This window comes from Diplotaxodon limnothrissa, linkage group LG9, assembly GCF_057381915.1.
Source record: "Diplotaxodon limnothrissa isolate DT_005_m linkage group LG9, D_limnothrissa_male_GT1.1, whole genome shotgun sequence".
Classification (NCBI taxonomy): domain Eukaryota; kingdom Metazoa; phylum Chordata; class Actinopteri; order Cichliformes; family Cichlidae; genus Diplotaxodon; species Diplotaxodon limnothrissa.
In genome coordinates, this window is record NC_140604.1 from 11,681,867 (window position 1) to 11,742,817 (window position 60,951).

Below are 60,951 nucleotides of genomic sequence, written 5' to 3' on the forward strand. Positions count from 1 at the left end.
AGAATAGTTTTGGTAAGTGTGTGTGTGTGTGTGTGTGTGTGTGTGTGTGTGTGTGTGTGTGTGTGTGTGTGTGTGTGTGTGTGTGTGTGTGTGTGTGTGTGTGTGTGCATGAGAACATATGTGACCATGCTTGTCTTCCCTGTCAGTATTTACAGTGTTCAGCACACAGACATTTCCTTTGTTTCCTCTCTTAACCATGCAACAGGTCTTCACTCATTCAGATTGTTGTGACACTCAGCAGCAGCATCCAGGCAACAGAGTCGAGGCTGAGCTGCTCACTTCTCTGTCCTCTCCGTTAGCCTCTCCACGGTCCCTTTGGTGAGGCATCAGCATCAGTGAGGTCACATCAGTCGTGATGATCAGACCAGAGTAACAGAGAGCATAATATTCCTATTCTGACATGGGAAGTAGACATTTTTCTCTAGTTGTAGCAGCGAAAGAAATATTTCAGGTATTTGATGGGATGCTATGACATTTTCTGACATTTATTTGTGAGCTTAAGATATCCAGCAAATGCATCTTGCTGCAGTAAACCAAGACACTGAAGATAAATGTTAATGCATCACTGTGCCATTAGGATGGATTGGATTACTGTTATTTTTCATTATTGTTTTTTATACATGTTTCAAAGTATGTTGCTTTTTAAAAAAAAAAAATTAGGCAGTTACATCATATGTCACATATGTTAAATTTCATGTGTCTGAGAACGGTATACTGATGGTTGGGGCAAAGACTGAGCTCTAAGCAGCTGTGATGGTGATGCAGTCCTGCATGGTAACACCATGAGGACCGGTTGACAGGAGAACTGCAGTGGTAGCATTACTGAACCAGGCTACAGAGGGAGTTGGCTGCACCAGCACCTGACTTGTCAGGTGGAGGAAAAGGTGCTTGATCATGAATTCGATTAAACATTTTCCTAACAGATTCTGGATTTTCAGATACATGATCAGTCTGTCACTTATGGCACTGAATCAAAACAAGGAGTCTAGCAGTTTTACTTGATTAAAAACTTTTCTAAAGATCACCAGAGCAACGTCAATGTATCAGGTCACTGTGTCAAACATAAGCCCCCGGGGCCAGAATCAACCCACCTGAGACTCCAGTCCGGCCCACTGGATGGCTTTGGAAGATCTGATGTAGATTTGGTGTAGTGGGTCATACTACACCAAAGTAACTAAGTGATAGATAAATAATGAAATGACAGAAAAGTTCCTGTTTTTTCACTAGAGCATTGCTACTTTTTCTGTAATTTCACACACCAGTGGTGCTGACACATTTCTACCATTTACTACAGCAACCTGAGATTCCAAAGAGTACAGTAACAAAGTATTTGTACTTTGTTACCTCCCACCTATGTCCATGACCAGCTGGCCACAATAAAACTCTCTGTCCACTAAGCATCATTTCACCAGCTGTGACACGTCATATCAATATTTAACACAGCCCAAAAGCTACAGTAAACAGTCGGCTTTGATGAAAGATTTTTTCTGCTTTCCTGCTGAACATTGCGTCACTTTTAAAAACTATATTTGCTAATATCTGTAAAGGGAAGGAGGCATTTCTTTCCATTTACTGAGATCAACATTAGACTTTCTGAGTTTGATGAATATGTAAACCTTTCCGTAACACGTCTCATAGCATCATGGGCCACAGTTTCTAATGTTGCAGTGGCACGTTTGTGTCCAGAGCCTGTAGTCACGATAATCTGTCTCGATATTTACAACGGCTGGTGCTCACTTGTTTTCACCACCATGGCTACCGAGAGACAAATGGAGAAACATGCCCAGCAAATGACTTACCTTTTCAAACACTCCAGTGTTGTGCATGTTAGGTTAATTTATGACTCTACACTGGCCGTATATCTGAATGTGAGTGGCTCTGTTATCCAGAATGGATCCCAAAGTCTTCTGGGATAGGCTCCATCGAGTTCTTGCACTGCTACACTTATAAATGAAGATTAATTTGTCGAGCATTTTCTGAGATTTCTTTTTATTTATGTTCCTTGACAAGACCTTGAACACAGTGAATGGACTGTCCTTGTGCATTTGAAGGAGTTGGTATTTGTGAACTCATGAGTGAAAATAGTGGTAAAACTGATTTACAGCTTTTGAAGGTTACTCAGACACATTGAGCTTGGCCAAGGTAGTAACCAAAGAAAAGACAGCAGAGGAAGAAACAATGACATTTCTCCAAGTAGCCTGTCCATCTACTACCCTGATATTAGACTGAAAGACCAAATGAAACAGAGGGAAAAAAGAGAGTGTGGGAAGAAAGAGAGAGCTGATTCATAAAGAAACATAAATAGACAGAATCAGAAGGGAAACTGTGTGAAAGCGCAGACAAAGCAGATGGAGTCCTGTCTTCCTTCAGAAAACAAGCCGTGAGTTCCGCTGAGCTCACACACCAAGGCTTTTGTCCCCTGGCATTTACCCATAAGCACTGCGGCTGGACACCCGTCCCATCCTGTCCCAGAAAAGACGCATCGCCCGACATGGCTGAGGTGGAGGGGCAGGTGCTGCGTCCCAGCAGGAGGACGGTGGGGAGGGACAATGTATGCAATTCCTGTCTGGCACACAGTCAGGCTCTCACGGGAACAGGAAAAAGAGAGAGAGAGAGTGTGTGTGTGTGTGTGTGTGTGTGTGTGTGTGTGTGTGTGTGTGTGTGTGTGTGTGTGTGTGTGTGTGTACATGCCACTATTTGGACTCCATGCCTCTCTGAAAGTAAAAATCTGGTGAGGCAGCAGGCATAGGTGGAAAAAAAACTGCATTGTACTTGGAAGTGATATAAGGTCAGCAGTACTGCATGTGCACACACACTCACAGACACACACACATATACACACATCTTAAATGCCTTTCAGCAGGTCTGCTGTAAAAGTCAAGTGATCAATTTGGGCCACATTATCTCCAAATTCCCTCTCTGCCTTGCATGAAACACATTGATCCAAAAATTCTGCAGACTTGCTTATTTGAAATCATAAAATCCATTAAAATTATATTCAGATTTTTGGTCAGCATACGTTTCTATGCCTGTGTGGTTTTCCTCCAGTATTATTCTGCACTCCACAGGCATGGGGGTAAGGTCAAATGGAGACTTTAAATTGCCTGTGGGTGTATATAAATGTGATATGTGGTAGTGTTATAAGAATGTCCAGCTGCACGATTTCTGGGCTCCAGGAAAAGTGGGTACACAAAATGTGCTTGTTCATAGTGTTCATAATACACAGTATGCACACACGTCGAGGTAATAAGTGTCCTAAAATCCTTAGAAATTAGTCTTCTATGTTTAAATCTTTTATTTATTCATTTATCTATTTTCATTAAATTCTGTCGGTAAGTATTCCTCAAAGACACAGGCAGTCTTTGTCTCATCTTTGCTCAGAAAACAGAGTTTGAAATGATCCTCTGTGGTGCTGTGGGCTAAGTAGGAGCCAAAGTGTGGGCGTAGGGTGGAGGACGGACAGTGGAAGAAGATCTGATTTGTCCCAAGAGTGAGGGGAAGAGGAAGCTTTGACTAAGGGTGTTGCAGGGAAACCCTTTACCTTTAACAGCTTTATAAGCAGAGGTTTTGGCATTTTGCTGGTCTCAAGCTTGTGTTCAGGTTTGTGTTAACACAATGCCCCAGTCTTCCCAGAAGTGGGTAGATGTGTGCTGCTCTCTGCTGCTGTACAACACCCATGTAAGCTTTCGCATTTGTTACTAACCATAGTTGGTTTTTATGACAGACCATCGCTCACAGGAAGGGATGTGTTTACAGCTTTTGTTTCATTTGAAATAAACAGACAAAAAAAGTACATCTGGCAGTTATCATGAGACAATAAACAGCAACAATAAAACCACCTACACTACCCCAAACTACATCTTCAGAAATTCCCAAAAGGCGTTGATTTAATTGTTCGACTAGGGTTTCGTTTGAGAGGAGCATTACAAACAAGCAAAATGAGATCAGTCTGAGAAATGAAACTGACAGATTACTAAGTTTAAAGGACAACACTAACGTTTCAGTCTTTCTCTCCTTCATAATTTTGCTGTTGCCGTCTGCCGACCTCCAGCCTCCAATGCGAGTGTCAAACACTGCAGTTCCTTAAACGGCCACTTGAGGGGAGTCAATCAAATCCCATTCATCCATCCTCTTCCGCTTCATCGGGGTTGTGGGGAAGCTGGAGCTTATCCCAGCTACCATACAGTAAGTCCGGGGTGGGAGGGGCTTAAAGAAAACTTTAAGAAACCTTGAAGAAATATATTAAATTACATGTAAGGTATGTACACAAATCTACACAGATTGATTTCATTTCCAGTTTCATATCCAGTTCATTTAATGTAGTTTTCCTGACAAAAATAAATAAATAAAAGATAATGAATGAAAATTCAGTAAAATAAAAACACTTTTGCTGACATACATGTCTGTATGACATCCACAGGGTTCCAAGGGTAAAGCCTTCTTGTCACTTTTAAGTACAAGGTTTGTTTTTTTGCTGTAAACATACGACATATTCAGCTGAGGTCAGCTTGTATTTGCTATTTTAGGATATTACTGTTACATTACTTATCATTTCCAGTATTCCAGGCCTATGCAGACTGTCCTACATTGCTCACAAATAGCACACTTGTATACACACACGTGCACAGATTACAGCTGGTATTTGTAGCCTAGATATGAAGATAGTTGGTTCTATAACTTTTATCCAGAGGAAGTGGTGCTCTGCAGGGAGGCAGCTGGAGGCCAAAATGCAGCCTGGTGCTCAGAGAGGAAAGGGAGGATATAATCAGTGTCTCCATCTGTGGAGGGTGGCATAAGACAAGACGGGAGACACGCCTTTAATTAACCTTCACCTTCCTCTGCTTGTTCTCACATGTGCATGCCCGTGTTTGCGTTTGTGTGATTAGATGCCAGATAAAACACGGTCAGAGTGGTGCTGTTAAACTTACAGAGAATAAAATAGATGGAAACCAAGTCACAACATCCAAGGCTGAAAAGTGTATTTCTGTGTTAAACTGTCACTTCCTTTTTTACAACCTGGTCCAAAAACCAGCTTTGATGTTTTGTTATTATTTTCTGTCTTCATCGGGACCCTTTTTAAAAACTCATCCAACCATCATTTGTTAAGACTCATCTGTTAAAGCTTAAAAAGAGAGGAGAGGAGGTGGCTTTGATTGACATGCGCGCCACCCAGTGTTGGGGTCATTACTCAAAAAAAATAATGAACTACTCATACATGTGCGTATGCATTACTGGTGCTAACACAGGGGCGCTGTATGCTTCATCTCCACTAATTCAATTCACTAACTGCATCTCTTGACTGTGTGGGCACTGTTGGTTTCATTTGGGTCATTTTTGATGGAATTATCCAAAAAATGTTTGACATGTGGCACAGACCATCAAAGAAGTACTGTATGTGTTTCTATTTTTTATTCTGTTAGGCCTCAGTCACACAGACCTAGGGACAGCTTTGAGATCCCTGCAGTCACCTGGCACTGGCTGTCATTGGGTGAAATCATTGACAAAGCGGTGCCGCAACAAAAAACTCCATGTGATTGGCTGATTGGTCACTGGTAGTTTGTAGGGAATACGTCTGTAAACATTCGAAATGTACTCACCGAGTGGTAGTGGAACTTGTGCAGTGCAAACCAGTTTGTGTTGCACATTTCACAGTTTCAGTCCTGTTTAGTGAGCAGGTGTTTTTTCCACACCAACTTTCCAAAGCAATCAAAGCATTTACAAGGAGATTTTTGACTACAGCTTACTTAGTGTTGTCATGCAAACAGGACCACTACTGGCTCCAAAAAGTGACCTGCACCCAATATACCAATGATAAACTTCAAAATGCAGATCAGGAAACTCAGCTGTATATGACGCATCACCTCGTCTGTACAATTTTAAAGTGGGAGCTGAATTTTTGACCCTTATCCTTGTAAGTCAAGTCAAGATTTAATATTATATACTTGTGCATGAGTTTGCCTTTGCACCATTTATGGTAACACTGAGTCCTAAGACAAAGAAGAAAACTTTAACATAGTGAGCTAACACAGAGAGGAAAACACACATAATTGTTTTTTACTGGAAGATATATGGACTGTAACGGTTTCTTGGCAAACAGGGGCACCGTGGCTTCCTGGAGTCTCTGCTGGCGTCTTGGAAACCTCATGGTGACAAGAAAACTCCAGGAAGCTGTGGCCTTTAGCATGTTACAGTTTTTAAATATAAGAATGGTAAGACTCTAACTGGCATCTGAAATGTCAACTTTTCTTCCTTCTTCTTTTTTGCTGTCCTTTAATTCACTCATTTATTGATTCACCTTAATTGGATTCGGTAGTGCGGACATTTAGGATGTAGTTCAACTAATCCTCGAGTCGTTTGCCGCTATAATGTCCACACTGACAAGAAACATCAGAGCTTCATCTGGCTGTATGTGTCACTGTCACTGTAACTAATTCAGAAAGTGTTGACCCAGGGAGTAATACTTTTCAGCAACAGTTGACCTTTGTCAGGCTCAGAGTGTTATGGTGAGGAGACCTGTAGCTTAACGCTGACTGACAGCCTTGTCATGTAAGATTTGATTGGTGCCAAGGGGTGTGTGAGACAGTGATGTAAAAAAAGAGGAAAAAAAGATATGGGGCTGTCAACATTCATGAGAAATGATCACGGTGTCAAAGGGAAAGCATCCACTTGTCATTTCTCAGACCGCTCTGTTCTGTTCCACTCACCATCTTTCTTCCATTCATCTTTCTGATGCAAATCTATCTTGTTTTCTTCCTTCCTTCCTTCCTTCCTTCCCATCCTTTCCTCTTTGTTTTCCTTCACTCTCTCCATTCTGCCAATCAGAGATGGGCAGTAACGCGTTACTGTAATCCGATTACTTTTTCAAGTTACGAGTAAAGTAAGGGATTACTATTGCAAAAACGGTAATTAGATTACCGTTACTTTCCCGTAGGAACGCTGTGTTACTGCGTTACTAAAACCGTGATTTTTTTGCGAGAATGTCTCATGACAGTGACGTAAGCGAGTGCGCCATTCGTGACAACAGCTGTGTGCAGATCAACAGTGGATCATATATCGAGTGAGGAGAGAGTATGAGCGTGCAGCGTTTAAAGCGTGGAAGTACTGACTTTACTTTAAGTTTGATTCCATAAAAAGTGACAAAAACATTAGCGTCCATTAGCGTTGTGCGTGGGAAGAAAACTTCTTTTTACAGCGAAAAAAACCCCTAAACTTCCAAGCAATCCTTCGCTGCTGCACACCTGCACCAGGATAAACCTCCGCCTACCCTACTCCTGCTTTACAGGTGAAAATAGAGCAACAGGACCGCTAGTCTTTGACTTTATTTATTTTCTGCTGTGTTTTACTTGCATCTATTTGAAAGAGTGAGTGTAAACACAAAAAATAATTTATTTTATGTGCTGGAATGTGCAGAAAATAGGTTTTAATGTTAAACTAATTTATTCAAGTCAGAGAATGTTGCATATAATTACATTTTTGCTTGATGCATAAAGTTAAAAGATTCAAACTAATAAAACAAGTTTTAAAAAGAGACTTTTCCATTTGATTACATTTTGTATGATGGATTATGCAGAAAATGAAGAATTGGGCTGAAAGATCTATCGCTTTATCACCTATTGAGGTTGTAAATCGTGTTTTTAAAAAGTAACAAAGTAACTAAGTAATTAATTACTTTTGAAAATAAGTCATCAGTAAAGTAATGGGATTACTTTTTGGGGGAAGTAATCAGTCATTAGTTACTGATTACTTTTTTCAAGTAACTTGACCAACACTGCTGCCAATCCTTCGTCTCTCCCTTTCTGTTCTTTCCTTTACTTCCCCTTGTTTACTTCCTCCCTTTCCTCCCCTCCTCTTATTCTCTTATCCTTTGCATCTTTTCCTTATTCTAAAACTGTCCAGCTTACAACCAATTCAAGCACCATAATCTAACTCTAATTGTAAATGGACTGGTTTCTACTCTACCTGACCTCTCAAAGCACTTTGAGTGTGTAATCAGCCAGATACACAAAACAAATACTTTTATTGAAGCTCTTGATCCATAAATATCAATTATCACGCTGTCATTGCTGGATATTGATAAAAGACCTGAGGAGCTCAGACATTTTTGTGCAATCAGTCTTTGACTGAAGATGCCACTCTTGATTAACTCCAGAGCATGTGGGTGTTGGGAGAATCCAAATACAACAATGCAAACACATATCGAGGCACGAGATGTTAGAGACTGATGTGAAATGGTGTTAGCACATCGTTGTTTAATAAGCAACCATCCACACAGCTCCCTGTGTTTGCTGGACAACCACTGAATGCACCTGAGCTGCTGGTCCAGCCCCACGGTTGTGACAGTGAGAAACATGTGACTGTAAGCTTTAATGGGCAGTCTAAAATCTCAGGCCTGTCACTTTGTGCCTTCATTCAGATTAATGTGCACACCGAGCGGCTGGGCATTAAGCCCCACAGGCCCTCTCAATGACACACTTCAGTGCTCTGTGGCTCACTGCTGTACACCTGGAAACACATACCAATATCCTGCATGGAGGCTTGTCATGGTCACTCAGGAGGATGTGCACTCAGAACACAAACACTCACTTCCCCGAGAAAAGCCCAAGAAAGGTTTATTTCAACTCCAATTCTTTATAATAAACAAATTACTGAATAAAATCCAACGATGGCATCACTGTGCCTGTTTTACAGAAGGTCTTAAAGACTCATATGTGTTATGTTTTCCACTTCTAAGCTTTGGTAACAAATAAGAAGAAGAAACTGTACTCAAAGAACGTCAACATATTAAAAAGGTTTCTTAATGTTAATGAAGAATGATACATTTTTCCTGTGAAGTGTATAAATTCATTTTAATATTAAAGTTACTCATTGCCCCCCAAAATACTTCATCTATAAGAATCAGATGTTAATTATTATTTCCTTGGGATTTGGGATTTGACAGTAAATTAATGACTCTTTATTTTCTTGGGGCAAGTTCTGTAGTGGCACCAGATGTTGCTGTCTTTAAAATGCTCATAAGTCATGCTGGTGTCTATCTTTTTTTTCTCTTGGAGCTTGGAGTAATTCTCAACAGCATCTGGCTAATTCTAATGAAAATTTTTTCATCATCTGTTGGAGAGAGGAGGCAAGAGGAGATACAAAGTGTTGCTCTGCCCCCATTTGGTAGCAGACAGAAAGGCAGGAGAGCATATTCAGGACTGATAGCTTATAAAGCACCAACACTCAGTAACTAGATATTTAAAGATAAATTTTGTACTACTCCCAAGGTACGCTAAACACCGACATATAATTTAGATGCAGGCGATTAAACCCTCCACTCCCAGGCAGATTGCATAGTACAGGCGGCAGAGGAATGCTCAAAAAGCACTTATTACAGTGGAATTAAAACCACTTTCCTGCTTGTAAATTCAACAATATATTATACAAAGCGTGTGCACTCACTACAGAGACGGTGTGTCATACTGTGCAAAAGTATATGTGCACTGTGAAGACCTAAAGACTGCATCGGGTCATAAGCTGCTACTTTTTTCCCACACTGTGAACACTGCAGCTTATACAGACATGCGGCTAATGCATATTTTTTTCATGCGGCCAAAAACGTTTTGCCTGGTAACAGTAGGCCAATAAAATTGATAAGTAGTATATATACGGTATATATTTTTACCGGTTGTTAAGAGCTGTTGTAATGTTGTTTGTGCACTGTTCCGTAAAAAAACCATAAGCAACGTAATTTGTGTGTTACTGATACGTACGTATACTTAAAGGTAGCCGTGTTACAGGCGCTGTTCGAAGAAAAAAAGCATTTGCAGTATGTATTTTTGTATGTTTATGTTACCATGTTTATGTTACCGTACGAATTAAATTAAACGTTAAAAATCCTCATGTGTAATGTTTCTGTGTAAATATCTCATATTACAAGTGAAACGCATACGGCTTAAAATCCGGTGCAGCCTGTACAAGTACAAAATTGATTTTCTTTCTAAAATTAGAGCATGTGGCTTTTAATCAGGTGCGCTCTGTAGTCTGGGATTTACGGTAATATGTGCTGATGCAGCATTCATTTTCCAAAAGCGTTGTGCAGTGAATAAAGAGACAAAGAAAGTCAAACTTTGTCAAAGCAAAACAGGAAAACTACCCACTATGAGTATATACACCAAAACACCCCCAATTTGAACCCTACATACAGGTAGAAATTAAAACTTTCTCAACCTGTAGTGATACATTAGGTGGTGGACTAATGAGGCTATGGAGAATCTGCAGGCGTGTCTGGACTGCACTGACTGGGAAGTTTGGATGAGTATACAGATGCTGTGACGCCATCGGCTCTTGTGAGGACAGCTGCACACTATCTCCCACCACGCTGAGTTATAACAATGACAAGCTCACAGCTAAGGTAAGGAGGCTAAGGTTGGATGAGGAGGAAGCATTTTGGAGTGTGGACAGAGTCACTAGATGATGTTAAAGAGCAGATTTATCAAGATGGTGACAGAGGCCGTCAACTGTACTAAAGAAACCAGTTTCCAGCTAATGACTGCGTCTGTCTGAAAATTCAATTAAATTTTATTTATATACTCAGTGTTGGGAAGGTTACTTTTAAAATGTATTCCACTACAGATTACAGAATATATGCCCCAAAATGTTTTGTACCGTATTCCGTAACGTTACTCAATGAGAGTAACATATATTGAATACTTTGGATTACTTAATGGTGATGGTAAGCTACATTGTAGCCACAGCCACCCTGGGGCGCACTGACAGAGGCATTGATTACAGTTGGATTACAGTTACTGTAATGGATTACAGTTACTCATATTTTGTATTTTAAATATGTAATGGCGGTACATTTATTCCGTTACTCCCCAACACTGTATATACTTATTTACTAAATCACGACAGCAGTCACCTCAAGGCACTTAAAGGGCAAATGGCAAGTTAGATATTTCTATTTATCGTTTTAATAATGTATTTATTTCTCAGTATTTATTTTAACAGCCATCAAACTGGCTGAGCCTTCCAAAATAAGAGACTTCTGGGCTGTTGAAATCCTAGCAATGGTAGTATTTGGCATTAGTGAATGCTAGCTAAACACAGACAGTTAGCTTACCTAGCAGTGACTCCTGCAACATCCACTACCAAAACTGGGTTTGGGGGGAGTTTAATCATGCATTAGATCCTGAGAGTCCAAATACACCTATGGTCGACATGTGGGCACTTTGGAAAACAAAGATGCAGAATAGAATAGAATAGAATAGAATTACTGTCATTGTACATGTACAATGACATGGTGCAAGAATAAAATATAAATAGTAGAGAGCAGGAATCAGTGGCAAACAAGAGAAGTATATATAAAACCAAGAGAAAGGCACACATTAGAGAACATTAGCATATTACGTTAGTTGAGTGGCTTCATTAGCAGGTCATGCTGACTACTGATACTCACTTAATGAAGTACAAGCCTAAAGCCCCTCACCTCACCTACAATTCACACCTAGCCAACGGCCTGAACAGCTTCTACTATTGCTTCGACAAGCGGTGGAACAGAGCTGTTATCCCCCCCACACCTCTCTCCATACTTGAGACCGAGATAAACCCTGTCAAAGCACGTGGACCAGATTTGGTGTTTCCATCCACCTTGAAGCAACTGTGCTGATCAACTGTCTCCACAATTCACTGACATCTGCAACACATCACTGGAGACATGTCATTTGACAGCCTGCTTCAAGGCCTCTAACAATATTCCTGTTTCCACAAAAACAAGGCTCACAAGCTGTGCTATATAAATAAATTTTGATTTGATTTGATTTAATGGCTACAGACGCATCTCATTGACCTCTGTAGTTATGGAAATAACTGAAAGCTTGACAGCTTTGTGCTGTCCCATCCCCAATCAAGCACAGCTCGGAGCTGATTGTGAACAGGACATACAAAACCTCACAGGACCTCGTCTTCCTGCATAACTCTCCAGTGGACACTGTGTAGTCCTTACATTTCCTGAAAAATATGAACAAGGACCTACTTCCTGCGGCAGCTGAAGAAGTTCAAGCTACCAAAGTCAGTGATGGTGAAGTTCCACTCCTCCACTATGTCCTCATCAGTGTCTAGTACACTGCTGCCAAAAAATTCTGAAGACCATATGTAAATATGTGTACATTTTTTGTATTACCAGTGTATTCCACTACAGATTACAGAATACATGGCCCAAAATCTGGTTTGTAACATATTCTGTTAGGTTACTCAATGTGAGTAAGGTATTCTGAATACTATTATAATTACTGAAGGCTACTCGCCACTGAGCTAACATTGTTAGCTGGCGTTAGCTGAGATTAGTTAATAGACCGCAGACTGTTAGACTTGATGGACAGCATTAACAACCTGCTAGCTGCAAATAATCATGTGCAGTTCTGAAAGCAATACCAACTAGATTTTTAAATCTTAATATAAAATGAGTCACAGTAGGCTGGACATTAGGTAAGGCTGCAATTTTTGCAGTGGTTTGGCATAGAAAACTATTTCTTTATCAGTAATATGTTTTCATTCTATCTGCTTTCAGAACTGCACGTGATTATTTGCAGCTAGCAGGTTGTAATGCAGCCTTCATTAATAGTAATAAATCACACAGCAATAGTACATCGAAGATGCTGAAGTGGCACATAACCCAGGTTGCTACCACAACTAAAACAAGGTAGTTGTTGAATGCAGGGAGCGGGACCACACCTCCATACACATCCCTTCCGGTTCTGTCTATGTATGACACCCCCTTCAAGAAATGCTGTCAAACCTAAAATAAGGGTGTGGTCCCAGCTAGTCAATGTTAGCTACATCTTTATATAGCAAAGTGCATGTGGGCAAACTAAATTTATATATGTTCAACAATATTCCTCCACCCCAGCACTGCTGTACCTAATGACTTTTTTGGTGATTTGAGGCATTGAGGCGATCGTGGCTCAAGAGTTGGGAGTTCGCCTTGTAATCGGAAGGTTGCCGGTTCGAGCCCCGGCTTCGACAGTCTCGGTTGTTGTGTCCTTGGGCAAGACACTTCACCCGTTGCCTACTGGTGGTGGTCAGAGGGCCCGGTGGCGCCAGTGTCCGGCAACCTCGCCTCTGTCAGTGCGCCCCAGGGCGGCTGTGGCTACAATGTAGCTTGCCATCACCAGTGTGTGAATGGGTGGATGACTGGGTATGTAAAGCACTTTGGGGTCCTTAGGGACTAGGAAAGCGCTATATAAATACAGGCCATTTACCATTGATTGCTTATATCACAATGCATTTAATTTTTAAGGAAAACACATTTGAAATATTTAAATGAATAAAATAAATCTACTTGGTTGCCTCTGCTGTATGTACGTATAAGTATTCCGCACCCTCTCTCTGTGTATTTCTATTAATTTTCCATGTCATCAGGTAAATCAGTAACACAACATCTCTACTACTTTAGACAGTGGAATAAGTTTTTTTTCATTAACTTGAAGCAGTCTTTTAAACAGCTTCGTTCGCTGGAACAAATTGTTGCCTTATTGTCTCCTACTGAATGGAGGCCCCTCACGTAGTAGCCAAACAGATTTTATGGCATTGATAAAGGAGTAATCATGATGGCATTTCTCACAGTGATTATTCTCTGAACTAGCCTCCCTCAGTTAGGCCTTCTTATCATTTCTAGACCCCCCTTTTGAGAGCTGTTCTGTATTACACCAATTAGCACAGTGAGCAACTCAGCCGCTTCCACTCTGTGCTATAAATTTATTTCTAGCTGTTTCACTGACAAGGTATGCTGTCACTGTGCTGCTGACTGACAGGAGTAAATGTGTGTTTGTGTGTTGGATGGTTCAGCCTGGCATTTTATTGCACTATTAAACGTTATTAAACATCCTTTTTTTGTTGTATTTTACTGTGTTTTAAGGATAATGCCCTTGAATTAAAAAAAAATACAATGTTAAGGGCTAAAGGCCCAACTCTCTTGGTTTAATGGAAAAGGAGCAGATACCAATACCCATCTCCCTGTATAAATGGACAGTAGAGGGCATGAAAACGTCATCTACACCTTCCTGAACTCCAAATCCTCTCGTGTACCTCAAACGAAGTCGATGGTCCTTCAGACCGCTCAGAGATACATTGCACAAAGCCCGTGACTGAGTCAAGCCACCATCTGCATCACGCTGGCATTTTGTGGGTCATTCCTCAGCGTGACAACAGGCATAGAAAAGCATAATATGAGCTGAGTGGGTGATAGTGCTGCAATTCTACTCTTAATGACAACTGAGAGTGTGTATGTTTCATTGTGATAAGGGCTAAATGAAAACAGGAAAGCATGAAAGAAAATGACAATGACAATAAAGTGAGATCTGTGGGTGAAAATAACCATATTTCTGCAGGTTCCAAAAAGGTGCCACAGTGACTATGAAATCAGCTTAATGCATTTAGGATGGCCCCAGTGTTCCGATGAGCAGGTCCCTATTAGGAAGGTAATTGGTTTGGCGGATTACTCAAAAAGTTATGGACTGATTTGCATGAAAATTTACCAGAGGTCAGCCTTGGCCCAACTTCAATGCGATTAACTTTGGAATAAAATATAGTTTCAGATCTGGACTGAGTATTTTTGTGAGATAAAACTAAATTGGACATTTTGCATGATGTCTTCACATAAAATGTGGAGGAAATCTTTTTTAAAAATTGAGTATGTGGAAATAGAAATGTTAAGAAGTTCACGCCTCTGAGTTTATCCTTCTTGCATCCCATCAGGAAGTTACAAGAAGCCTAAACACATGTCTTTAGCATGGCCTCGAATAACACAGAGACTTTATGTTTGGGTTAAAGTTAAAGATAGGTTTGCTCTCTTAAATCAGGCTGGTGGCTGCTGAACCAGAGGCATTCTGGTTATAGCTGAGGCAGATTCTCATTACTGCAACAAAAATATAATGGAACGACTCAGTTAGTATGACTGTACAAGACATTTGCAGTGGATTTAATGTTTTAGGTCTCATAGTACTGCCATCTGTAGGCCAGGTGAGGAAGTGCGTCTATTTCAGCTTTAATTCAGTTTTTCAATTCAATTTTATTTCTACAGCATCAAATCACAACAACAGTTGCCTCAATTTATATTACAATAATACATACAGAGGAAAAAACCCAACAATCACATGACCTATGAGCAAGCACTTTGGTGACAATGGGAAGGAAAAACTCCCTTTTAACAGGAAGAAACCTCTGGCAGAATTACTCCAGATGTAACGGGACTCAAACCTTCCTCAGTAGATAATGGTTCTCACTGTGGTTCATGAGTCCTAATGCCTTGGAATTGGCTCTGTGATCCTTTCCAGACTGATAGATATCGGTGACTCAGCTGTTTCTTTAGATCGTGGTGTGGTGCGCTACATTTAGAGATCTTTTAGCCTTCTTTACTTTGTCTGACAGGTTCTGTTTAAGTGATTTGCTAATTCACCAACTCAGAGTGCTATTGAAACAAAACTCAGCTTTCCAAAAAATGTGAATAATCACAGTTAATGTTTAATTTAAAAAGAGAGGAAGTTGCTTTTTCACACAATGACAGGTAGGTTTGGGTGGCTTTTCCCTCTTTGTCTAATATTAAAGTTTGATGATCTGGAACATGTGTGAAAAATATCCACAAAAAAACCTAAGAAATCAGGAAGGGGAAAGAAAAATACTTTTTCACAGCACTGTAGCTCTGAAGTATGAACCATTATAATTATGGTTATCTGTAACATTTAGCTCTAAATGTGAAAGAAAAAGACTTCAGAGTGGCACAGTTACAAACCAGCGCCATCATACACTTACAATCATTTTCTGTTTTTACTTTGAAGTGTCTTTTCAGTCTTGCTGTGACTGACGTAAGCTGTTAAACAGTGGACCTCTCATCATGTTGAAAGTTTAGCTGTGAAAGAATATGAATGAATTCCTCATAGCCAGAGTGAAGACAACAGCATCACGATCACTGCTTCGTTTTGCTGAATGCTATGAATAGTTTGACCCTGCAGCCAACATGCAAGCTGCAGTGCTGCTGCCGTTGGCCATCTGCAGGTATCTGTTTAGAGAGATTAGTAAAAGTGCTGATGATGCGAGAGCTGTGCCTTGCACTCCCGACTGCACACTAAACAACAACTCCCAGACTAAATTAAACACACACTTAGCCCAGAGAAGCTCTCAACAACTTTTAGTTTTGTTTTTAGCTCTAAAAATGTTTCCCAGGTCCACACGTAAGCCATCTCCAAACTGGCCATGAACATGAGCTGATTACCTGCACTGAGACCGCGGCAAGACTGGAGTTGGTTGTATGAGAAGCAGATCAGCCTGTTTGATTCCCTCCTGCCCTGCTTCAGACAGCAAAGTACTACAGTGAGTAAATGAGAGCAGCGGGCATGACGCACTCATGACCACATTTTAACTCAGTGAAAGGACACAAGGACAGAGTCACTTTGACCTCTCAGTGAGCTGGTGTATATCTAGTTGGGTCATTCAAACCCACTATGTGGACTTTGTTTGATCACTGTCTTCCATCCTTTTACAATGATACATTCAACGGGAATGGCAGTTTTTTAAAGTGTATCATGACTCGAGAGTGTGTCACTTACAATAAGAAGAATGACAGTGTGCTCCACAGACATTCGCACGCATGCTAAGCAGCCCTCCCTGCTTTAGTGGTCACCCCTAAGCCAATTGAGGGATGGGCTGACATGTCACTGCTGATGGTGGGGGCTATGCTCAGTGCAAGAGTATTAGTCCTGCTAAATACAGTAATGCAATTAGGGTCAATTTGGTTATGAGGACACGCTGAATTAAAACAGGTGGAGAAGAAAAGGTAGGCGGAGTGAAGGGGATCAGGCTAGTTGAGGGATCGTTTTGATCCTTGCCTCCCGCCACACTCCCCTCATACAAGCAGCAGGCAGGACGGCTGATGCACTTGTAGGTTTTTAGACATGTTTGCAAAGTTGAAGGATCTCTTTAGCAGCCCGCAGGTGCCAGAGGGCTCTGGGACTACTAGCAAAGCCCCTGACCCAGCTCCACCTCCACCTCCACCTCCAGCCAAGGTATGTGTTCCGCCTGTATATTCAGTTATTAGACTAACTATAATAAATCGTTATTGTCAACCAGATTTTTGACTGGTTACAGACATGAGCAGTGGCGTCTCATCTGCCTCTATCATTCAACCAGCTGCTCTGTACCCTGGCAGCAAAACAGAAAAAAACCCCAAATAAAATTGTTTCACTACCTCATTGAAATCACTCATTACCCAAACGGGCACTTTGAAATTTGTTTCATCATGAACGCAGCCTGTTTTTAAAAGTGTCCATCAGGGGAGGCAGTCATTTGTCAAACGCTGAATTCACCATTCTTTAAAACTGCCACTGAAATTAAAGCGTCACTCTTAATGGCCACTGTTTGACAAATGGAGCCAGGCGTCAGATTTTGTGAAGAAAAAAAATGTTGATTTGTCGTGTAGGAGGAGAAGCCAGCTGAGAAGGAGAATGAAGACAAGAAAGTGGACAAACCACAGGGTGAGTCATTCTAACGGCTGAAAAGTTTACCCAGTTCCTTTTTTTTGTCCCATCCTGTGAAATTAAAACAAGACTGACTGTTAATATGTTGGGAACATGAGAAAATATGGATTATTTTAAATTTCGCTTCATTTTGGTTTGCCTCTTTATTTGTCAGGGACTGTGTACAAAAACTATTCATCTAACATGACAGTTTGTTGTCCCTGCACAGGTCATCGAGCAAATAGAAACATATGCATCATCATTTTTTTTAAAAGACATACTAATACAAATGCAACTGACAAATCAACGTAATAGGCCAAACACCCACATCTAAATCCACCAATATCCATCCACATAAATACAACACTTGTTTATGCCATTACAAGGGAAATAAGTATGTAACGTTTTACTGTATAATAAGCTTCTTTACAAATGTATTTGCTAATTAGATACTGCAGTGAAACACAGTGTTACTGAAACACCTCCACACTTCAGTCAGCCTCGTGTATTATTCTGTTTATTCTTGTTATTTGTATAAAGCTGTAGTTATAATAGTTATAGTCATAGTTATAAAGCGCAAACAGTCAAACGAGTGACAAAAAGGGACCAAAATAAGAGAAAGCCTTTGGACAAATGTCCAATATGAAACGTTCAGCCTTGGACGACTTCTCTCGCGCCTGCTGACCGTTTCCATTTTAGTTGAGTTTCCTCGACTGCTGAGCTCGACAAGAAATGGAATTTCACTGATTTGTTGATTGTGTTGCTGAAAGTTTGAATGGCCTTTTGGAGCCGGAGTGAATAACATCAGGTTTGTCTCCATCATCCATCCAGGTTCTGTTACTTCATTCTGCTGATCCCACGGTTGCCTAATGTGTCTGAAAGCCGGACAGAAACACGGCCAGCTAATAATCAACCCCTCAAATGTCATATTCAGCGTCTTGTCTCTCTCTTTTACAGATGTTACAGGAATCTTTAATAGATGATGAACTAAATAAAAATGGTTTCACATAACCAGTGCAGCAAAGATGCCAAAAAAAGGATGAACACATTTACAGTTCGTAGTTGCTTCACAGATGGATGACATGCAGTTATAAGACTAAAGGGACTATAAGGAAAACACATAATACAATGATGAGGAAATTAGCAATTAAAAGAAATAAATGGGAAAACAGAAACCATTATAAATATAAAACTTAATCTAATGTATTGTTACGGTTATATTTCTAAATGTGTAATATTTTTATAAAGATGTCTAAAAGAAATGCTTTACAGGAAAACAAACGATGCAAAATAAATAATTAGGTAAGATCAAACATTTTTTTATTCTTCTTCCAGGAGGTGAGGACCATTTCTAACAATCTTGAAAAGCCAAAATAAACGTAGGATTTTTTTCCCCTTTCTTAGAATCAGCTCCATCACCGGCACCACCCCCAGCCCCTGAACCAGCACCATCAGCGGCCCCGGCACCAGCTTCGGCACCAGCTCCTGCCCCAGCTCCAGCCGCGGCTCCAGCTCCTCCACCAAACCCCGATCAAGCTGGAGCTGAGGGGTAAGACATGCGCTTGCAGTGTTGTTTCTTCTACCTAATTTTTTCCAGGTACATTTCATTTGAAAGCGGGTGCACCGACAGTCAAAAGCGTTTACAGAGAGTAGTTACAGTGTGTTTATCCTCAGAATATCAGCCCAGCCTCCAAACTCCACTTTAGCTCACTGCAAACACACACCTGCCAAGTGACACCACAAACCTATATCAAAGTAATCACCCCAAGGACGCTAATTAATCAGATTCCCTGGCAAGAGGGCGGAGAGGGAGGGAGGGTGCCCGGGGAGATAAGCGCAGCATGTGAGATCTTTACCCGCTGGAGCAACATGCATATTAAAAGAGGGATGGCCTGAAAGTGGATTAAAAGATTTTCAGTTCTTTAGGTTTTAAGGAGCTCACCAGAGCTGCTTCTGGTCCCTCAATAAACACTATGAAGGCGACAGGTAGAGGCAGCAACGGCTGATCCTCGTAGTTCTAAGCACAGGTTGGATTTCAACGAGGATATGATATATATGACACAACAATGGTGGCAAGAGCCAGAGGCTCCAGGTGGAGGACAGGTAGCGTGCGTGTGTGTGTGTGTGTGTGTGTGTGTGTGTGTGTGTGTGTGTGTGGTGGTGGTGGGGTCAGTGTCAGCCAGCAGCTTAAGTAATGTGTGGAATAAATAGTGTCAGAGCTCAGAGGGGATCCTGAGGTACTCTACAGAAGAGCTAGACTGGGAGTTTTTACTGCCAGTGCTACACAAAACCTGAAGTGTGTGTGGTTTACTCTGTGTCCTTCTCATATATAAACCGCCCAAGTATGTGTCCTTCTTCTTTTATGAGGCATATTAGTGAGATGAAATGCTGCATCGCCTTTAGGGTTGATTAAGTCTGCAAAGGCTTCCTACCAGAACCGGTGTCACCACGGCGTTGGCTCACTTTCTTTAACTTTCTTTCATTTAGTTTCCACAAACCAGGGGCGGTACTCCAACCCAGCACAGTGTACCATTTACACACTGAAAACAATGAAAGAAACGATGGAAAAACAACCTGACAATTAAGTGTGAAAATGTACTGACTTTAATTTGACTGCAGGGCCTGATCTCAGCATGTTGGATGTGTCAGTTTAAACATGGTGTATTGTTCTGTCAAAGGCACTACAGAATTTTATCCACTAGGGGGAGAGCATCCATCATTCTCACAGCTCGGGCCGAAGTGGAAGACCGCTATTGGCCTAGCCTGGCCTGACCTCTAGATCTGTCCTCCCTGACCCAAAGTGCCCTAACCTTAACCACAAACAGGTGAAGCTGGACTCCATCCATTTGGCTCTGCAGTGAGCACCACTTGGCTGATTGCATTTATCCGTGTAATGTGATCCTTCTTATGTCACAAGTTATTTCTCTCTGTGATTCACTCTTTTTAGCATTTCAAATCACAGGTACTGAGCTGGGTCCTGAATGAAAAGGGAACGATTGTAAACTGAAATAAACACTGAGGATGGTCGCAATGCACTGAATCAAATATTTCTACATTTATATACCTTAAATGTGTATTATACTTTATCAGTGATGGCAATAACGGAGTTACAAGTAACGGCGTTACTTTTTTCAGTAACGAGTAATCTAACTAATTACTATTCCTATCGTTACAACGCAGTTACTGTTACTACTTTAAGGGGCGACCGTGGCTCAGGGGGTTGGGAAGCATATCTGTAACCGGAAGGTTGCCGATTCGATCCCTGGGCTCTCTGTCCTGGTTGTTGTGTCCTTGGGCAAGACACTTTACCCTACCGCCTACTGGTGTTGGCCAGAGGGGCCGATGGCGCGATATGGCAGCCTCGCTTCTGTCAGTCTGCCCCAGGGCAGCTGTGGCTACAACTGTAGCTGCCTCCACCAGTGTGTGAATGTGAGAGTGAATGAATAGTGGTATTGTAAAGCGCTTTGGGTGCCTTGAAAAGCGCTATATAAATCCAATCCATTATTATTACTAACAAGAAAATGCGGCGCGGATGCGTTACTATTTTTCAACAAACAGACAGTTGAAGCTGTGTTCAGTTTACTGCACCTTATATCAGTTGCACGGAAGTAGCTGTCTACGTAAGTAATCTGGGCGCTACAGCTTTAAGCAGCTGCGAGCGCTCTCGCGGACGGCAATCACTTTTTGGCACAACACCTGGAGCTCAGGGGGGCAAAACAATTGCATGAGTGCTGCTGTTTGACTGAGGAAGAATAAAGTAGTCGTGGTAAGTTAATCACGTGACCACTTAAAGATGACAAAGCAACAGGGTGATATATACCAGTTTTTAAATTGTGCAGATAGGCCACGTAAAACCAGAATCCTGATAAACAATATATACACTGCGTTTTTTCCTGAATAGTTTCGTCACGTTAACGTCTAAGGACAGCGCTAGCAAGCACTCTCTGCTTATGACAAAAAATTAAAAAACTAAACAAAAAACAGCCCGTTCGTGTTGGTGGAAAAATGTACCATGCTGACCAATCAAAAAATTATATTTGTTTAGGAAGAGGGTGAAGTTTTAGGAGTGACAGCAAGAGAGAGAGAGAGAAAGAGAGAAAGAAAGACAGCAGAAAAAGAGAGAGAGAGCGTGTAGTTAATGTGTTGTCTTCAGTGTTGGTCAAGTTACTTGAAAAAGTAATCAGTAATTAGTTACTGATTACTTCCCCCCAAAAGTAATCCCGTTACTTTACTAATTACTTATTTATGAAAGTAATTAGTTACTTATTTACTTTTTAAAAACATAATTTATCCCCTAAATAGGTAATAAAGCAATAGATCTTTCAGCCCAATTCTACTTTTTCTGCATCATCCATTATATAAAATGTAATCAAATGAAAAAGTCTCTTTTTAAAACTTGTTTTATTAGTTTTAATCTTTTAACTTTATGCATCAACCAAAAATTAAAGTATATGCAACATTCTCTGACTGGAAAAAAATTGTTTAACATTTAAACCTATTTTCTGCACATTCCAGCACATAAAATAAAATAGGTTTTTATGTTTACACTCACTCTTTCAAATAGATGCAAGTAAAACACAGCAGAAAATAAATAAAATCAAAAACTCAGCGGCCCTGTTGCTCTATTTTCACCTGTTTAGCAGGAGTGGGGCAGGCGGAGGTTTGCTCTGGTGCAGGTGTGCCGCAGCCGTCATGTCAGTGGAAGGATCCAGCAGTTTCTCTGTGAATTTCACATTCCTGTGGCAGCGCACTCGGCGCTTGCTCGGAAGTTTAGGGTTTTTTTCACTGTAAAAAGAAGTTTTCTTCCCACGCAGTGAACAGCAGACCCTAATGTTTTTGTCACTTTTTACAGAATCAAACTCAAAGTAAGGTCAGTACTTACACGCTTTAAACGCTGCACGGTCATATTACAGGGAGTGCAGAATTATTAGGCAAGTTGTATTTTTGAGGAATAATTTTATTATTGAACAACAACCATGTTCTCAATGAACCCAAAAAACTCATTAATATCAAAGTTGAATGTTTTTGGAAGTAGTTTTTAGTTTGTTTTTAGTTTTAGCTATTTTAGGGGGATATCTGTGTGTGCAGGTGACTATTACTGTGCGTAATTATTAGGCAACTTAACAAAAAACAAATGTATACCCATTTCAATTATTTATTTTTACCAGTGAAACCAATATAACATCTCCACATTCACAAATATACATTTCTGACATTCAAAAACAAAACAAAAACAAATCAGCGACCAATATAGCCACCTTTCATTGCAAGGACACTCAAAAGCCTGCCATCCATGGATTCTGTCAGTGTTTTGATCTGTTCACCATCAACATTGCGTGCAGCAGCAACCACAGCCTCCCAGACACTGTTCAGAGAGGTGTACTGTTTTCCCTCCTTGTAAATCTCACATTTGATGATGGACCACAGGTTCTCAATGGGGTTCAGATCAGGTGAACAAGGAGGCCATGTCATTAGTTTTTCTTCTTTTATACCCTTTCTTGCCAGCCACGCTGTGGAGTACTTGGACGCGTGTGATGGAGCATTGTCCTGCATGAAAATCATGTTTTTCTTGAAGGATGCAGACTTCTTCCTGTACCACTGCTTGAAGAAGGTGTCTTCCAGAAACTGGCAGTAGGACTGGGAGTTGAGCTTGACTCCATCCTCAACCCGAAAAGGCCCCACAAGCTCATCTTTGATGATACCAGCCCAAACCAGTACTCCACCTCCACCTTGCTGGCGTCTGAGTCGGACTGGAGCTCTCTGCCCTTTACCAATCCAGCCACGGGCCCATCCATCTGGCCCATCAAGACTCACTCTCATTTCATCAGTCCATAAAACCTTAGAAAAACCAGTCTTGAGATATTTCTTGGCCCAGTCTTGACGTTTCAGCTTGTGTGTCTTGTTCAGTGGTGGTCGTCTTTCAGCCTTTCTTACCTTGGCCATGTCTCTGAGTATTGCACACCTTGTGCTTTTGGGCACTCCAGTGATGTTGCAGCTCTGAAATATGGCCAAACTGGTGGCAAGTGGCATCTTGGCAGCTGCACACTTGACTTTTCTCAGTTCATGGGCAGTTATTTTGCGCCTTGGTTTTTCCACACGCTTCTTGCGACCCTGTTGACTATTTTGAATGAAACGCTTGATTGTTCGATGATCACGCTTCAGAAGCTTTGCAATTTTGAGACTGCTGCATCCCTCTGCAAGATATCTCACTATTTTTGACTTTTCTGAGCCTGTCAAGTCCTTCTTTTGACCCATTTTGCCAAAGGAAAGGAAGTTGCCTAATAATTATGCACACCTGATATAGGGTGTTGATGTCATTAGACCACACCCCTTCTCATTACAGAGATGCACATCACCTAATATGCTTAATTGGTAGTAGGCTTTCGAGCCTATACAGCTTGGAGTAAGACAACATGCATGAAGAGGATGATGTGGACAAAATACTCATTTGCCTAATAATTCTGCACTCCCTGTACTCTCTGTCACCACCCGATCCGTACTGGAAACCCGATCGGTACCCCGCATGCGCAAAAGGTGTCTACTTCCGGTCGAAGCATTTTATGATAGCATTTTACGGGTCAGAGTATCTGTTAAGCGCCGTAAAATAAGAAGAATAGCGCCTAATTACAGAGTTAATAATACAGACTTTGTAATATGTCACATGTAGATTCATCAGCCAGATGAACTGCTTACTAACAATTGACAATGATAGCAGACATCATCATCGCTATTCCAATCAATCCTCTCCACACAGACAAGCATAAACACACTCAACTATCACTAAATCAAATTTAACACACGTTTGTAATGACGTTAAATCAGTTTACAATAGGGTTCATTCGCTCAGTCAGCAGGTGGCAGTATCCTCTTACACTGGGGAGTAAACTGCCATCATACGAACAGAAGAAGAAGAAAACCCCTGCACATGCGCGGTACGGATCAGGTAGACCCGATTTGTATGGTCCGACTTTGCACATGCGTAGTAAGGATCGGGGAGTCCTGATCCGTAACTATCTTTTTATTTTCCGTTTTTGTCTACATTGTACTGAAATGCTTCATTACTGGAAACATTTTAAGAGATACTTATTATTCCTAACATCTTAACAGATACTCTGACCCGTAACTATCGTAAAACGCTTCGACCGGAAGTAGACACCTTTTCAATTCAATTCAATTCAATTCAATTTTATTTATATAGCGCCAAATCACAACAAAAGTCGCCTCAAGGCGCTTCATGCGCATGCGGGGTACCGATCGGATTTCCAGTACGGATCGAGTAGTGACAGGGTCGGGTGTGTCCTTCATGGCCCACCATATCCCAGAATTCATAGCACGGCCCAGCCAATTTCAGTTTCCAACACTACTACTAAGCCACTACTAAGTTTTAAAATTACTCTTATTAATCTTTCTGGGTCACAAAATAAACTTTTAACATATTTTCAGGCGAGAAAGTAGCTGTGTACATTTCAAATATCTGCTTGGTTTATCAAGACATCGCATATTTGCAAAAGTGCGCCGGTCGAGCCGGTGAGAGCAGCGGACTCCCGGCTTCATCGTTTTCAGACCCCCGCTCTTTCGCTACTCGGGTTAAACATAATATGTAAGTCACTCGGATAACTTAAAAATGTAATTGTTTGCCTTTTTTCTGTGTTTTATTTGTTCCGGAGTAAATCGGTTTGGCTGAGATCAAAGTTATTAGATTATTAGATTAAATAAAACTTTATTAATCCATCGGGTGGGTTCCTCCGGGATTTTCACACTGCTGAATAAACGTCATAAAAAGAAGTGTGAGACAGTCGAGAATTTACGCCAGTGTCCTGTTATATTTTAGATAGCAAGGAGCAGACGGCCGAGTTTGTTAAACTCCACCGACAAAGACGAAAATCTGAAGGCTAGACCGTCCTATTTCACAGCCTCGCACTTCCAGCCTTCTCGGTCTTCGGAGGACCCGGCCCACGTAGACTGCGAAAGCCGGGTCCTCCGAAGGATGCAGCCGACGTTTTGGGATACAGCTATTATCCATTGTTGATCTGCACACAGCTGTTGCCACAAACGTCGCACTCACTTACGTCATTGTCATGAGACACTCTTGCAAAAAAAAAATCACGGTTTTAGTAACGCAATAACGCAGCATGCTCACAGGAAAGTAACAGTAATCTAATTACCTTTTTTGCAATAGTAATCCCTTACTTTACTTGTTACTTGAAAAAAGTAATCGGATTACATCTCTGGTTGTCTTGTGTAGTAGTGTGTAGTGTTGTGGATAGTTTTGTGTTGTGTGTCAGTACAATGTGACTGCTACATGACCAGAAAACCTCTTAATGCATGTTAAAGTAAAGTTCCAGATTTTTCAGAGTAAAATCTTACCTCTAGGCAACTTTAAATGCTGGAGTAGAACAGGTGTTGAATCATTAATGCCGAGTGGAGTCTCTGATTATTACACAACTTTTCCTGATTTGTTCCTTTTTTTTAATTGGTTGAAATTCCTCATTCACATCAGGAATTTTTAGGAGTTTTTATGATTTTTCTATCCTCGCTACATCAGAAACTCACTCACTGCCAATAACAGCGCAACTTTCTTATTTTGCTTCCTCAGAGAGGAGGGAGTCCCCCCTCCACCTCCCCCCATAGTCATCAACAAGTACTCAGATGAGCACCTCAGAGCCATAATCATGAAGATGAGAGAAAGAAAGCAGCTCTTCAAGGAGAAAGTGACTGATCAGTATGCTTCATCCCCTGAGATAACCCCTCCTGTCAGTGAGTGCCAACACAAAACCATTCAGTGCTGCAGATTTTCTAATATTTCTAATATCTGTGGATGTATCTAATATTTCTAATATCTGTGGTGTAGTTCATTTTCCTTGTTTAAAAACATGTTTAAAAATAGAGTATTAGAAAAATATATAAATCAAGAATGAAAAGAGCAAAAAGGAGAAAAAAAATAACCTCTTGATTCTTTTGCTTTGATGTAGTTACTTATCTAAGGTGGAAAGTTTTTTTTCTTTGGGTTTTTTTTGTTGTTGTTTGTTTGTTTGGTTGGTTTTTGCTTTGTTTTATTATTTTCTTCAAGCCCTATGTACAGGAGCTGCATACAAAAAGATATTTTGTGAAAAGGGTTGGCGTAATAAGCAAATGCTTCAGCCAATACCTTTTGATTAGCCTTGTCTCATGCTTTCTTTCTTTATGGTAGATTTTTGTTCTATTTTCACTGTTTTTTTTTTTTTCACTGTTTTCACTGAGATTTGAATTTGAATGCTAATCAATAAAATCAAAAATAAAATAAAAAATGTTATTGTTTTCATGGGGCAGTAAGGAAACTAATTCTTAATATTTAACTGTTGCTCACTCAGCCCCTTTATCCTTTCAGCGCCACTGCTACGCAAAGACGACTACAACAGAGTCATAGAGGAAAGGAGACAACAGGCAGAGGAGGCACGGATAAAGAAGGAGGAGGCAGACAAGAAGAAAAAAGAGGAGCAGGAGAAGAAGAAAAAGGAGGATGAGCAAAAGAAAGCAGAACAAAAGGCAGCAGAGGCCAAACAGCAGGAGGAGAAGAAGAGTATAAGAACCAGGATATCCGAGGCAATGTGGTCAGTGGTGGACACTGTGTTGAAGCCACTCGAGGACCTGATGGACTCTGTGTTTGGGCAATCCATAGACCCTTTCACGGACCGTCGCTACATTGCATGGCTAAGCTTGGTGACTGTGGCCTTTAACTACAACACGTGGTTCATCACGGCCCGCCTGTGCTTCCCCTACCACACTGAGATCTCCATCCCTTACTGGTTCACCCTGGATGTGTTGGCTGACATCATCTACCTGGTGGACTCTGTCATCTCCCAACCCCGCAAACAGTTCGTCAAAGGAGGAGACATCATTGTAAGTGGGAAATGATCCTGACTGCTGACAGAGAAAAACACTGGCCTGAATGACAAAGTCACTTTTATTCCCTTGCAGAAAGACAGAGTGATGACAAAGAAGCACTACAGAGATTCAGAGAGATTCCTGGTATGATCACTTAAATCCCTTGAGCTTTGAAGTTATGTACTTAATTAGAGTCAGCGACCTTACAGCTGTCTGTCTCTTTCACAGGCAGACGTGGTGTCAGTCTTTCCATTTGACTTGTTGTACATCCAATTTGGATTCAAATCTGCCTTCAGACTCAATCGTCTACTGAAGGTAAATCTACTTAAATAATGTTTAGATGAATGAGACAATAAACAACGCCTATTAAATGTACTTTGGCTCTCATCTGGCTCACATTTCCTCACCTGTTTTCAAGATGGACACATTTTTTGAGTTCAGTGATCGTCTAGAGAGCATCATGGCCAAGGCTTACATCTGGAGGTAAGACCATCCATCCATGCATCCATCCACCCACCAATCCATCCATCATCCATCCACCCACCGATCCATCCATCCACCCACCAACCCATCCATCCATCCACCAACCCATCCATCCATCCACCCACCGATCCATCCATCCATCCATCCACCCACCCACCGATCCATCCATCCATCCACCGATCCATCCATCCATCCATCCATCCATCCACCAACCCATCCGTCCATTCATCCACCGATCCATCCATCCATCCATCCATCCATCCATCCACCGATCCATCCATCCACCCACCAACCCATCCATCCATCCATCCACCAACCCATCCATCCATCCATCCATCCATCCATCCATCCACCAACCCATCCGTCCATCCACCCACCGATCCATCCATCATCCATCCACCCACCGATCCATCCATCCATCCATCCACCAACCCATCCATCCACCGATCCGTCCATCCATTCATCCATCCACCGATCCATCCATCCATCCACCGATCCATCCATCCATCCATCCATCCATCCATCCACCAACCCATCCATCCATCCATCCATCCACCAACCCATCCATCCATCCATCCATCCATCCACCAACCCATCCGTCCATCCACCCACTGATCCATCCATCCACCGATCCATCCATCATCCATCCACCCACCGATCCATCCATCCATCCATCCATCCATCCATCCATCCACCAACCCATCCATCCATCCACCGATCCGTCCATCCATCCATCCATCCATCCATCCATCCACCCACTGATCCATCCATCCATTCATCCATCCACCGATCCATCCATCCATCCACCGATCCATCCATCCATCCATCCACCAACCCATCTATCCATCCACCGATCCGTCCGTCCATCCATCCATCCATCCATCCACCAACCCATCCGTCCATCCACCGATCCGTCCATCCATCCACCCACTGATCCATCCAGTATACAATGCAATTAACTGAGATAGCAAAAATGTCAAAATGTGGCCATATCAATAACTCTCTTTATTACCCCTCTTAGAGTGATTCGCACAATTGGTTATCTGCTCTTCGTGCTCCACCTTAATGCCTGCTTCTACTACGTGGCCTCAGAATATCAGGGCATTGGTAAAACTAAATGGGTCTACTCCGGCGTAGGCAGCGCGTAAGTACAGCACTTCTATACAGCCACTTGTGTTTGAGTTGGAGGGATTTTCTCATCTTTTTTTCTGCCAACTCTTGATGTGGACCTAGCATGCTCATACTGTATTCTGAGACTCTGCTAGAGCAGCTTTTGCACGAGCAGTGTTGGGAAGGTTACTTTTAAAATGTATTCCACTACAGATTACAGAATACATGCCCCAAAATGTTTTTGTAACGTATTCCGTTACATTACTCAATGAGAGTAACGTATTCTGAATACTTTGGATTACTTAATATATTATCATGCTTTTTTACAACTACATGAATGTACTATTGCTGTGTGATTTATTACTATTACTGAAGGTTACTCGCCATACCAATACCAACTAGATTTTTAAATCTAAATATAAAATGAGTAACAGGGAGGGTGGACATTAGGTAACTGCGCTTTTTGCAGCGATCTCGTATAGAAAACTATTCCGCGTATATAAAACAGGTCCGCGGCTCTGAACCGTAAAGGCGTAAAACCATAAAGGGACCTCTGGCTAATACGTTGGGTTCGTGTTGTGCTCGTAGTTGAAAACTGGCTTTACTTTGTTGTCTGGGTCAACGTTGCTAGCGAGAGACAGAGAGAGGCGTTGAAAGGCTGCTCCAACCCAATTTATTGTTTCGGAGGAAAACACGAACACAGTGTACAGTCGAGTCTTAATAGCTTACTTACAACTGGGCTCGCCAGGCTCTCTTCTTGGCTGCAGTGGTTATTATTATATTTACATGCTTCCAGCTCCCGTTTCTGCTCGATGACATCTTGTACTTTTCCTTTTTCTCCCTCCCTCGCTCACAGACACATAACGGGTATGGCAGTCCATTCTCCCTGCAGCACGGACTGCACTGCCCATCAGGCTACATTCTTTAGGGCTATGCCTGTAGCATTCTGCCTATTGCCTTCATATTAAATCATTTTTTTAAATATTTCTTCACATCATTATGAGACGCGAGATTGAGACACAGGCATTTGAGCCTCTTAATGCGTGTTTTGTTTGGGTTTCCACCGGCAGGGAAACCCAAAATAGAGAGAGCATAGGCGAACATATCAAACAGGAAAATACCGCCGTGTAATCCCTTTATTTCAGCAAAGTAACTGTATTCTGAATACCACCTTTTTAAACGGTAACTGTAATGGAATACAGCTACTCATATTTTGTATTTTAAATACGTAACGGCGGTACATGTATTCTGTTACTCCCCAACACTGTGCACGAGTCACAGTTACAACAAACTGTTTTTTCTTCCCTCCCTCTGTGCAACTTTCTAATGATTGGCTGATGGTTTGAAAACAGTGGCTAGGGGAACATCTGTACTCACAAATGACCATATTAAACATGTTCACTCACCAACATGATACAGAAAGGTAGAAAATGAGCACATAGGGGGATAATGTTAGCAATGCATAACAAAAGGTTATAGCAGAGAAACAAAATTACCTAAAAAAAAGTCTCTGGTTTATCGCACAGAGTTATGAGTTCCAGCTCACAAAGCATCCAGTCAAAATCTTTCATATGTCCCATGTTTGCTGCTGACGCTGTGGCTGCAGTTACCTCAGCTGCTTCTTCTATGCCGAGAAGTCCCTGCTACTGATCGCCGAGTTACCAACTCCTGACACCACATTCGGGCTGATCTTTCAGATGACCAACTACCTTTTCGGGGCATTCTTTATGTCCACCATGCTTGGCCAGGTAGCTTCTTTCTCGTAGCATTTTTGTTATTTTACTTTCTCTTTTCTTTTAATATTTTTTTCTCTTTAGGAAGCTAAAGCAATTTCAGCAAGACATCAAGGAAATCGCTCAAACGTGCCCAGAACCCACCACTGCCATTTTATGCAAAACAAAGAAACAAACTCCATTTTCCCCCACACGACCCCAAAACATCCAATACAGTTTATGACACCCCTCTCTGACACCCCCCCCCCCCCCCCCCCAAAACTCTCCACAGGTACCTGCGTTCTTACTACTTTGCTGTCCGCAGTCTGATCAACATCGGGGGTCTTAATGAACCCGAAACCGTCTTTGAGATTACCTTTCAGATGACTAATTTTTTCTTGGGCGTCTTTGTGTTCTCCAGTTTGATTGGACAGGTAATACAGAGGACACTCTGCCCCATAGCATGAGTCACAGCCCCCAGCATCCTTACTTCATCTGGAGTCCTGATTAGCATCCTTTTAGCATCATTAACTGCAAGTAGTACTAGTAGTAGTAAACGATTGTCTCTTATTCTCCCCCACTTGTCCTGTTTATGTAGATAGATGAATAAACCTGCAATACTCCAGTATCCGTTACTCTGTCTATAGTATTTCACTGGTTCCCTGTGATGTCTTGACTGTCAAAAACAACAAAAGCACATTCATTCTACTGTCTAAGTGAGAGGAGTATTTATTTAGTTTAAACAAAGGTTTTCTTCTTACCATCATAATGTCTCAGATGAGAGATGTCATTGGTGCAGCGACAGCAGGACAGACTTACTTCCGTTCTTCCATGGACAACACTGTGGAGTACATGGTGACCAATCACATCCCGTCTTTGATACAGAACCGAGTCCGCACCTGGTACACCTACACCTGGGACGCTCAGGGCATGCTGGGTCAGTAGTCACTGGATAAAATCTTCATTTCAGTCTTTAAGAGTGTGTGAGAAACGCTTTAATTATAGGACACAAATCAGACGTCAGTCCTACTATTGTGCCAGGTGCAGAAAGTTTTAACACTGAATTAAATAATAATTCTTCATCTCCGTGTTTTCAGATGAGTCCGAGCTGCTGGACAAGATGCCTCTAGTGATGAGAACAGCCATTGCTGTGGACATCAACCTGGCGACCTTCCAGAAGATTGATCTTTTCAAGGTGCACACTCATTAGAAAAAATAAATATATAGCCCAGACAGTAACTGGGAGACTGGGAGATGGTTGGTCAGTTAAATATCTTCATATGTTTCCACAGGGCTGTGACCAGCAGATGTTAGTGGACATGTTGCTGAGGCTCAAGTCGATCATTTATCTGCCCGGAGACTTTGTTGTGAAGAAGGTGTGTTAAGTCTTACACAATCATCGTCAACTTCAAATGTGAATGAAACACAACAAATTACTTAATTTTTTAAAAGTTTATCATCATTTTATGCCAACAATTGAGGGACATTAAATACAAAAAAGTAAAAATGTGCTGGGGAGGATAAACTGATGTTGTGTAATCAAACTTGGCAATAAGGAGATACTCATTTTAGCCCTGATTCACCATATGATGACAAGCATACAGACTGTAAAGAGGCAGAGGAAAACACACTTATTTCATTGTGATGACAGATTTTTACATTAGTTACAACTGCATATCCTCCATTGTCGAGTACATTTTTAGCTAACTTATTTTTTTACCACTTGAACGTCAAAAATATCCAAGTTTTGTTTCTCTAAAATTCATAATTATGATAAAACCTCAGACAGCGTTGCATATTTTACTTTTAAATTTGGAAAAATGACTTTATAATCTTATAAAATAGTTCATTGTCAGGGTCTGCGCTGGCAGACCGCGTGGTGACAGTAGGATGACCCAAATGCAGACACTTGGAGCAAAACTATCCGGTTGTTCAGTCTGACGTCACTAGCCGTGTCTGGGTCTAAACTCCGCTGCAGGTCCACATATCAAACGATCACTATGGCATTACTGAGAGTTGAAAAACTGTCTAAAGTCTTTCATCTTTAATAAAATGATCAGCGTTCTGCTCTACCAGGTGTAACAATTGAGTTTAACATCCAGGCATCCATGAAAACGGACATTTATGACATTTAACGGAGTTAGAAGTTAGCAGGAAGTTAGCTCGCTAGCTTCTATCTAAATACAATATAGCATGTCCTGACTGCGGGTTTTGGAAACAAATTAAAACGTACAGCTCTGTTATCACTTCCAACATAAATGAAGACAGAAAACTAAACAGCAGTGACGTTTGTAGGGTCACTGAAGTTTGGCTAGCTGGTATATAATGATGTGCTACGTGACCGCTAGCGACACAGCTATGTTAGCATAATATGAACAAGCTAACTTTTTTTCCACTCGATAAAAGTTAACATGAGTGTTTTCGGTGGTCAGGAACAAATGTAATCGCATGGCAGGATGCTGTAAAAGGACCAAACTTCAGCCAGGAGAACAACTGAGATAATGCAGCCACAATACGAGGTTAGTCATTCATATACTGCTGCATGGGCTGGGCTGTAGTTACATCCTAAGGTTTTAAAAACTGAGCTTAAATAAATGATTAGCGGTAATAAAAGCCGAGGGAGGTCAACAGTGATCACTGACTGTTTTAGGAGCTTTTTGAGATTAAATAGAAGAAAATACATAACATTAAACATGTTAACAACACAAAAGCCATATTAAACGCAGACTACTTTAGGCCCGGAAGTAGGATTCGTCGCGTCATCACTGAACAACCGGATAGGGAAACAGAGCTCAATATCAGCAGAACTGGATGAAGCCTAAACTGCACAAACAAGAACATCATAATACAAAAAGGAATGAAACTCAAAATGCAGGATAATAAGTTTTCTTCGTCCCACTCCTTTTTCAGGCAAGTTTTGTTTTTTGTTTTGTGTATTTTATGTTCAATATAGGTATTTGTTGTGCCTGAAAATGAATAAATAATTGAAATGAATGAAATGAAATGAAGGATCAAAGGAAACAGCCCATGACAGTGATTTTTTATTAGGTTAATACTTTTTTTTTCCTCCAAAATTTACAACTTCTAATGTCCGAGTTCTTGTAGGTCTGAATTTATGACTTTAATCTCAGAAGTTCTGTGTATATAAAAGGCCACCACAGGCTTCTTTTAAAGCTAAAATGCCCTTTATAAGCACATACACATAAAACATCCCTTCAGTAATTTATTTGTGTAAATTATTTGTAGGGTGACATCGGTAAAGAGATGTACATCATCAAAGGTGGAGCGGTGCAGGTGGTGGGAGGACCCGACAACAGCATTGTGTTTGTGACACTAAAAGCTGGTTGTGTTTTTGGGGAAATCAGGTGAGTTCAGATACACGCGCACAAATATATACTGATAATTAATCAACATCAGAGGCAATTAATCACAATCAGTGAACAGTGAAATGTTTTCTCTTTCTGTTTCTTAGTCTCTTGCAGTCCTCCAAAGATGGAGGGAACAGGCGCACAGCTAATGTCAAAGCATACGGCTTCGCCAACCTCTTTGTCCTGGAGAAGAAAGACCTGTTTGATATTTTGGTTCATTACCCGGAGTCGCAGAAAGTGTTGGCCAGAAAGGGCAAGTGAGTCAAAGGATTTGACTCAATATTTGCTGCTGATTTCACGAAATAACTTCTGTACTTGGTGGTTTATTTACTGGAAACCAATGATACACTATCTGTGAGGGGGGAAGTATGTGAACATGTATAAATGGCAGCGATTTTTAAGATAAAATTCCAGTCAGGTAGTTTTACACACAAGGAAAACAATCACATGTTAGTGGGTGGACCTATTTTTATTTTCAAGGCCTGATCTTTAAAACAGCACGATTACAAACAAAGCGAAAAGAAAAGTGTTATGTGGACGTCAGAAAAAGGGCTGTTGGTGATGTTCATCAGGCTGGGACACCTTTGAACAGTGAGCTTCCCCTTCCTGTCAGTGTGACGCATAAGTACACATGTAATCCCTGAGATATGAAGTTTCCACATGATAATAATAAATGCTGCTGTAGTAAACAAACCTCTGTACCTCTGTAGGAAACTAATGAAGGCCAAAGGTCCAGCAGCAGCTAAAGTTGAAGAAGAGAAGAAAAAAGGACTGGCGCTGTTCGGACCCAAACCCCCCACACCCAAACTGCTGCGCGCTTGCGGCGGGACCATTAACAAAACGTTTATCGACAAAATGAAGGTAACTACACCGTTCTGTCCTAATAAATGCACCCCAAGTGATTATTACATGAAAGTCATTGTGCTTGTCTTTTATTTTTTCCCCAGGCTTCCAGTACCAACTAATAAGGAGCATGGAAAGTTTTTTTTTTAATAACCCCTTTTTTGGAGTGAAGAAAATGTATCTCTCATGGAAATGAACTCATTTCTGTTGAAAGCACCTTTCAGATGATAGTTTTACTGCTCTGTGTGTCATTCTGTCTAATTTAATAATAACAACAAGCCAAGACCATGTGTACCTCAACTACTGCCCCTAGTGGACACTGCTATGTATGTACTTCGTTCATATGGTTTTTATACAGTATAATCGGTCATTTTTCCCACTGTAGGCGTGGAAGCCTGCCTGAGATTATCAGTCAGTAAGAAGCATGGTGACAATAATGTTGACAGTTTATATTATTTGACTGAGTTTTAATAAATAAATATGTTTGAACTGCATTAAGTGTATTTCTCTGTTAGCCTTGTGTTTGTGAGAGCAGGAGGTCACATCCAGGCTAATCCTCACCTGCCAGTGACAGTACGAGGGCCGATTAATTCAGCTGCCTCTGTTTTTGTGAGCCCCACAGACTTAAAATAAACCAAGCATTACACCAGCTACTTTCATCGTAGCACCGATGGTTACTGCAGTGAATTTAATGTTATCCATGATACAGGATATTCAGAAACTGATTATACTCTTTTTACCTGCCGTCTCCTCCAGCTTACGTTGATCAGGTATAGGTTTTTATATAAATTCGCTAACATATTAAAAAAATAGCACTGGTGCTTTTTGGTAAAAGTCTTCTTTCTGGGCTGTGCTCACAACTCCAGGAGACCCATTATTTCTGCTGGCAGTGATTGTCGGCTCAGCTCGTTGAGCTGCTGTTGGCTCCTGGAGAAAGGGGAGTGCCTAGAGGGACTTACTGATTCCTAGAATTTTATTTGCTTCAGTCTGCTGTTCAGGTTTGAGGTAAAGACTCCACAACAAGCAGTTCAGGTACTCTTTCAAAGACCTAACATCTAAAAAAAAGAAGTTTGCAGAAGAAGCAGTGGAAAGGTCAGACTCTTTTCTGTCTGGCCATGTTCAGCAGGTTAAAGAAGCTGATCGGGGCTCCTGAGCCTCGTCCTGCCCAGGCTGCTGCCGCTCCGCCTTCTGCCCCGGCTCCACCGGCTACGGTAAGAGCTTAAATCTCCCTTTATTTTAATTTGACAAACACTGTGTTCATCCAGTGGACACACCATTCAAATTAAACATTAATCAGGTTCATTGGCTTCTCCAAGCTTGTCAGACTGAGTTGTATTAAAATACACAACAGGAGGTGAAAGCCTCTGAGGCAGCTTGACACTAATATGGACAGGAGCTGTCACTGGTTCTTCAAAACATAGGCTCAGGTTGATACTACACTGGCAGGCTAATCACTGCTATTTGTTCTCTTCCCTCTGCCTGTGTTTTAAATTTACAGCAAGAAACGCCGCCAGAAAAGAAAGAAGAAAAAGAAGATCAGCCCACGAAAGAGGAGGAAAAGAAAGAAGAAGAAAAGAAAGAGGAGGAAAAGAAAGAGGAGGAAAAGAAAAAGGAGGAGAAGAAAGAAGAAGAGCCAAAAACAGGTGAGATGCGTGTTTATCTGAGCTGAGTTCCACATTCAGTTACATTGTTATTAGGGTGATGGTCAAGTGGTTTGAAGGGAATGTTTTTTGGTCAGTATGTACCATCGTCCACAGATGTGAGAGGTGTTGGTTCGCTCTGTTATATGTCACACTCTCTGGCCTTGCTGTAGATTCACTAAATGTGTCTTTTAGTGGATTGTTAGACTGTCCATCTGCTCCCTGTTTCTCTGTGAATCACAGACAAAGGGATTGGTGTCATCTGGCTGATCCTGTATCACAAACAGTGAGCACTGTCTTGGGAAAGTTTAGGTTCCCACTGCTGTACTAAAGTAAGCAATAAGAAACAGCCTTCCTTCATGCTGTGGTGATCTTTTCCTCGTGTACCAGTGGTTTAAAATACGAACAGCATCCCTCGGGATATGTAAGAATAGAGGGCTGAATGTCAAATAAGCATGCGGTGCATGATGCTGCTCTGGTTGTTGAACTTTGCACTTGAATTGTTTTTTAAATATCTTTCTACAGTATAGAATCTGAAGGTTTTCAGTGGGGGTTCTGTAACAGTCATAGAAATGAAAAGCTAAAGAATGATGTTATATTTTTCTTCCAGCTCCTGCGCAGGCACCTGCTGCTCCCGCTCCCACTGCTGCTCCTGCCAATCCAGAGGACATTGAAGGGTAAGAATTCATCATGCTTGTACTCCTTTTTCGGCTTATTTAAGGGCATTAGCAATTATTACGTTATTAGTTTTGTAATTACAGCCATTTTTATACATAACCCTCCATCATTAGAATCACAAATGTAATTGGACAATTGACTGGCAAGCAGTTTCATGGCCAGATGAGCTCAGCTCCATTATTTCGTGACAAATTGAGCAGATCAAATATCTAGAGTTAATTAATTAAGTGTTGAGCTTGTATTTGGTAGCTGAACCAGAATGATAGGAAGTGAAAAGTATGGAGAAAGAAAGAAGCAACTCATGTACGGCTAGCAGTGGAACTGGGCTGCTAGTGTTTATTTGCGATGAGGCTGCTGATAGAAGTAGCAGGATGAAGTGTTCAGAGCTATACTCTCTGCACAAATGGATGATGACCCACAGCACACTGCAAAAGACACCCAAGAGCTTCTCAAGGTAAAGAAATGAGCTATTCTTCAACTCCCAAGTGAGTCCCCTGATCTCAACCCAAGCATGCTTTTCAGTTCTTAAATACAAACCTGAATACAGAGAGAGACACAAACAAGCAACAGCTGCCGTAAAAGCAACTCAAGGGCAAAAACAAGGTATTTGACGACATCCAGACCAGTCTTAGAAACAAAACTATTTTAAAATTATGGTTAACTGATTACTTCTAAGCATCTGAAAATGGGAGACTATAGAAAAAATTTGCTGCAACTCCTAAACAGTTAGTGTAATACTTTTGTTAAACCCCCTGAATTACAGATGAAAGTAAATCAAACACATCCTGAGTGTTTTAAAGCTGGTTTCATTCTCCAAACACCCTCTAACATCATGTGCGTGTCTGTTAGTATTCACAGCAACCAGTTGCCTACATTTGAGGCATTTAGGGGCATCTGTAGAACAACCCAGTTTACGCTGTCCCTGTACGGGCACTGCACCAGGACACGTTAACTGTACTAAGAATAACTTGGCTCTCCTTTAGCTCTGCTGTTTTCATGAACTCTGAGCCGCTTGAGGACAAGAATAGTTACAGGTATATCTAACAGGTATCTAACAGTAAGGACTGATGACTCCACAAAGTCCCCACCCCCTCCCCAATGAGAGAGGTCTCTGGAGACCTTCAACACTTACTTTTCAAGATGTGATAACACTGTGACTTGCAGCATGTGACACATAAAGGAGGAAAGAAGATTAGGAGCTTATAGTGGTATTTGTGACTGAGATTGATCTGCCTGTGTTCTCATGCAAGCTGGAGTTGCTTCAATAGAATTTTAAGGGAATGTTGAGGAAATATATTAATGTCATAGAAATGTAACAAATGCCTGTTTAACAAGTGGAAAAGCAGCGCTGCTGTCGTCTCTCCCGGTGTCTACCTAAAGCTATGAGTTGCGTGTTTTATTCTAATTTATCTGTTTTTAGTGAAGAAGCGCCTCCTCCACCTGTTGTCTACTCCCGCTACACAGACGACACCATCCGATTTTTAGCCAAGAAGTTAAAAGAACGCACAGAGATACTCAAAGAGAAGGCCATAGACCCTTACGCCACATCTCCAGAAGTCACACCACCTGTCAGTAAGTGTGGTCAAAAACAAGCCAGCATGCTTAGAGAGAAAAACAACAACATGCAAACTAATGTCTTAAGTCATCGTATGCTTCTTTTTTTGCCTTTTAGCACCTATTCTGAGAAAGGATGACTACATCCGACTGAAGGAAGAGGAGCGCATAGCCAAGGAAGAAGCAGAAAAGAAGAAGGCGGAGGAAGCGGCCAAAAAGGCAGAAGAGAAGAAGAAAAAAGATGAGGAGAAAAGGTTGGAGGCCGAGAAGAAAGCCGAGGAGGAGAGACTGGCAGAGGAGGCCAAGAAGAAAGAAAGGATCCTCCCACAAATCAGCTGCTCCTGCTTTGACGTCCTCTTCCATCCAGTGGAGGAAAAAATGGATGTCATCTTGGGGACCACCATTGATCCTTTCACAGGTAAGCATCACACCTAAGCTCAATGAATTTTTTGTATTTGCCTTTAAATACTTGACAGACATTTCTGTCATTCTCTCTCCAGATCGTCGGTACATTTCCTGGTTGAGCTTCGTGGCATTGGCGTACAATTACAACGTCTGGTTTTGCTCCGCCAGGCTGGCTTTCCCTTACCACAGTGAAACTGCCAACCGCTACTGGATATTCCTCGACATTCTTAGCGACATTGTAAATATAATAGACATCATTGTTTGGCAGCCTCGCCTTCAGTTTGTCAAAGCTGGAGACATCATTGTAAGTCACAAACCACTCAGTCACATGTACCTGATAACATTTTAATAGTCTAATTGACTTTCGCACTTCTGTTGCTTGCAGAAAGACAGAGCTTTGACTAAGCTACATTATCGAAAATCACATCAATTTAAGGTGAGAACATGTGTCCAGTGGTGTAAAGTAACTAAATACATTTACTTAAGTACTCCAGTTAAGTACAGTTTTGTTCAACAACTGAAAAATAACACAATTAACATAATGTCAGGAATTGTGGTACTTGCTTATTTCAGCAAGATAAAGCCAAACTACACATATTCCAAATCCAAGACTCCATAAATGAGTGCCTTAATGTCCAAAACAACAAGCACTGGCACTGGCATGAAATGAGCATATATTAGAAATAAATAAATAAAATCCTATTTATTAAATGGTTTGAATTAAATTAAACACTTTATAACACTAAAGGCGACTAAAGATGTATTATTTGGTATTACGTTGTAATTAAATGTACCTACAAATATTGACAGGTAGGCACACTAGAACAAGAAAGTTAAAACTAAAGTGTTTGCAGGAAATAAAGAAATGATTGTAGTTTAAGTAAATATAAGTACTGCATAAGCAGTTTTAAGTTGTGTCCAATTTCATGGTAAGTTTTCAGAAAACGTTTTTTCTACATCATACAAACGCTGTAGTTTTTGGGGCGTGGGTCGTATTATAGAGTGGATTAATCTTACCTTTTTACATCTTTATTCAATATTCATTATGTTGCTGTGCACGATCGATGTTCTGTTTTTCACGTGTCCTTTTATCTTACTAATATATGTGTGATAAAGACTGTAAAGTGCTCTTGCAATGTAAGAATGGGAAATGTTGTTTGTTTTTCTGCAATATTACTAAGAAATTACATAATACATAAAAATAACTTACAGAATATTTTATGTCTCCTTTCCAGTAAAATACCTGAAGTCATGCAAAACTTTCTTAAAATGACTCACCAGTACTTACACTTACTTACAATCTAGTTATTTCATTGTTTTCTCTACTCTCTCTTTTTTGCAGACCGTATTATAAAGTGGTACAACATTAAATATATAGATATGGATAGATGGATAGATGGTGACACTGCATTTGTTTTTTATCCACATTTTTGCAGTTAGAAGTTTGCATTGTTATATTTATATTTTTACTGAACCAGTTTTTATTCTTCTTTCATATCTGTGAGCTTTGCAGCAAAATCCAAAGTTTAACAAATGTTTGTATTCTGTTCCGTGTAGACTGATATAATCAGCATCCTCCCCTTCGACCTGCTCTGCCTGTACTTTGAATTCTCCTCGTTTTACCGACTGAACCGCTTCATCAGGGTAGGCAGGAGGATGCTAACTTCTTTTTATTGTACTTTTTTTCCATTACATTTTCTGATAAGTTCCTTTACTTTTCCCCCTGTGTGTTTTAGATTGGTTCCTTCTTTGAGTTCAGTGATCGACTTGAGAGTGTCATGGCCAAAGCTTACATCTGGAGGTGACTGCTCGTGAATCGCATGGTGTCACTGTTTTGTAGCTTTAGCGTCACCATTTCTGTCTTTCTGACACAGAGTTGCCCGCACCACAGGCTACCTGCTCTTCATGCTTCACCTCAACGCCTGTGCTTACTACGTCGCCTCAGTGCACCAGGGTCTTGCCACAACTACATGGGTGTATGACGGGAATGGCACAGCGTATGTACACCAGTTTGGGACCTAAAGTTCTACACTGTACTCTGGAGTTCACCGTGGAACTGAAACATGTCATTTCAAAAGAAAATATTTCATTTTTCCTTTTAATGAAACAATTTAAAACTCAGAGAGAGATGTGTATAAATAATCTCAAACAACAAAAAGCAGAAAGCAGGGGTTCTCTATTTAAAGGAAAGCTTAACAAGGCCAAGTCAAGCTGTGTCTATGTAGCGATGTTGTGACACGGTGAAACAAAAGTTTCATCATTACCAAGAATATTATAACTTGGTGTTTCCAAAACCAAATCTATTTCATTATTTAATGACACATATGCACATGTTTTTTGCTTGCTGGTATGCAGTATGCAGATGAAGATGATTATTTACCGTGCTGCGTGTGCTTGGGGAGATCAGCAGCGCCCTCTGTTGTATCCTAACGTGCACAGCATGCTCCGTGATTTTTGTAAGAGTACCTCCTGAACAAAGACCAGCTCTGCTTTATCCTTTTTTTTAAATATTAATTAAGAATTGTGTTTTGGCATTCATCTTAGCTGGGAGCTACAAATCTAAATAATGTCCATTAATTAACTGCAGATTGATTAAACTCTCTGATATTAATAATTATTTTCAGCGTTATGCAAATCAAATGCGGCGCTCCTGAGGACGTTTAACCATACTGATGCTGACAGAGTGACTTGCTCTTGACTTTTTGTTCACTGAGTGACGTCGGCTGACTTACACAGAGTCCTGACTGACATCGCTCACTTTTGAATTCAGTTTAAAGAACTCGTATTGTTCTGTTTTAATACTCCTGTATTTAAAAATGTTTATATTTTATGTTCATCTGTGGTAACGCCGTTCTTTAACCCTTTCATGCATAGTGGTCACTACAGTGGACACAGCTATTCAAAGGCTGTTTTCTTGTATTGGTGTCAGTGTTGATGGTATACTTGCACATAAACATTGGACACTGATGTGTCACTACATACTCTGCCACCCACTGGTCAGCCAGTTGTCCACCTTAGTGGACACGTAAAAAACTACATGTTTAAAAAAAATGAAGTTCAAAAATATTTTTTTCATACCTAAAGATGAATAAAAATACTTGTGAAAACAATCCTGATTGAAGTTGTTATAATTCATGCATGAAAGGGTTAAAGTTCTTGGCCTGTCTCTTAGGACCATGTTAGAGCTTTACACAGCATAAAGGCGTACCATGCTCCTGTTGATCCCAGTAAACTAAAAGATTTACGACATGCCGTCTGTAGCTGTGGATAACTCCTGTCTTCTCACTCCTGTCCCTGCGCAGGTACCTGCGTTGCTACTACTTTGCAGTTCGCAGTCTGATCAACATCGGGGGTTTACCGGAACCTGTAACCACCTTTGAGATTTCCTTTCAGATGGCTAACTTCTTTATTGGTGTCTTTGTGTTCTCGAGTTTGATCGGACAGGTAGGAGGATATTCTTCAATGTTAATATTCCACCTGTTAATATCTATGACTTCTCTGTGACACTTTACATTTCTGCCTTTCTTTCAGATGAGAGATGTCATAGGAGCAGCTACAGCAGCTCAGACATACTTCCGGGCGTCAATGGACGGATGTGTTTCCTACATGAACACCTATACGATCCCCAAGCTAGTCCAGAACAGAGTCCGCACCTGGTACAACTACACCTGGGCAGCTCAGGGAATGCTGGGTGAGAAATGTATACCTCTCAGTTGTGTCCTCACCGGAAGAAGCTGATGAGTTTAAATGGGGAACAGGGAATATTCATCCACACAAATACATTTCTATATAAAAACAAACAAACAAAAGAAAACGAGTCGTGGCCACTGATCCTGGTTCTGCTGGAGATTTCTTCCTGTTAAAAGGAAGCTTTTACTTCCCACTGTCACCAAGGGCTTGCTCATAGGGTGTTTGATTGTTAAGAATTTTCTCTGTATTATTGTGAGGTTTTTACCTTACAATATAAAGCATCTTGAGACAGCAGCTGTTATGATTTGGTGCTATATAACAAAATGCAGCTGAAATGAATTGACGTTACAGCTGAGGTAATGAAAAAGATTCAAGCATGACTAATAATGAGCCGCAAAAATGCACAGACTAAAAATCTGGAATGTGCTCACATGGAATCACACTGTCTGTCCTTCTCAGATGAGTCCGAGCTCCTGGACAAGATGCCTCTGGTGATGAGAATTGCCATTGCTGTGGACATCAACCTTGCCACATTCCAGAAGATTGCATTGTTCCAGGTGAGGCTGCTTAAGCTTCAGCGCTCTAGTACCATAGAAAGTGTATTAGAGAAAGGGCGTGTGAGTGGACGGATAATGAACTGTAGTGAAGTGTAATGAAGTTATGCTGGCTGCTTTCAGAGATGAGTAAAGCAAAGCAGAGCTTCTGTGATTCAGTGAAAGTCAGTACTCACTACACTCTGTCCTTCAGGGCTGTGACCAGCAGATGTTAGTGGACATGTTACTGAGGCTCAAGTCAATCATTTATCTACCCGGAGACTTTGTTGTGAAGAAGGTTGGTGCATACATATGTGTATACATGTCTGTAGGTAACGACACGGCTACAAAGTAGCAAGCAACATATTTCTGAACTGTGCTGATCATCATGAAGCAACAAGGTGACCTGAGCTGAGTGTCACTGCGCTGATCTGTCCTCTGCAGGGTGACATCGGTAAAGAGATGTACATCATCAAAAGTGGAGCGGTGCAGGTGGTGGGAGGACCCGACAACAGCATTGTGTTTGTGACGCTGAAGGCCGGCTCCGTGTTTGGGGAAATCAGGCAAGTCTGCAGCATCAGGAAGGACAGCTGATGCTGTGAAACCTTTGTTACGATGATGTCACGTTAACTTTGGGTGGAGATAATCTAAGAAGAAAAAAAAAAAAATCCTAGCAGTTTTTATCACGTCTTTAATGCTGCTTTTGTGAAGTTGTGTACATTGCGCAGTGGTTGTGTTGCTTTATTTTGGCCATAGTAGTAGGCCATATTGTTTTTTGTCTGCTTATCCAACCACAGTTTACTGCAGTCTGCTAAAGATGGAGGAAACAGGCGCACAGCCAATGTAAAAGCTCACGGCTTCGCTAACCTTTTTGTGCTGGAGAAGAAAGACCTGTTTGATATCCTCGTCCACTACCCGGAGTCTGAGAAGGTGCTGGCCAGGAAGGGCAGGTGAGCCGCTTATTAGTGCTTCAGGAACCGTATTTTCATTCAAATTTAAAAGTATCATATACCCTCCAAACCTCCATCCAAATCATTACGTTAAATGAAATTTAAATATGCATCCTTTTAAGAAATATGTGGTGTTTTTTTTTGTCACTGTGAAGGAAACTAGTCAAAGCCAAAGGAGCTGTACCTGCTAAAGGTAATGAGGAGAAGCAGAAAGGACTGGCTCTGTTTGGACCAAAGCCACCAACGCCCAAGCTACTCAGAGCTTTTGCAAATATGAAAAAACTCAAGGTAAACGTGATGTGGGGAAGCGTGTTCTGCTGTAGGCTGTTTAAAAGCACTGATGGCTAAAGTATTTGTGATGTTGGGTCCTGTCATCACTTTGTCTTCTTGTCCACAGAAAATGGAAGAGACGAAATAGGAAGTGGATGTGGAGTGTTATTGAGAGTGTCTTCTACTTTTCCATTGCTACCAAAAGACCCATAATGGAACCGGTCTACAGCGACCAGAAGAGCTGTTGTGATTCAGAGGTTTATGTGACCTGATACTCTTCAGTTCAAACGTCTGCTGGAAGCAGCAAAGTGCTATGATTGGAAAGCACTAATAATCTCCCCCACACTCTTTGCAGATTCATCAATATACACAGAACCGTCTGTAACAGGAGAGGACAACTGTTTGAAATTTGTGTCATGCAAATGATCGACTTTATATATTAAAAAAAGAAAAAGGCAAAAATTATCCTCAGTTTCATTATTAGGTGTTCAGGGTGATGCGAAGCTCTTCCATCCCTGACTGGAATTCTCTCTGTGCAAAGAGCACAACCTAGTGGCTGAGTGACCTTTAAACTGTTAACTGAGCTGCTGGACTTTTAGTCTATTTGAATTTTGACCAAGAGGTGTAACCAAGAGTATCAAATATCAATATAGAAATGGTTCTGTTTGTTACTGGGTAGTCTGGGTTTAGCCCCAGTGTTTGTTGGATGTCCAAACATCACTGACACTGTAAATAACCAAAATACCTCTGATATATTGATTAAAGTTGTCTTTCCTCTTGACATGAAATCCAAAAGCATGAGCATTTACTAAACTTTTACTTTTTTTTGTTGTGGAAATATTGCAAAATACAGGATGATCCGTAGGAGACGTTTTAGAGGCAACCATGATTTATTAATAAAACCTGAGCACCATAAAGCTCTGACAGACACTGTAAATCCACTGCAAAATTAAAATTCACATAAAGCTACTGAAACATGATTGCTTATTTAAAAACAAGGTACAATCCATCCACCAACTACACCTGCTTTATCCTTTAGGGAGCTGTGGAGGGAGGTTAGGAAGAGATTAGCTACGTGATGTTTAACAGTTAATAAATTTAGGCAAAGTCCACATGTATGTATGTATGCATGTATAACAGGCTAAAAACTGAAGTGAAAAATCAGGCACGTACACTTCTGCTTCCGTCTCTCATGCACGAAACTGTAAGTAGACATTTTCTCCCAAGATGCAGACATCAATGAAAACTAAGACGACCGCGTGTGGCCTGTTGCTTGGTTTTGGATTAAAAACAGTTCAGCGCCAACTCCTCTGAGATGCTGCACATTTAGAGTATGTTTTCAGCATGTCTCAAGTCCTTTGTGAGTCTCTTTCAAAGGCAGTCAGCAGGATACTTGGCCTGTGTTGTCCAGGATATTGCACTGGGAGTCTTTATCTCCCCAACAGAGACGGAACTTTAACTCTGGAGCTTCCAGAAGATCATCTGTCGGTCCTCTCCACCTGTGATCACTGTGGTGCACAGCTCACTCATCCACATGGCTGTGACAGCACCTGTGTGTACATGGATTTATGTATAATATTCCTTAGCTTATATTGTTATTAATTGATACATTTATTATAACGCATGTACATTTTAAGGTTTTACTACATTAGTGGCACAAACATATTAGCCAAATTAGCATCCAGTGACATCTTCTGAATCAAATATTACAGATTTAGTGGAAATTAGTGAACTGTGTGTTTTTTATTCTGTGCAAGTTTCACAGAAATCTGACCAATACTTTAGAGACAGGGGTGTCAAACATAAGGCCCGGGGGCCAGAATCGACCAGCAAAGGCTCCAATCCGGCCCACCATTTTCTGTTATTTACTAACAACTTTATGTTATGATTCAGGGTCATTCAGGACAATGAATTAGCAGAAGTTCCTGGTAAATTTGTCTATTCATTCCTGCCAATTCGTTCAACTGGCAGTAAATAAAATCACAAATGTAGCAGATTTTCTTTCCTTCTTGTTGCTGGTTTTACAGCCAATAAACAAAGCAGCAGCAGAAGTTTGAAAACGGGGGTAAAAACTCCACCCAATGATTACTGAAGATGAGCTCTACCTGAGTGTGCAGGGATCCTCTTGGTAACTGTGTTGGTAAGAAGGTCCCACAGGAGGAGGTCACCAGACTGGCCACCACACAGCACCCAGTTTCCATCCCAGCAGAAACACCTGCACACACAAACATGCTGCTAAATGCTTTGAACATAGCACAAAGAAACAAGTGAAATACAAAGTTCTGGATTGCTAGGAAAACCTCTGCTCCTCTTCAGCTTTCACAGAGGAGATCACCATTCCCGTCTGGACGTCGATAACCTTCATGCAGGAGTCGGCTCCAACGCTGAGAACGTGTCGGCTATCTGAGAATGCAAAAGTGGTATAATCACACACATGTCTTTGGATAATACATATGAGTCTGGGAGTTGTAATTTCTCAACAGAAATTCTTCCTGCTCAGCAGTAAAGGGTTGTTTGATTCACACAGAAGAATCAAGCAGCCAACAGCCGCTTCAAAGAAAGCTGAAGAAGTGCTCTCCACATGCACTTTAACTGTACTGAGACAAACATTAAGCTTAAGGGAATTATTTACTCAACGCTTCCACGAGCAGATCTGAATTTTATGTTTAACATTTTAGGTGATCAAAAGTTCCACGTTCACACAAACCAGGACTGAAGTCCGTCTGGTGGATGGTCCCACTGTGGCAGTGGATCTGCTGCAGAGTCCTTTGGCTGCTGTGGTCCCAGATGGTGACGGCCCCATCTTTACATCCAGACACCAGCAAAGTCCCAGCTGGGTTCAGACTGACTGTGTTCACCTGAATTTGAATGTTAGAGAGCAAACATGTTTTTATTACGTATGTTTTTAACGCTGCTAAAATGTCTCAGTGTTTGACAAATATGAACATTTTATTTGTCAGAGTCTTTCCAACAATAACACATGCACACAGCGTTACTATGATGCATTTAAATCCACATGAAGTTTGTAAGATCTTGATGAAACCTGTGGCTGCGGTTTTGTCACTCACCCCAGCATCATGTTCCAACTCACCCAGCAAATTAAACTGGGATCTCTTGTGAGTGGAAAAGCTGTCAGAGTTGCATTCCCACACCTGTGAAGGTCACACAGAAAACAACGCTAAAGGTTCATCCTCTCTCTGACATGGAGTCCTTAGTCTTCCTCAGTCTGCTGGCACTGAAACAAGCCGGCTTCTTTTCAGAACGAGCACCCAGGTTTAGCTTCATGCAGCCTGACCAGGCCGGACTCTCAGCTGTCATCACAGCACGAGTGCGAGCTACGATGCAATAACAGTATTCTCATTCCTGTCCAGGGAAAGCTTTCAGGATATCATTTTACCGTTTGTGTGAGTCTGATGTGTCTACGATGTTGCCTCCTTATTTATTAGTAAAGGGACCTCGTGTGTTATTCATCATGTGATGTACTGTCCAATCTGGTCCATATGACAAATACTGCATAGCTCTCTCCCTTCAGTAAATTCATTAGTCCAGCACTGTAACATGTCCCATGTCTGAAAAGGGTTATAGAGACAATACTTTACCTTAACAGTGGAATCCCAGGATGCTGTGTAGAGTTTGTCCTCAAACCAGCACATTTTACTGACAGCGTCATCGTGACCCATCAGCGTATCCTGCCGCCTGCCATACGGGACGGAGTAGAAATACCTGAGAGAGAGGAGCGTGCAGGTCAGCGAGAAGCCGTCAAAACTCTCTGAAAACCACGTTAAATATAATGAATAAACAGTCCGTACACATTGTTGTCCCACGAAGAGCACACCACCGTTTTACTGTCCGCCAGTATCAAACACGATGACAAGGCCTGAAAAACAGTCGAGCGGTTTACTGTTTACAGAGAAATGGAACAGATTGCTAGAAGAGATCCGAGGAAGGAGATGCTGAACGGGCGAGCGTACCATGTTAGAGAACGACATGCTTCTCTGGAACTCCTTCAGCTCTTTGGAAAACATTTTAAGTGTCGAGTCTGTAATAAAGAGCGAGAGGCGTCAGCGTGAAACACGTCTCCACTGACAGAACGGAGCAAACCGTAATTCATCCTTCTCTTAATCCTTTTAGCTCAACGGCTTTTTAATTAAAGAGAAAACAAAATGAGTTTCCAAGTAGATCTGAGTAGTCTACATTTCTTCTCAGTCTAGACATTTTCCAAACCTTTAGATGTGGAGAAAACAGCCGATCCACCTCGAGACACAGCAATGCCTGTCACAGCTCTGCACATACAGCAGAAACAAAGTTACTTAAAAAACATAAATATACACGTATATAAAAAAACACATGAAATGAAGAATTTGTTTAGAATAACACAGCAGTCTGTTATTGAAGGAAGTAGTCCTGAAACTAGTATTAAGTTTCTGAAGGGGTGTGGAGCTCCTGCAGCTGCCTGCTACCTGCTTTCTTTGAATTCACTTCCTCATTTTTGAGGCAGGGCTTTCACTTTTGCTGTATGTGGTTACATTTGTACTCTGCTGTAACTGCAGCCCACCGAGCAGCTCCTGACTCACTCTTTATGGATCTTGTGGCTGGAAACGGGCTTCAGACTTTCCATGTTTGCCCAGGCCAACCTCCTGCTCTCCTCGGTGAGATCTTCGAAAGACGAGTCCTCGCCCTGAGAGGCTGCAAAACAACACAGGGATCCGGCCTACATGTTAACTTATTATGGTTATGAAAAACATTTTATATATCAAAACACATTAAAATGCAGTTAATATAGCTGAAAGTGCATAAATGAAACTTTTTTTCTTCAGTAAAACCAGAAAAAAAAAAAAAAAAAAAAACAGGAGTAAATTAATAATTCATCGTTTTGTGACTCTTTTTAATCTTGAGTTTGTGTTGATTGGCTTCACTCACTGAGACATGCACCATCCTCCCAGAGAGGAGTAGTGAAGCACATAACTGTGTGGGCTTTAGAAACACTGCTCAGCTCTCACAGCTGCCGTTGCATCGTGTTATTAGCTACTTAAGCCTGAACAATGAAAGAAAGCTCTGCAGCTGCAGGGCTCTCACACACTTCCCGTGCTGTGCGGTGTTACCTGGAGATAGCTCAGCGTCGGGTGAGTTGATGCTCGAGCTTCGCGTAATGTTCTGAAACCTCGGGGTGATCCTCTGAGGGTGAGGGCTGGTGAACAGCTGTTTGGGCGTCTGGCCAAACTCCAGGATCTGTGTCAGCATGGCGATTCTCTGATCGGTGTCCTCAATGCTTGCCAAACAGACAGAGGGGAAACGTTAGGCCAACGAGGCGGGATGAGCATTTGGAAATATTCTCGTTGGATTTTCTTTTCTGTACCTGTCACAGTCGATCCCGCCCTCATAGGTCAGTGGGTGAAACACTTAGAAAGGAAAACGATGAGATGAATATTAATCGTTGGCATGTTTTCGTGCCTCTTGTACTGAGAGTAGCTGTTGGTCATGTTACCGTTGTGAGCCGCCACAGCTTCACTGCCCCTCTGCTTGAAGCCAAACACCAAGTCAATCCACTCATGAAGGTGTTCGGACACATACTGACTCTCCAGGGCGGCTTTGTGCTTTTGAAGAAAATCACTGGAATCTGGAGGAAGAAACAGCAACCCTTACTTCCTCACGTGACTCCTAATATTACAGAGACACACAGACAGCCGGTCGACAGGAAGTTCACCTGTGGCCCACGGCGGAAGAACGACATCACCAACTAAACTTCCGTTCTGCCGTCTGCCCAAATCCAGACTCAGTCTGTTTTCCAGGAAGCTGGGGTCTGTCCCATAAAACTCTGGGATCAACTGCAAACATACGAGGAAAAGCAACATGTCAAGAAAGACATTCCTCGACAGAAACAGCATCAACACCAGATAATAGACGAATAGCTTTACCTCCTTGAAGTCAGTAGCTCCCTCCAAGCAGTTTTTCCACGTCTCACCTATGCTGTAAGAAACCACAACACGTCACCAAACACGTCTTCAAAGTGTGAAATACAACATTCACATCTTCACCAGAAAACACTGTACGTGTTCAAACTTGTTTCCACAGTATTCACAAACTGCAAACTCTGCTTGCATGCTGTTCCTGTACAACAGTGCATGTAAATGTGAGCATGAATGACTGTTTCTCTCTGTTTGCCCTGTGATAGGCTGGACACCTATCCAGGATCCATTCCTCCCACATGATTAAACTGGATCAGTGTGCACAGATAAATGTACATCTATGTGTCAAACTTCTTTGATTAGCACTATTTTAGTCAGAGTTAGGATGAGCTTAACTTCTCAGCTCTGTTTACATTTACCTGCTAGTATAAAGTAGCTTGTAGGTAAACCTGCACCAATGTCAGCTGGTAATTCTCAGTGTTGTTCTCACATGAAATAAATGTTTTGTACATCGTCCCTTAGAAATGCATAAATAATTATTAATGAGGAAAAAGTAATTGCCCCATAAATCTAATAACTGGTTACCACGTTTGGCAACAAGAACAGCAATCAAGCTTTTGTGACAACTGGCAACGAGTCTTTCACTGTGGAGGAACTTCGGTTTGCTCTTCTTTGCAGAATTGTTTTAATTCAGCCACATTTGAGGGTTTTTGAGCATGAAGGTCACGCTGAGCATCTCGATCAATGTGAGCCATTCAGAGGGGGACTTGTTGGTGTGTTTCAGATCATAACCCAAGTGCTCTTGAGCTTCGGAGCACAAACTGATGACTGGACATTCTCCTTCAGTTTCTGGTAGAGAGCTGAAGTCATGGTTACAGCAAATCACTGTACCACCACCGTGTCTGACTGTTGCCACGGTGTTGTCTTTATGAAATGCTGTGTTAGTTTTAGATCAGATGTAATGAGACTCAAACCTTTCAAAAAGAGTTAAGCTTTTGTCTTGGAGATAATCACAATGTTATTTGTCAAAAAACAAACAAAGAAACAAAAATAAACCCCTCTAAACCTGTGTCCTTGATCCAACACAGCTGATTTAAATGGCTAAACGACCTCCTCAACACGTTCTCCAGAAGGCCTGGTAATGAACTAATCATTTGATTCAGGTGTGTTGACCCAGGGTGAGATCTAAAACCTGCAGGACACCGGCCCTCGAGGCCTGGAGTTTGACACCCTGATCTAAAACATGCAAGTATGACAAAGAAATCAGCCAGTGGGCAAATTTCTGTACTTTACCATTATAACGTTTAAAACAACGGGGGAAATAATTTACCTATTGAACATTCGGTCAGCGTGGTCATAGCGGCCATTCTGGAGACACAGCATGTGCTCTGGAGCTGCAGTTAGAGGACAGCAAATGAATTTAAAAGATCAGAAATCATTATATCATTACTGTTACTTCAAAAAGCATTAGCAAATATAATCAGGAGAACAGAATTATGTGTCGCCAAAATGTCAGTGTGCAGTTTCTGAAGGCCGTGAGTCACAATGTGAGTCACAGTTACTGTGACAATTTTGCATTTGACTGATCTTTAAACTTCTGCTTGACTCGCACAAGCATCATCAAGATGAAGACTGAAAGTGTTGTGCTGTGCTTTTAACTGTAGTGTTATATTTGACTGTTGTGTCACCTAGGTGACCAGCAGGCTAAACCTCAGAGTTATAAAACATACAAAAATAACATCTGTTGGTTCCACACGTCCTGTAGATGATAAGTAATGTTAACTGTGTGACATACCAACTCTGACCAGGTAAAAAAGGACGTAGCCTGGAGATGAGTAATGGCTGCCGTACATGAAGCTAGGTTCGGGCATGCCTCTGTATCGAGCCTGTGGAGAAGAGGGGAGCTCTGTGGTTAATAAGGAACTTGTCAGCAAAAACAAACAGTACGATCAGGCAGTCGTCTCACCAGGAGCCTGTCCAGTCGCTCTTTGTTCAGGGCTCCCACAGGTTTGCTCAAGTCTCTGAATGTGGCAGCATTTGTCATGTCTGAGAAACAAAGCGAAGTACCGACAGTGAGAAACTACAGCATCTTTACAAAGATGCAAGACCCAAAATCTCAGCCACCATCACTCTGACAGGAGAAAGCGGCAAAGGTCTGCGGACCCACCTAACCGCGGGCTGGTGTAGTCAGCGATGACCCATGGGAAGACTGGGTACTGCGAGAGGTCGTTGCAGCTGCGGTCAGCCAGGTTGTTGAGGTGGAGGAGATACTGGTAGTTGCTGAGATGACCACGCTGCCACTGCAACATGTAGCTCTCTGCTGTGTGCTCTATCGCGTGGTTTTCTAAGCGAGAAAGGCGAAAACAGCACAGGTATGTGGTTCCGTTAATCACCGAGAATGAAGCATCAGCGGCACTGCTTTATAAAGACAACAGCAGTTTTACATATGTTGCTTCTGCGTCACACAGAAACCAGGTTTACTTGCAGCTCTGTATTGAAGATTTTCAGAAGTAACGTGTCTGTCTTGGACAAACTCCACTTGGTTTAGATTTATTGGGTTCACAATACGGACGAGAATTAATACGAGTTTAACAATTCTAAATCCTTATCCATTCTCATTGGCTCTGCTTTGAGAGTCACCCCCATCTCAGTGCAGCGTATCAAAGACATTCGTGCAAATTAATTGCATGTTGTGTGGTCAATTTTTTGTGCATGTATGAGTCCCGCACACCAACAAATCCGTATCCTAATGGGTACACATTCGATCTTTCTTAGGATTTAGGTATGAACACAAAACAAAAGAAGAAAAAGATCCTAAAGAGATTTTAAAGCAATTTGTTGTGTATTCTTGACAGAAACAGCTCAGGAGTACAGCACATGTGTGAAAACAGCACCCAGAGGCCACAAATTCAGGCTTTTAGAGCAAAATATATTTTAAAGAAGTGATAAAATAAATCAGACATTTATTAATAGGCTTGTATCGTCTCACCCAGGAAAGTTGCGATGTAGTAGTAGACTTCATCTCTGTCGGTCGTGCTGTAAAACTTCAGGTATATGTCTGAACAGAAGTCATTCTCAGAACAGAATACCTCCAGACCCTGAGCAGGGAGACCGAACACATGAACCCATGAGATCATCCAAATAAACTGCAGTAAAGAAAGATACTAAAGCTACCTTTAGTAGCACTTGCGACTCACCAGGGGTCTAAGACCAAGCCGTCTTTTGTAGATTCTCCTGACGTTGTGCAGCTTTATCTGAATCACATTTTCCTGAAGGGAGAGGACGTGCACACCAATTACAATTCATTTGTTTGGGAAACATTACTGGTGTTCAGCATCTGAACACACAGCCACACCAACACCATTCCCACTGCCTGCTTTGTCATCTCACCGGATAGCCATTGAGAGGCTGGAAGTAGAGGTTTTTATCTGTTACGCAGACATGGCCTGGATTGCACACCAGAGGCATGACCATCTCCACTGCACACTCCATGTGAGGGTTTTCAGCAACACTCTGAAAGCTTCACAGCACATTAAAACCACAGTCCTGTCTGGCTGCACGCTCTAGTACATCTAAACCTTATTTAATAATCACTATATTAAGTTTAAGTCACGCATAACACAAACCCAATGAGGCTTAAAAATAAAGTTAGGAAAAAGCATATAAAGACTCATCTGATTGACATCTACATACCAGTTTTTGTCAAACGATGACCTCGCCATTCGGGATTGTAGATTGGCAGCAATCTAGAAATAAAGGAAATGTGGGTTTGGTCTTTGGTTACGCAATGGTTACTTACAATTTTAAACTAATTAAAGGTCATAAAGAGGAAGGAGTAAGAGGGGACAAATACAGGAAGTGCAACAGACTTTCACTGTTTCATTGCATTTGTTTTTCATCGTTTCCTCATCTTCAGGGTTTTGAGGAATGGTCTACAAATGGGAGATGGACCACACTGTTGTGGCATGAAGCCACTACAAATTGGACCTTTATTTAGATTTTATGATGTGGATTTTTGTCAGTGTGTGAAGTGGGGCATTGCTTTCGAGGCTTACTGTGGACTGAGAGTAATGATTGACTTACCATTGCAGTCTGGTCTCCAAGTTTTTCCAGACAGGAGGCCCTGTGGAGCTGCAAAATTTAACAGATTTTAAAGGGAATGAAAGCAGCTCACACCGCGCACGTGACACAAAACTCCCCCCCACAGTATTTTGTTTTGTACCAGCGACATACCTGAAGTAACGTCTGGACAACATCCTCTGTTTTACTGCAGAATTCTAACTGAAAGGTCAGCGTCTTTTCTTCCTGTGATCAGACAAGTTTATTCAAAAACAAAAGAAAGTTTCTTGTGAATAAAATGACACACTGGTTTTATGATCTTGTCCTAAAAATGTACTTCAGTGTTTTTAGACAATCATTCCAGAATTTTACACTGGTCATTATATAGCATAGTGTTCAAATGGATCCAACAAATGCACATGAGTCCAGAGGCTGTGATCTTTGGGCTCTGACTCATCGTAAGAAAGTTTTACCTTCCGTTTTCACCCTTTCATAATAAAAGAAAAAGCCAGCAGCAGTTATTGTGAGACAGTGACATTCCAGATTTTAAGCACAAACAAGTCTCTGAATACACAACAGAAGACACTCATGCTGAGCTGACTCACCCACCCTTTCATTTCTGTAAGGCGCAATAACGTTGCTTTCTTTGATGTATATCACCTGAAAACGAAAGAGTGGATTTACTTAGGCTTCGTTCACACTGCAGGTCTTGAAGCGCAATTCCGATTTTTTGATCAAATCCGTTTTTGTCGTCTGCTTGTTCACACTACAAATAAAATATGACAGCAAACGTGCTCTAGTGTGAACGCTCAAAGCGGCCCGCATGCGCAAAAGAAGACGTCACACACAACGCGCTCTGTTTAGACCCAGAGCAACAGTATTGTTTGAATGACGGCCCTTAATATAAAGACTTCGGACTTTACGTTTCCCAATTTTTGCTTGAAGTTATTTTATATTTACATAATAATGTAAATAACCTAATAATGATCCTTATTGCTGTTTTAGAGAGGAGCGGTGCTTCAAAGGATAGTTGCAGATTTCTGTCAGAATCTGCAGATTATACAGTACAAATAAAATGTTCACGCTGTCTTCCCAACAGTTTGACTAACATCTACACTGGATGGCCAGGAAGCGTTCGCGATGTCTTCGCCGGCACTGATAATTGGTGTCTGTCTTGTGTCAGTGACGTAAAAGACGGATTTAACGCGACATGACCATTCAAACAGCAGTCGCTTCTAAAACATCGGATATATATCGGATTCAGAACCACATAGGAAAGTGACCCAGATCGGATTTGTGCCGTTCACACTGGCATACCATGTTCGGATATGGGTCGCATAGGGTCAAACAAAAACGGATTTGATGCGCTTTCGCCTGCAGTGTGAACGTAGCCTTAGACAAAAAAGACAGGATGAAAGTAAAGAGGATCAACCTGAACAATCAAATACCATATATTACAGAGAAAAAGCTGCGAGGGCTGGTGCCTCTCTGAAGAACAATATGTTTACAAAAGTAATAACTCCATAACTCACCTGCTTGGAGAGAATAGATATGGCTGATGGTCCGGGTCTGTGAGCACATGCACAAATCAGATAGTAAATAATAAGAATTATGACATCAAAACTATAATTACTTTTAAGATTAATAAAACAGAATAATCACCATTAGCATGTGCCGCATCCAAAGTAGTAGTGCACACGTTTTTATTTTTCAAAAAAAATCACATGAAGCCCAATCATTTGCAGATGCTACTTACAAAACTGCTTTTCAAGTACAGCTGGGCTACATTTGCACTCCAAGTAAACAAACCGGTTTGTCAAACTGAGTAAAGATGAGCATGTGACTTGCACATGCAACGCCAAAGATATTACTGTGCTCACTTGTTAAAAGAATTCTTCTCTTCCTCCACAAACTCAATCTTCTTGCAATCTCGCAGAGGAATCTGAAAGCAGAGTGAGCAGTTATGATTAAAGACGCAACTACAAAATCCATGATTCATAGATTTTGTACACAAAAAACAAACAATGTACAATACAAGGCTGTCTCCATTATATCCAGCCTGCCTACATAATGGTAACTGTATCTCCCAGCAAAGATAAGACAGGCCTGTGACACCAATGTATATTTTTTAATGTTAAAATTCACAATTTTAAATTTAGCTAGCAGCATTACCACAATGTTTATTGGTTGTAGTTTTATTTTTGTTTTTTTAAAGAATGTTATAAAAACAAACCTTTATAATTGGTTCTGCAAGCTCCTCTGGATCAAATATGATCGATTTGGAACAAATCTTGAATGAACCTCTGATTTTTCTGGAAAGAAAAAAGCTGATGTTAGCTTGTTAAGTAATAGCTAGCCCCACCCCCCAAAAAACAAACAAACAAAACAACACACAAAAACCTGGCAAAACAAACAAGAGTAAATATTTTGCACAAAAAAGTCAATAGACATTTATAAAACTAAAAAAAAAAAATCTTGAAATGTTAGGAGAAATATGCTAATTACAGGCTAGCAACCTCTATCAATTTTCCTTCCCAGGTTTCCCCCCCCCCCCCCCAATCGGCCGTGTTTTGGGGGGGGGGGGGACAAAACCGGAAATGAATTCAAACAACAGATTACTTTTTCTTTGAATTGATGGGTCTCAAGGCTAATGTTACAGAGCAGAGCTACAGTGTAAAGTCGTCCCACATGGCAATAAACGTTTAGCCTAAACAACAGAATTTGACTCACATCCAGCCTAGAGCCAGCGTTAGCCCCACAGCTCGATCACATATTTGCCAAATATAAACCAAATGAAAACAGCTACATGGCACAAATGTTGTCCAAATGGCCTGAAGGACAGAAATCTTCAAAATGAGACAAAGAAAGCAAAGGTGGTGTTTTGTGTATTTACTGTTCACTCCTTTTTCAGTAGGTAGGTAACAGGACATGATTATCACTGAAAAGTTCACAATGTTTGATCAAAAAAAAAGGTTTACACAAGCCTTCATCACAGAACTAAATGGTGTTTGAACAGTTGTTCCTCAGAAGGCAGAGCAACTACCATCAACCTAGAGCTGGGCGATAGAACGATAACGATATGTATCCTCCTTTAGAGGAAAGTGAAGGCACGGTTTGTACTCAAGCTTATAAAGTACTTCCATGGTGCAGCGATTTAAGGTGTTAGATGCTGATGAAGCGTTGCCTTTAATTATCCAACTTACCTCTGCTTTTTTAAAGTGCTTGTCACATGGTACGCGGTGTGCTGTTCAAAATAATATTCCTCCAAATCCAGCAGCAAGAGGGAAAACCTGGAAAGGAGCAAACAGCTGCTTGAGAAAACATCAGAGCAATGGTGGGGTTAGACTGGTGGGGTCAAATCACCAGATTTTTAAAAAAAGTACTGTATTAATAAATTAACAATAAACAACACATTATTAATGTACATAAAGGGGAAAATGTGGCTCTTTAACACATAAGTGTGACTCCAGGCAATGATGCATCCTGCTGAAAACTTTCTTTGGTGCACTTTTTAAACATTTAGAATCTTAGAATCAGCAAGTTTCTGCAGATTCTGGTCAGTGCTGATGCATCATGTTATGATTGCGTTCTGTCAGGATTACACACATTAAATAATCTAAGAAAATGTAAATAAAGTCACTTTGTAGGCTAGAATTGTGACCACTAAAAGAGAGAGAGCCTCATAGTTGATTATTCAGCTGTGAGCAATGTTGCAGCTTAAGTGTGTAATATTTCTGCTTACTGCTGCACTGACAATCAATACATTAAACCACTGTGAGCAGTAATGTGGATTTAGAAACCGTGGCATGCACTTCCTTTGCTCAACTTGCATTAACATGTTTAAAAGTATTGAAAGGAGTTAACTGCTGACATATTTAAGAAGCTACTTCATGCCAGAGCAATGTTTTAGCGCGCATATATATATATATATATTTTTTTTTTTCTTCCAACTGATATTTCACAACAAATCCAATAAAGACATTTCAAAAACATCAGCTTGGTAATTGGACCTACAGGAACTAGAAACAGTCCGGTGCAGCTCACAGTCTTCTACATACGCAGCTTTAACAAACCCGACAAAGGGTATTGAAAGGTTTTATGTGGAACTGCTGCTTGTTGAAAGCAAAAGTTATCAGATTAGGCAGAAGGATGTGTCACTAAAAAAGGAAGTGATTTGCTTAAATTCAGTGGCCACTTTGTTAGGTACACCTGTTTATTGCTCGTTAACACAAATGTCTAATTAACAAATCCCATTTCAGCAATTTGGTGGACGAGGACATGGTCACGACTATCTGCTCAAGTTCAAACTGAGCATCGCAATGGGAGAAAAAGAGCGACTTTGAGTGCTGCATGATTGTTGGTGCCAAATGACCTCATTTACTCTCCTGGCATCTGCCCCAATCTAGAAACATCTGCAGGGTTTGCAGATAATGGTCTGAAAGCGACAAACTATCCAGTGAGCAGCAGTTGTCTGGCTGATAATGCCTAGTTGATGCCAGATGTCAGGGGAGAATGGTCAGACTGCTCTGAAGGCAACAATAATGCAAATGACTGCTCATTACAACCAAGGTGTGCAGAAGAGCATCTCTGAACACACAGCACGCCACACCTTGAAGCAGAAGACCACACTGGGTGCCACTCCTGTCAACTAAGAACAGGAAACTGAGGCTACAATTTACACAAGAGCTGCAAACTCTCCATGCATGGATGAATGCTTGTATGAATAGTTTAGTCTGCTGGTGGTGGTGCAATGGTTTAGGGCACAGGTGTCGAACTCCAGGCCTCGAGGGCCGGTGTCCTGCAGGTTTTAGATGTGTCCTTGAACCAACACAGCTGATTGAAATGCCTAAATGACCTCAACATGTCTTGAAGTTCTCCAGAGACTGGTAATGAAATAATCATTTGATTCAGGTGTGATGACCCAGGGTGAGATCTAAAACCTGCAGGACACCGGCCCTCGAGGCCTGGAGTTCGACACCCCTGGTTTAGGGGGATATTTCCTTGGCACACTTTGGTCTCCTTAGTGTCACTGAACATGATTTAAATTGCCACATCCTACCTGACTTTTAAGTACAGAAGAATGCTTTCTATGTTAACCAGACTGTTAGAAGAAAGCTTATTTTTGATGAAATTGGATCCTGACTGATGTAATTGTTTGTATTCATCTCCCTGACCGAACATAACACATTAGAAGCAGAGGCCTGTGGTAGCTTGAGGTCCAAAACTCCAGTATCAGACAGGCTCTAATGAGTCACCAGTGCGTACAAAGCACTTCTTCACACTCGCTGAAGAAACTGTTCATCCTGTATTGTTCAGAGGTGACCTCATCCTTTTCCTGCCCAGCATGCTGAGTATCAAAGTGCACTGTGGAAATTCAATGCCCTGCTCTAGACTGAAACGATCTCCTGCGTGGTCCCAAAGCTTTTAAGAGCTCACTCTGGTGGTCAGTTTGAAGCATAGATCATGTGCTAAGGTCTGCCGCTTCCATTAGGAGGCTCAGAATTGGAATTGCTGGAAAAAGCAGCTGCTTTAGTTTAAAGCTCTGTCACAGTCTTTTATATCCTCCACACTCTCACTTAAGCGTCATTTTGTTGTACTGCCCTCTAGACACGGGACCTTCTGGGTAAAAGTAACCGGTCTGCACCGCAGACCAGAGCCCACTTCAATAATCAGACCGCATCCCCCAGCTGACAGTGGAGCTCTGCCTCATTAGCTAAGCAGCCCTGCCTCACGCTGCAATGACACGCGGCCACAGTCGGGGAAAAACAGCCCGCTGCTGCCGCTCAGCTCCCAACAAAACCACGCAGGGAAATAACCACCCGCTAACAGAAGGTGGAAGAACACCAACCTTTCTTTAGTTCGTTCCTGCGCCAGAAAAAACGCCATGACCGCACAGCATCCTCTTCAGAAACTGAATACCGACAAGCCACAACAGCCCGAGCTTTGTAAACACGGAAACTTGGTGGAAACCACGTGACCCACTCCAAGACAGACGGTGAGCGGTGTGCACAGAGCAGCGGAGAGAGACGTCACTCTGCTGGCACGTTCAAGGACCAACACTGCGTCTGCATCAGTGCCCTATAAATAAAAATGAATATGTTTGTTTTGTCGGTACAAATATTTTGTCATTTTAACCACAAACAGAGTAATTTAACTTTCACTGCTATAATAGTGGGAGTTTTGATGTTTGTTTTTTTTTAATCAGAAAACCAAGAAACAAATGCACTTGAAAATTGGTTAAAAGTTAAATTAGTGGATTACACAAAACCGCTAAAAAAAGAGCACAGCACATCACCAGAGACTGTCATCATCCAGGTCACACCCTCAAACCAAAACAATCAACATACAGCATGCACCGTCTTTCCTGCCGCAATCAGACCGATTGCAAAATAAGGACAAA

General features: G+C 41.4%; 3 protein-coding genes across 3 annotated transcripts; 2 read left to right on the plus strand and 1 right to left on the minus strand.

The window, feature by feature from the left end:
- Window positions 1–16,925: 16,925 nt before the first annotated feature.
- Window positions 16,926–35,499, plus strand: LOC146625184 (cyclic nucleotide-gated channel beta-3-like). Its single transcript, XM_085362138.1, has 17 exons — window positions 16,926–17,036; window positions 17,450–17,504; window positions 18,891–19,035; window positions 26,083–26,243; window positions 26,854–27,365; window positions 27,444–27,494; window positions 27,579–27,665; window positions 27,769–27,833; window positions 28,855–28,977; window positions 30,948–31,089; window positions 31,433–31,592; window positions 31,753–31,850; window positions 31,948–32,031; window positions 33,902–34,020; window positions 34,128–34,280; window positions 34,734–34,921; window positions 35,402–35,499. Exons 1-17 carry the CDS (start codon window positions 16,926–16,928, stop codon window positions 35,497–35,499), a joined length of 2,352 nt encoding a protein of 783 aa, XP_085218264.1.
- Window positions 35,500–35,981: 482 nt separating this feature from the next.
- Window positions 35,982–44,734, plus strand: cngb3.1 (cyclic nucleotide gated channel subunit beta 3, tandem duplicate 1). Its single transcript, XM_085362139.1, has 18 exons — window positions 35,982–36,077; window positions 36,365–36,509; window positions 37,117–37,183; window positions 38,605–38,756; window positions 38,857–39,156; window positions 39,239–39,447; window positions 39,529–39,579; window positions 40,701–40,787; window positions 40,880–40,944; window positions 41,018–41,140; window positions 42,446–42,587; window positions 42,675–42,834; window positions 43,293–43,390; window positions 43,581–43,664; window positions 43,811–43,929; window positions 44,164–44,316; window positions 44,472–44,604; window positions 44,714–44,734. The coding sequence occupies exons 1-18, from the start codon at window positions 35,982–35,984 to the stop codon at window positions 44,732–44,734; spliced, it is 2,205 nt and encodes a 734-aa protein (XP_085218265.1).
- A 776-nt stretch (window positions 44,735–45,510) lies between these two features.
- Window positions 45,511–60,491, minus strand: nsmaf (neutral sphingomyelinase (N-SMase) activation associated factor). Its single transcript, XM_085361943.1, has 31 exons — window positions 60,400–60,491; window positions 57,755–57,841; window positions 56,785–56,863; window positions 56,432–56,493; window positions 56,084–56,120; window positions 55,161–55,211; window positions 54,726–54,797; window positions 54,576–54,623; window positions 54,186–54,238; window positions 53,883–54,012; window positions 53,690–53,761; window positions 53,482–53,590; window positions 52,660–52,836; window positions 52,459–52,538; window positions 52,288–52,378; window positions 51,823–51,886; window positions 50,502–50,553; window positions 50,291–50,411; window positions 50,072–50,203; window positions 49,943–49,985; window positions 49,689–49,855; window positions 49,161–49,272; window positions 48,811–48,869; window positions 48,558–48,625; window positions 48,396–48,463; window positions 48,186–48,309; window positions 47,655–47,738; window positions 47,294–47,444; window positions 46,887–46,989; window positions 46,692–46,801; window positions 45,511–46,136 (listed from the first exon to the last, which is right to left on the minus strand). The coding sequence occupies exons 1-31, from the start codon at window positions 60,435–60,437 to the stop codon at window positions 46,042–46,044; spliced, it is 2,739 nt and encodes a 912-aa protein (XP_085218069.1). The 5' UTR covers window positions 60,438–60,491; the 3' UTR covers window positions 45,511–46,041.
- Between the last annotated feature and the right edge of the window lie 460 nt (window positions 60,492–60,951).

What these genes read in the sequence shown, in the direction of transcription:
- LOC146625184 (XM_085362138.1), top strand. Translation starts at nt 16,926, where the DNA reads ATGTTTGCAAAGTTGAAGGATCTCTTTAGCAGCCCGCAGGTGCCAGAG. An exon ending in TCAAAGGAGGAGACATCATT is followed by an intron (nt 27,366 to 27,443) that starts GTAAGTGGGAAA and finishes ATTCCCTTGCAG; the next exon opens with AAAGACAGAGTGATGACAAA. An exon ending in GAGACTTTGTTGTGAAGAAG is followed by an intron (nt 32,032 to 33,901) that starts GTGTGTTAAGTC and finishes AATTATTTGTAG; the next exon opens with GGTGACATCGGTAAAGAGAT.
- cngb3.1 (XM_085362139.1), top strand. Translation starts at nt 35,982, where the DNA reads ATGTTCAGCAGGTTAAAGAAGCTGATCGGGGCTCCTGAGCCTCGTCCT. An exon ending in GAAAATCACATCAATTTAAG is followed by an intron (nt 39,580 to 40,700) that starts GTGAGAACATGT and finishes TGTTCCGTGTAG; the next exon opens with ACTGATATAATCAGCATCCT. An exon ending in TCTCGAGTTTGATCGGACAG is followed by an intron (nt 42,588 to 42,674) that starts GTAGGAGGATAT and finishes CCTTTCTTTCAG; the next exon opens with ATGAGAGATGTCATAGGAGC.
- nsmaf (XM_085361943.1), bottom strand. Translation starts at nt 60,437, where the DNA reads ATGGCGTTTTTTCTGGCGCAGGAACGAACTAAAGAAAG. An exon ending in TCATCGTTTGACAAAAACTG is followed by an intron (nt 54,013 to 54,185) that starts GTATGTAGATGT and finishes TGTGCTGTGAAG; the next exon opens with CTTTCAGAGTGTTGCTGAAA. An exon ending in CCAGACGGACTTCAGTCCTG is followed by an intron (nt 46,990 to 47,293) that starts GTTTGTGTGAAC and finishes TTGCATTCTCAG; the next exon opens with ATAGCCGACACGTTCTCAGC.